At 38.9% G+C, this 72,089-nt stretch overlaps 2 protein-coding genes and 1 long non-coding RNA gene across 3 annotated transcripts; 2 read left to right on the plus strand and 1 right to left on the minus strand.

Moving 5' to 3' along the window:
• Window positions 1–27,817: 27,817 nt before the first annotated feature.
• LOC149836625 (putative disease resistance protein RGA3) lies at window positions 27,818–32,485 on the plus strand. The gene is made up of 2 exons (XM_090006959.1): window positions 27,818–31,795; window positions 32,302–32,485. Exon 1 carries the CDS (start codon window positions 27,818–27,820, stop codon window positions 31,757–31,759), a length of 3,942 nt encoding a protein of 1,313 aa, XP_089863085.1. The 3' UTR covers window positions 31,760–31,795; window positions 32,302–32,485.
• Window positions 32,486–36,052: 3,567 nt separating this feature from the next.
• Window positions 36,053–37,307, plus strand: LOC149836626 (uncharacterized). Its single transcript, XR_016431822.1, has 2 exons — window positions 36,053–36,397; window positions 36,602–37,307. It is a non-coding gene; the product is annotated as an uncharacterized LOC149836626 (long non-coding RNA).
• A 5,739-nt stretch (window positions 37,308–43,046) lies between these two features.
• Window positions 43,047–47,926, minus strand: LOC149836627 (uncharacterized protein At5g41620-like). Its single transcript, XM_090007057.1, has 3 exons — window positions 47,376–47,926; window positions 45,055–45,180; window positions 43,047–44,825 (listed from the first exon to the last, which is right to left on the minus strand). The coding sequence occupies exons 1-3, from the start codon at window positions 47,817–47,819 to the stop codon at window positions 43,242–43,244; spliced, it is 2,154 nt and encodes a 717-aa protein (XP_089863183.1). The 5' UTR covers window positions 47,820–47,926; the 3' UTR covers window positions 43,047–43,241.
• Window positions 47,927–72,089: the final 24,163 nt, after the last annotated feature.

Raw genomic sequence — 72,089 nt, forward strand, 5'->3', positions numbered from 1 at the left:
TCTTCTTCTTCCTCTTCTTCTTCTTCTTCTTCTTCTTCTTCTTCTTCATTGTTTGCCCATCCACTTGGTACATCATTTGAATCACATTCATCTATGAATGTTTCATCGGCCAATGGAGATATGACATGCATATCATGCGCAACATCGTGACCATAAGCGAAGTCATAGACATCATCTGATTGATAGTAATCATTGTCTTCAGCTAACTCATCTTCCTGTAACTGATCATACTCGGAGTATAGTTTGGATTTCACCTTGCAAACTGCCCACCATTCATTTCTATCTGACTTTTTTATACTCGGATATGAAGTATAATAAACTTGTTGAGCCTGCGAGGCTAATATGAATGGTTCATATGTTCCAAACCTGGATTTATGATTCACCTCCACAATGTCTGAAGCTTTGTCGAGTCTTGTTGCAGTTGGATCAAACCAATGACACTTGAATATCGTAACCCTGTTATTCATGCCTAAGTAAGTCAACTCCATTATTTTCTCTATAACACCGTAGTAATCATGTTCATTTTCACCGTAGCTGCTACCCTTGACACACACGCCACTATTTATCGTTGATTTGTTCATACCGTAGTCTTTTGTATGGAATCGATAACCATTTACGATATACCCGTTGTAGCATTGCACAACTTTGGTCGGACCATTTTCTAAATCACATATTCCTTGATCTTTAACATCACCATTGCGAACCTACGCACAAACATAAACAATGATTGTGATCACGATCAATTAAGTAACTTAGTGTTGTTTATAAGTACAAAATTTATGTTAGCTTCTTTACCAACTGTTTCAACCACTCCACAAACTTAGTTTCACGTTCTTTTTGTACTTCTGCATCAGTGAGATGTGAAACTTCGTTTTGCAACTCCAGATCAAATCGTCTGCAAACCACAAATACTTATATTACCGAGCCATGTATCCACATATAGAACATAAAAGGATTTATAATTGAGTTGCATATACATATACTTACTCGATGTATGGGTCGATCGCTGAGCAATTAAAAAGAATATAGATGTGTGCTGCATCTTGCTCTCGATCTGTCAATAACCTTGATCGGCAACTGCCAAATGCATGCCCAAGTGGTTGAAATATCGACAGCTTGTCAGCTACAGTTACTTGTTCTCCATCATCGTTACGGGGCGGGCATGTGTAACGTGTTGGAATATGAGGTTCGAAGTACATAGATGAGAAATTTGAAATCTCTTCTAAAGTGTACGCCTCACAAATAGAGCCTTCTACTCTTGCTTTATTACGAACCTTTTTTTTAGGTCGAACATGCATCTGACAAGAATATACATTTCAAATTTTAAATATCTGTCACTAAAGAGACAAATATAAAAAAACATATACCTTTCAAATGGGTACATCCATCGATATTGCGCAGGGCCACCAACCCTTAGTTCATATGGCAGATGTATGATCAAATGTTCCATAACATCGAAAAATGCTGGCGGAAATATCTTTTCTAACAGACAAACAGTGGTGATGACAGAGTCCTCGAGATTCTTTACATCTGATACAACGACCTCCCGTGCGCACAATGTTCTGAAAAATCCGCTCAACTCAGACAATACCCCCCATATAGGTTTGTCTAACATATCATGGAATGCTAGGGGTATCAATCGTTGCATAAAGATATGACAATCATGGCTCTTCAACCCATATAACTGTCCATCGTCAATCTTCACAGCCCGAGCAATGTTAAAGACATATCCATCTGGAAATCTCAGTTGTCTCAACCATTGACATACATGTTTTATTTGATCAGGTCCGAGCACGTACTTCGCCTTTGGTTTCAGTACTTTGCCATTATACTCTTTGAGTTCCAATTCTGGTCTTTTACATATTAATTTTAAATTCATACGGGCCTTCAGATTATCCTTCGTTTTTCCTTTAATATTCATTACTGTATTGAACACATTATCAAACACATTTTTCTCTACATGCATCACATCCAAATTATGTCGTATCAATAGGGTCGGCCAATACAGTAGTTCCCAAAAAATAGATTTTTTCGTCCAATTGTGATCCTTCCCAAATCCACGGAAGGGTGTAGGACTGCGGGCATCTGTTAATACATCTGGAAAGTATCGCAATCTTCTTAGAATCTCTATGCCAGACAATCTTGAGGATAGACCTTCCGTTTCAGTTGTGCCTGCTTTAAATGCATTCTTTTGACGTCGGAACGGATGATCGCTGGGTAGAAATCGACGATGACAATCAAACCAGCAAGGCTTCCTTCCATGCCTCAATCTAAAAGCTTTGGAATCCTCCATGCAGTACAGACAAGCCAACCTCCCATGTGTGCTCCAACCAGATAACATACCATATGCAGGGAAGTCACTGATTGTCCATAGAACAGCGGCCTTCATGTTGAAATTTTGTTTTTTGTGGTCATCATACGTGGTAACACCGTCATCCCACAGTACTTTTAATTCATCAATCAATGACCTTAGATATACATCAAGATTTTGGCCAGGTGAGGTCGGACCAGGGATCAACAGAGACAAGAAAAGATTTGGACGTTTCATACACAAGCTTGGTGGAAGGTTGTATGGAGTTACAAATACTGACCAGCATGAGTATGGAGTTGATCTACCCCCAAATGGATTAAATCTATTTGTACATAAACCGAGTCTAACATTTCGCACTTCCATTGCGAAGTTCTAATGAATACGATCAAAGTGCTTCCAAGCTTCAGCGTCAACAGGATGCGTGATCTTGTTTTCATCGTGTCGAACTTTATTTGCATGCCATCTCATGTGTTTAGCTGTCTTTGAAGACATATACAATCGCTGCAATCTAAGAGTGATAGGAAAGTAGCAGAGCGACTTGTATGAAACTTTCTTTGATCTCGTGCTACCATTGCCTCTTGTCTTTGGCTTGAACCGAGGATGCCCACATGACGGGCATGATGTCGTTTTCCTGCTCCTTGAAATACAACATGCAGTGATTTGGACAAGCATCAATCTTTTTGTAACCCATACCTAGAGCGTTGTCCATAACTTTCGCACGATAGAAATTTTGTGGCAATTTCTCATCTTTAGGCAACATACTCTTCACAATCATGCACAAACGGTCAAAACATGATTGACTCAAATTATACTCGGACTTCAAATTCATTAGTTGAAGAACTGCAGACAAGATAGTGTGACTCTCACAACCGTTCCAAAGTGGCTCATCAGCATCTCTAAGTAAATCATAAAATCTACTAGCTGCATCGTTTGGTGATTCTTCATCTACGGCAGTTCTTACATCACTAGAACTCATAGCAGAACCCAATTCTGTTCCTGCAGCATCAAATATCAAATTCGTATATGGATTATCGTGCACCACATTGACCCGTGCATCAAAATCGTTTCTAAATTCTTCTCCATGAAACATCCAGTTCTGATAATCACTCACAAAACCCTTCCTGTATAGGTGATGTCTAACGCCACGAGGTTCTACAAATCGATTATTCTTACAAATCTTGCAGGGACACCTAATCCGACCTGTGGGATCTACCGTACTGACACTTGTTGTTGTAAATTCAATAAAACTGTCGACACCATCCATATATTCATGCGATAACTCATTGTCCACTATCCTACGGTACATCCATTCACGGTTTGCAGTCATTCTGTCGTATGATGTTATGAATAGTATCCTAACCAGTTAAAAGAGAACCATCAGAATGCTATGATGAAGAAAATATCAAATTTATCATGCAATATATGATGTCATACAATCACAAGAATTATGATGCATGCATTGATAACTTAATATTTTCATGTGCAAACTATTCATGACACGATACATTCATTTGAAGCATGCTTTCAGTATACAATTTCACATGGAAGACATAATCAAATTGAAAGTAACTACCTGTAAGCATGGATACAATCACATCAAACATTGCAATACATCGAAATAATTCATATCAAACAAATGTCAAACATGTACCTGCAGCAAACACACTTCAATATCCCACTAACTACTACCATGCATAGCATGGACTCCGTACTCCAAAAATAAGAACACTTCCATATTCATACATTAAAATCATGCTCAGCATGATCTCCGAACTCCAACAAAGCAGTCCTAGATATCAACAACTAAGTGAGTGTGTGAACAATAAAGTGTTACATTCAATAAATTAAATAACATGTGATGCACTTGCATCACTTACTCACCACGGGTATTTACCCGATTTGCATTGTTTTTGTCACTTACTTACCACGGGTGGCGGGGCACAAGCGAGTTCCGTTGAGAAATCTGCACAAAAAAACAATTTTTTAAAATGAAGTCACCACGGAAAAAAAACTGTTCTGGCAAGGGGTCGACTCCCCTGCTGTTCCGGCAGGGGGTCGACCCCCTTACGGAACATAGGGGGTTAACCCCCTTACGGAACGTAGGGAGTTAACTGACCCCTGTTCGGGCAGCGGGTCGACCCCCAGCCTGTTATGACAGGTGGTTAACCCCCTGCCCGGGTCAACCCCCTACCGGAAAGGCAGGGGGCAAGGGTCCTCTGCCGAAAAATGCAGGGGGTTAGCCCTCTGCAAGAAACGCAGGGGGTTAACCCCCTTCCGGAAAACGCGGGGGTTAACCCTCTGCTGGAAAACGCGGGGGTTAACCCCCTCCGTTTTCCGGAAGGGGGTTAACCCCCTGCCGGAAACGGGAGGGGGTTAACCCCCTACCGGAAACGGCAGGGGACGCAGGGGGTTAATCCCTTGCGTTTTCCGGCAGGGGGTTAACCCCCTGCGTGAACCGGGAGGGGGTTAACCCCCTGCCGGAAATGACAGGGGGTTAACCCCGTGTGAACCGGGAGGGGGTTAACCCCCTGCCGGAAACGGGAGGGGGTTAACCCCCTGCCGGAAACGGGAGGGGGTTAACCCCCTGCCGGAAATGGCAGGGGGTTAACCCCCTACGTGAACCGGGAGGGGGTTAACCCCCTGCCGTTCGGGGGTTAACCCCCTGCCGGAAACGGCAGGGGGTTAACCCCCTGTGTGAACCGGGAGGGGGTTAACCCCCTGCCAGAAACGGCAGGGGGTTAACCCCCTGCGTGAAAACGGGGGTTAACCCCTGCCGGAAACGGGGGTTAACCCCCTGCGTTTTCCGGCAGGGGGTTAACCCCCTGCCGGAAACGGGAGGGGGAGGGCGTTACCTTTCTCCGGGCGGCGAACGGTGGGACCGGCGGACGGTGGGATCGGCGGACGGTGGGACCGGCGAACGGCGGGAGCGGGACCGGCGCATGAGCAGCGAAAGAAGAAAAGGAAAAGCTGGCTGGGATTAGGGTTATTCGAAAGTTAGCGATAGATTAATTCTGTCGCTAAGCCAACGTAAAATCAAATTCGCGAAAATAGCGACGGATTATATTCTGTCGCCACATCCGTCGCTATTTAGCGACGGACTAGTTTCCGTCGCTAACGTCGTCGGTAAATGGTGCGATCGTACCGACAAAACAATCCATCGCAACATCAGTCGCTAATTAGCGACGGACTAGGCGACAGACTATCTTCCGTCGCTACTTTCATAAGATTTAGTAATAATAGCGACGAATATTTGTCGCTCGCCAATCCGTCGCTAACTAGCGACGGAATCTTTCCGTCGCTAACGTCCGTCGCTAACAACGTATTTTCTTGTAGTGACATAACACCGCAAATTTTGGAAGATGCGATGGATGAAAAGAGATGCCTGATCACCGTTAGAGTGAGTACAGTCATAAGCATGAGCTGATGGTGATTTATTAATGCAGAAACACTACATCGATGCAAAGACATTACATTTTTTGTATGCTTATATTTTTTGTGAATATCAGAACCTTAGGAAGAACTTGAGAAACTTAGTTAAGTTACAAAAAAATAATAAACTTGAGGTAGTTCATGTGGAAAAGCAATGAGTTGCATAAAGTATCTTAAGGATTATGTTTCACATAGTGATTTGGATTCTTGGAAGCCCAGGATGTATTATGAACCACGAACCTTTGAGGGCAGGTATAGCTTTATAGTCTGACTCTTTGAATAGCTACTAGTGAGTCCTCTTTCACTACAGTGGCTCGTGACTCTCGTGAAATCACAAAGAATGGTTCATAGTTTAGCCTATGTCATAGAATTAGGGCATTCTACAGGGGTTGTTATACCCATAGTAGGCTATAATCGGTATACCCAATCTAGAGAAAATAATTAGTTTTGAGTTAATACTAATTTATGAGTAATGAGAAATTTAATAGGGAGAGTTAAAAGAAACAAACATGTATATTATGTGATGTAAAACTAAATGATTGAGGGCTTATAGCCCACTACAGTTGTAAGTCAAAGTCCTCAGTTGCTTATAAATGTTTTTTATTAGATTGTAGACTCATTCCTTTTTAATAATTACAATTATAGGTTTCAAGTAATCGATTAGAAATTGATTGAAGTAGCCGTTGTTTTATTAGGTGTCCATAGGCATGTAGATGAAGATGAGACTTTCAATTTATGTTTTTATTTTATTGAACTTATGATATGTATGAATGATGTAAGGCATTTTTTATTATGAAACTATGATATTATGTTAAAGAAAAAAATTTATGCCATGGTTTCATTGCACTTGTTTTGCATTCTTCCCTCTGACGAGTAATACCTATGAATCCATACTCGAGGGGTCCTGGATTGAGGTATTACAACATCTAAACCAAATATGAACCTTTACAACTCTAGTTGGCTCTTTTACAATGTTATATGAATTGATTTGAATCGACCGATTCAAGTTTTTTTCTTGAAGGCCGGTTAGATTAGTTTTGTAACATTCTAGTTTGTTGTTAATTATACTATTTATTGGCTATTTGATTGTTAAGGCATTAAATTCATGTTTTAGAATTTGATTGATCGACCCTATAAGTAATCATTTATTTTATATGTAAATTTTCATACATTTTTATTTTTTAAACATTTATAAAAACCAGGAAATTAAAAAGTCTCATTCTAAATTATTCTACTCATTTCTGATTCCACTATTTCTCTGAATCGTTTAGAAAACAATTCGGTTCAAAAACAGATCCTGACAAAATTGTTCTTTTGAGTTATGTGCAAGAGCCTACTTAGCCTACTTTTAGTTAGGCTCGACCTCAATTGTTCCGTTCTAGATTTTGGCAAGGTTGCGCCTCTGTGGGCAATAGGTCAAACATTGTCACCTTGGTTTGAGCTTACCTATATAGTTTATTGACTTAGGAGCTTTGAAACATCTTAAATGGTATTTGACCGGCTTTTCATTGATCAAAATGTGGACCGGCGCTTTCTTAATCTCCTATCCCATCATTGTCGAAAATTAGTGTCATCTATGTCATTGTATGGCGCCCAAAGAGGTTTGACTTAGTGGGATGGGGCCTAAGCCGCTTGGGAGGCGGTCTAGGTTCAAATTCCAAGCAGACTCTTTGAAGGCAAAGGGTAAGCTCGTTTTTCCATGTAAATAAAAAAAAAAAAATCTGTCATTGTGTGTGTGTTAATAACTAAAGAAAATAACATCATTCAACGAGTCGCTCCTACCAATTGAGGAGAGCTTTTATGGGCAAAATAGTTTTCAATTATGTTGTGACTTTGTGAAGTTATCTTTTGGAACTTGTGGACGGTGTTTGTTTGTGCGTTTAATGGGTGTATCCGTTGACCGTTTATATGGTGGACAAACCAAACACAAGAATTGAGGTGACAATGCCACGTTTTTTGTCATCCTATGCTACGGTAACTATCCTTTTTGCATGTATTTTTTTTTTTCCTTTTTGTTATTATCACTGCTAACTAGGGGTGTCAACGGGTCCAGTTTTGGTTTGGACCTAGGTGAAACCAGATTTGGACTAGATTTTTAGGGTCTTGGGTTTAATTGGATCTACTATAAAAAATATTGTACCCCAGACCCAATAAAAACTACATAAACCAAACCCTGATAATGCCTAGTAAAACCATATATTTTATCATGTTTACATTGAAAAATTGTGGGTCTTAAACTCAAGTCAGATCTGGGTCTGGTATAAAATTTCACAGACTATACTTGGATCCATGAATTAATTAATCAGACCTTCCGGTTGGGACCGGACCCGGGTGTTTTTATTTATCACCATACCCGGACTCTGTAGGGTTTTGTTCGGGTCAGGTCCCTGCAAACCAAACCCGTTGACACCCCTACTGCTAACTACGTAGAACACGTCAAGAGGTGGAAATATTTCATTTATGTTTATGTTTAATCTTCATGGAGTTAAAATTTAAAAGCTTGCCACGTAAAGCAGGGTGGTCATGGGACCCACCGGGGGTTTTCTTTGGCTTTGGCTTTGGCTAAGTTCAGGCCACGGGCTACTCGTGGGCCACTGCTGTCCACCCCTACCAATTAGAACATCACCCTAAAGGAATGAAACTGGCCTGAACTTAGCTGTTATGCCACTGGCTTTTGTTTAACTAAAACCAACTCAGATACAGACACTGGACTAAGGAACAAGGACCATTCTGGATATGGTTGGACCCTACTACTTGGCAGGCACCTGCACAAAAAATGTTGGCTGATGAGTGATCTGTAAAGAACTATATTAGAGACTTCTGTTTTCCACTTGTTCAAGAAATGGTGTGATAAGGCTCAACGCTCACCACATGAAAGAAGAGGAATCAACTTCAAAGGGGTAAGCCCTCGGAGTTTTATGCCGACATGAATAAGTACGGCAGGCTGAGCCAGCGCGGCTAGGTCGCTGCACCTGGCGCGGTTTCTTCGAGTAGTAAAAACACAAAACATCAAGGGTTGTTGTGGATTGTCCCATATAAACTAACTTCAATGTTCTAGCTGTGCAGTCTATGCCTGAGGTGGCTGTAAATTGCATGTATTACACCATGAATTTTTAATGTTCAGATAGGTTTCAAAAGAAATCTCTCAACAACCTATAACATTTTGCTGTATGTTTGATGTCTTATATCATCCTTTCCACTCAATGAAATTTTACGTTTTCTTCAACAAAAAAAAAGAAACAACCTATAACATGGCACTAAAACTTTCAAATAAAAAAAGTCCAAGTTTTTTATTAAATAATTTGATCCAAAGCAATAATATGGTTTATTGAAGATATTTTGTAAATCCAATTTTAATATGGTATCAACCATTGATTTTTCTTTCTCTAATAGGGCATCCGAGCATGAAAGATTCCTAATGTAATGCATGTTTCCTATTGAATAAACTGTGATAGTTCAGATCAAGCAAAAAGCACCGGCTCTCGAAGCATTAAGATTTTCGCTCTTCTTATCTATATTCAGAAAATCTAAAAAGTTTTACACATAAGTCTCAAGTACACGCTAAAAGGTGCCAGCAATTTTGTGCAATTTACTCTTAAGAAAAGTATAAAAGGACACGACACGAGGGCAAGTTGAAGTGTCTATGTGATGTAGCTTATAACCATATGTCCATTTAATTAACTTCATCAAGGCGCCATGGCTGTGTAAGAAGAAATTGAGTTTCCTATAAACTAAAGGCCCATTCATTACTTTATTTGAATCTAGGACTGTAAGAAAAAGTCTTGAAATATTCAGGGCACGTTTGATTGGGGTGTGTCCACCCAAATGCGAGACGAGCGGACAGACAGGACACCACCTCCATGCATCCCTCTAGGAAGCTTTTTAGTATACGGGGGAGTTCTGCCCTCTCCCCTCGAACAGGGAAGACAGGATAACTTGACACCTTTGAAAAAAAAAGATTGTCCTTGTCCTTGGACAATGACACATGAGGACAGGACACCGTGTCCTTGTCCAGGGCTCTCCACTAATCAAATGCCTATCCAAAATGTAACATCACGCAAAGAATCACCATGAGGTGTCAAGCAATGACAAAAAATCTTCAACTTAATTCTTTAATGGCAATTATACGTTTATTTATTTTTTTCGATAAGCGATTATACATAGATTTGATTGATTTAATGACATGGTCAAAGTCAATGGAAAAAATATCCTCAATGGGCAAGGTAAAATATTTCTAGAGCGCAGACATCGAAAGAAGGCGATGGTCAACCAATGGGGGCTCCGCTTGTCTGGTAGGATCTGTTAGTGCACTTCACCATGTGTTGTGTTGGGACGTTGCAAGTTCAAAACCCAATGGTATGTTGTGTAACTGGTGGGGGTGTGCCTAACCCAGCTTGCCTATCAAAAAAGAAAAGAAAAGAAGGTGAGGCACCTCTGGGTGGGTAATTAGACATCTGAACTATAACGATGGTTTTTTTTATTATTAAAAAATATAAATAAATAAAGCAAAAGCCAAAGCTTCTTAACTCAAATGGGCTCTATCCATTATTTTTATGACGAGGAACGCTCGCCAAAATGAGAAAAAACTTAGGTGGGGCCCCGACCATCCTGCCTTCCGTGTCCCACCTTTGAAAGGTGCGGTTACATCCATGCACTAGCAGGGTTTGATCCGGTGCCTTTATCTCATCAATCTCACAACGACCCTGATGACCAGGTCGGCGACCCTCCATCCACGATGTTGTGAGCCATTTGACAACAAAAGCCGGTCAAAAATTTATTATCTCAAGATTTATTTCCTTAAGAAGAGTAATTACATGAGCGGGCCGAAGGATTACTCAAGTTGTAGCAGATGAGATCTAACGGATGGGATCAAACTATTTTAAATGAGATTTTTTTTCAATATAAAGTAGATATAATTTATTTATTTAGTGTCAATTCATCTATGGCAGTCATATGAATTATTCTTGCTTGCATTGCGAGTTCAATCGACATACGATAAGGATGTACATCAATAATATCGGTTCAAGTCCCCTTATAGTTAGGTGGCATTATCAATGGACGGGTCCCATATTTGAATTCTACAAAGTTATCCCCCACCTACACATAGGGGTGTCAATGGGTCCGCTTTACCCAGACCCAACCCAAACCAAATCCGATAGGGGAAGGTTTGATTAATACATGGATTCGAGTATAGTTTGTGAAATTTTATACCAGGCCCAGGCCCGACCCGAGTTCCGATTAAGACCAGCAAATTTTCAATGTCAAAATGATAAAAAATAGTATTTTACCAGGTATGGCCTGGGTTCGGTTTATGTAGTTCTTATCAGATCCAGATATGATTTTGCTTATGGTGGGTCCAATTAGACTCAGGTTTAGACTCAATACCATACCCAAAAATTGGGGCCAGGTTTGGTTCCAGTTGGATCCGAACCAAACTCGACCCGTTGACACCCTACCTATATATATATATATATATATATATATATATATATATATATATATATATATACTACTACTACTACTACTAATGAAGGTACAAAATTAATGAACTAGAAATCATAAGTGCAAGTTATATCAACTCAATTTAGCCACACAAATGTGTTATGGTTTGTTTGCTAAGGACCAAGCCTTGGATCATGCTTTTCTGATGTAAAAATATGATCTTTTGAGTTATGAAATTTTGATACTGATTTTTGGACTCCTTTAAAAACTTAATTACTTATCATAATTACATGATTCAAAACAAGTTTTCTACTAAACAAAGCATGTAGCAGTAACATTTGATCTACAAAAAATCCATTTAAAAAAAAAATGATTTCAACTCATTAGTTTTGTTACCTTCGTTAGTAGCCAATATTCATTTTCTCTATATGAACAAAAAAATAAATAGTTGGAAAACAAATTGGCAAATGAAACAATTGAAAATAGCGTAGATCAAATTGGAATGCATGTTATTCCAAGAAAAATGATCCCCACTGACGTGTTTTGATAACCTTTAATTGCAAATGGGTGGATCGAATGAGATAGCTGGACGGGTAGGTTTCACTGTCATAATCAATGTTATCAAGATTGATTTGAATCTGACCCTTATCCAAACAAAACAGGGGCCAATTTGGGTATTCTAAAATATCGGCTGGTTTTGACTGATTCTACCTTGGATCGATTCATTTACACGTTAAAAAATGCATATTTATAAAATAAATAAAATGACTAATGATCTTTGAAATGGTTCAATTAAAAAAAAACGATTTGAACTGATTTTTATCAATTTTGAACCGATTTTAATAAGATTGACCGTAACCAATAACCAATGTTATTTAGTTGCTTCAAATCCAAACCGTTTTCATCCCTAGATGTAAACAGCCAAAATATCGCAATATTATCGTTTAAACAGAAATATCCCAATCGTGATATTTACATTTACATGGCTATACCTCCGCACAAAACTATGTTACAGGGTCACTCCAATTTACTATCAAGTCGTGTCCTCTTATATACTATATTACCCAAGTATTTAACTTACACTATGTTCTTTTGTCGTGGTGTCCCGGTGACATAGGCACAAATGTTGTCTTTCATTTTTTAACATTATCATTTTTATGCCTTTTTTTACTTATTTTTTTAGTGGTACTCACCATTATATTACACGTGGCCGCATCCACATTGGGCGAGGTTTTTTTTTTTAAAGGCAAGCTGGGGTTAGTCCGATCCCTACCAGTTATACAACTATGCCATAGGGTTTTGAACCCGCAATGTCCCAGCACAAGGTGACATGCATTAGCTGCTCCTACCAGAGTTGACTCCGTTGGTACGTTGGGCGGATACTATGCCAATTTTTGCAAGAGCAGATCATGTGCAACTTTCACAGTTTGCCACTGCACCTGGCTACCCTCCATATGCTGTTGGGCCACAAAGCTGACAGGCTGTATTCTAAAAATTAAGGGCAACCAGGTACACTGGCACACTAAAAGTGTGCAATATCATTATCATTCTTGTGATAGACAACATTGGGTAACGTACTCAACCAAGGATCTCTATTTTAAGAGTGTAAGATCTGCATGACCGCTCATACTTTTCCTAGGGCGACTCGTGAAAAGTATGGCTGATAAACAAACCGAGCAGCTCGGAAGCAGCTCACGGTTCAACTCACATAAAGCTCATTCGGTTTCAGCCCAGCAAGCCGAGGCACAAGCGGGTCACGTAATATTCACGCTGAACATGAATAATGGGTGTTCAGCTTGTCTCAACTCATAGATGTCCATCAAAGTTATTACTGTCATGCTCCAAACATGTCAAAAATAAGATGATGAATCAACTGATTGGGCAGGAGGTTTGTAGTTTTTTTTTTAAGGGCAAACTGGGTGTTACGGATTTACTTTTTCAATAAGCTAGTGTGGTGGAGGTCCTTCCTTACCGCCATAAGCATTTTCAGTCGTTCACTTGCAACTAAATTCGTCACGACATAAAATGCTTTGCAAACTCGTGATGTGCCAGACTGCCCCAACTTGGCCAGCCTAACAGCTGCGTACCAACACTTTTTCATGTGTTGAAACATTTCATTGGCCCTGCGCACTACCTCATGCGCAATTGTATAGCGAAAGCTGATTAAATGCATCTTCAAATGTGAATTTCATTTAGTCCATGTCGCTTAGTGCATAATTGTCTCATACCCCCTATCACTTTCGAAATAGGCATAAACTTGTCTTAGCCTGATGAGCCATAAAACATATTACGACTCTATGCACACACTACAACAAAACCTTGTCACTGAAAGAACAAGACCTTGTGACCCCAGTCTGAAGACCAGTTGATGATTGAACACCATAGCGAAGAACACCACCCAAACTCATTCATAACACTTAGGCATTCTCTTGCCTAGCTACAAGTCATCATACTTGGTTGGAACCACCTAAGGTGATTTCAGGGAATTAGCTCTAACACCCACACACACCCGTGCATCCAATCACTACGCGTGGAAAATCCTACAATCTGAGAGGTCTTTAACAAAATCTTCAAAGGCAACATCCTTTGATCAGCTAGCACTGCTTAACCAAACAACGCTCTACGTCCGTGCCGCCATACAACGATGCACTAACGACAATACCATTGCCTATCATGTGTCATGCTACCGCCACACGTCACCAATCAAGCCAATGCACATTGCGCGTTCTTATAATCGATGCATTTTTTACTCAGTAGAGCTACGCACTACACATGCCCCATTTTGAATGCTCGGCCTGGGACATTCTCCTCCACCCAAACCATTGTCGTCCTCGACAATGTCGGTGCAGGTAATAACACAGTCTTGACTGATATGCATGTTTTCCTTTGTACTTATCTTTGGTTTACTCTTTTTTTTAGCCTAATCAACTTATTCTGGTTTTCATCTACCATCATTTTCATGTTTAACACACCAAGTCTCATTTCTTAATGCATCTCCGATCACTTAGACAACAGTCTTTTGCTTTATCAACATCGAGCATTCTTTGCTCATGAGACCCCAGTATAATCTCATACGCAAGCAGGTTATCCTCGCCTGCACGACAAACTTGCCATCTTTAGGCTCATGGATGGGGTGCCTTCCAACCTCAATAAGGGCAATTTCAAGCCCTTCGTGATCCTTGTAGAGAAAAATGACCACCAACATGTGTCACATGGACATCAACTCCCTTTAAGTACCAACTTGCAAATTTTCAACGATCCAAACTAGTCATCAAGTGGGGAACGTCTGCTTATGTATCACCCTAATGTAGTCCTTTAAAGTGTCTTCCTGGGCACTCGTCTTCATAAGGACACTTTGCCATAATGCTGCAACTCTCCTTCCAAAGTTAGTACGTTGTAACTCTCATCTAGAGTCAGCCAAACATTCTCGCAGGAACCAACGAGCCATGAATAACAACTTTTTTCGCACACACAATCCTCAAAGGAGTTATCAACTCAAGAGACAAAAACAATGTGCATTCTGCTCAACATGGGCACTCCGCTAACCCAAAATCTTGAAAGAGAATATAGAAATTTAGTTGAGTCCTCCATACTAAAAGATACAAATCCATCCAGCTGAATCTAACGTGCATTCTTTACATACATAATGCAAACGTCATGGTCCACCTGCGAGCCTAACGCACAACCGGTAAAAATCTTTGGCTTATCAGTGTTCCCTTAGCCAACTGAATAGCAACCTTACATTTCTGCTTGCCATGGTCAAGATGTCCCATACCATCCTGCCAACATCTTGCTTTTGTACTCGGTCAACAATATTTTAATTATGCAAATTTGCGTAACCAAGATAAACCATCTTTGTTCTCTTCAGTGTCACACACAATGAACAATAAGGTCTCCATTAATATTTCTGCTTTAATACCAATTTGTCACGGGCTTACTTTTCAATATGCCAATGTGGCGCGATAGTCCTTCCTTACCGCCGTAAGCCTTTTTGGTCGCTTACTTGCAACTAAATTCGTCACGGGCATAGAATATTTTGCAAACCCATGATGCGCCAAACTACCCAACCTATCCAGCCTAATGGTACATGTGCCAACACTTTTCCATGTGTTGAATCAATTCATTGGCTCTGCACACCACCTCGTGCACAACTGCCTAGCGGAAGCTGATCAAATGCATCTTCAAATGTGAATTTCATCTAGTCCATGCTGCTTAGTACATAGTCGTCTCATACCAGCTATCACTTCTGAAAGGGGCACAAACTTACCTTATCCTTACGAGCCATGGAGCATATTGCAACTTCATGCGCACGCTACAACAAAACCTTGTCATTGAAGGAACAAGGCCTTGCGGCCCCCAGTCCGAAGACCAGTTGATGATTAAACATCATAGCGAAAAACACCACCCAAACTCATTCGTCGGTGCCTAGGCATTCTCTCACCTAACCCCGAGTCACCATACTCGGTTGTAACCACCTAAGGTGATTCCTGGGAGAATTAACCCTAACCCACACGTACCCCCGTGCGTTCAACTGCTAAGCATAAAAAATTCTACAAGTCGAGAGGTCCTTAACCAAATCTCCAAAGGCAACATCTTTTGATCCGCTGACACTGCTTAACCAAACAATACTTTACGTCTGTACCGCCATACAACGATGCGCTAACGATGATACTATTGCCTATTGCGTATCATGTTACCACCACATGCCATCAATCAAGCCAACACACATCGTGCGTTCCTACAGTCGATACATTTTCTATTAAGTAGAGCTTCACACTGCACATGCCCCATTCCAAAAGCTCGGTCTGAGACACTGGGTTAGGCAGACCCCACCAATTATACAACATACCATTGGGTTTTGAACTTGCAATGTCCCAACACATGGTAACATGCACTAACAGCTCCTACCAAACAAGCGGAGCTCCCGTTGGTAGGATGCTTGTAGTTGTAGCCAACACATCAAGGCTCAAATTTCACATTGAATGCAGAAAAGAAGTTAACCCTTTTATTTTAAATGAGCCCGCTCGAGTCTGACTTGCCTTGCTCAGGCTAGTCAAAAGCTTGTGCTCGACTAGACTTACCATGATCCTGAGCTTGAGCACAAGCTGGATCCAATCGTGACTGAGCACCAGCTCTCAAACAACCCGAGCTCGAGCCGTTCTGCTCTTCTATCAGCCCTAGTGAAAAGTAGTCCAGTAAGAAGCATTTGGGTCCAAATTACTGGACACAACAATTGTAATCCTGGTACTATCAGGTTGAATTGGTAAATGAATCAATTGATTACTCAATTGACCATCCCAATATATACATGATGAGGCACACTATATATGCAAGATTGTCCTATTTTCAAAGTAACTTGCCTACCAATTTTACTTGAAATACCCCCTAAATATGTTCAAAATGCATTGCTTCATCCAATTTCCAATCTCATCATTGTTTGGGAGCTGGAGATGAGAGCGGGGGGGGGGGGGGGGGGTGCGGGGTAGGATATGGGAAGATCCAGGATGGAGGTTTTGCAATTTTTGGCTGTCTCAGATCTGACTGGACCCAACTCCCCCACTTCCTGTGTATTTGGTTGTTCTGGATCCAACTGAGTCTTTTTCAAATGCAAAATGATACAGTTTGACAACTCTACTCTTACCACCCCCACCATTTTCTTTTCCACTCTCATCTCCTCTCCAACACCAGCTCTCAAGCATAGCCTTATACCTTAACATATTGCTTGTTTCATATATTCATACATAAGGTTAATGTATTTAATTTGCACCATAAATTTTTTTTGAAAGGCAAGCTGGGGTTAAGCAAACCCCTACCAGTTATACAACTATACCATTGGGTTTTGAACCTGCAATGTCCCAACACAAGATGATGTGCACTAGCTACTCCTACCAGACAAGCGTTGCGTGAAGCCTGAAGGGAGAAAGGAGTGTAAAAAAATGCTTAGATGAATCAAGCATAAAGTGTTTAGGAAGCATAGGGGAAAGGCAGTAGGCATTTACAATTTACATTCATATCAAGGAAAACGAACTTCTCGTAAAAATTTTGGAAAGATTAACAAAGCATATATATATATATATATATATATATATATATATATATATATATATATATATATATATATATATATATATATATATATATATATATATATATATATATATATATATATATATATATATATATATATAGTTTCACGCTTCTGATGTGAGTTTCTTAGATTTTAATAAGCTTTGGTAACTATGATTTACATACATCAAATACATAGTTGTGCATAAAAAACAGGTTGTGTAGTGTTTTTTTTTTTAAAGGCAAGCTGGGGTTAGGTAGACCCCTACCAGTCATACAACTATACCATTGGATTTTGAACCTGCAACCTCCCAACATAAGGTGACGTGCATTAACTGCTCCTACCAGACAAGCGGATACCCCTTTGGTGTAGTAAGTATACACGTGAATAAATATGCGCGAACATGCAAACATATCTTGTTATTTTCAACAAGTTTACACATACGGACTTTTATTTTGCTGAAACAAGCTATATTTCTGCAGAAGTAACAAAAATAATAGGCCTAATATAGTCCAATAGATATCAAATTATCTCTCCATGCTTCCTGCAAATAAAGAAAAAAATTTAATTAATGGCAAAAACATCTCCGTAATTAAGGCCGGTAAACAAGCAAAATGAACCTAGCCTGAATTGGCCAATTCTTATAGCTAGCAAAGCAGTGCTTGAGCTCATAATGAGCCGAACTAAAAGAACCAAGCTTGAACTGACTTGCTTAAAAAATATACATTGATTCCAAGTGAGAAGTGATAGGATTACAAAAAAGATCTTTATAACGCTTGAAAACCAAAACCATCTACTATATTATATGGCATACAAGCTGCGCCAATAAAAATCGAATTTCTTATAGTGACATAAAATATTTAAAACATATTTGTTACTATTTAATGACTTTATACATGACGTTCTGTGATCATCGCAAAATTTTTCCTCTTAGTTTTCTCTTTCTTCCTTCTCTTTTCCTTTCTAACCTCTATTTCCCTTTTTGAAGGGGAAAATAAAAGACAAAAAAGAAGAGAAAAGCGAAAAGAAAAGAAGAGAGAAATGAACTCTTTTGCGAAGGTCTCACTTGACCTGAATTTTGAAAAGATTTTGAAAATTACATGCCTTCGTTTTGAAATAATTGCGAAAAAAAGGAGAGACGGGATTCACTCATCGATACGAGGTTCGACTGTTCCTGGCGCCTTTACCAGGGGTAATCGAACCAAAGATCGAATTTATGCCTTTTGCTTTGCCTAAATATTATCTAAGAATTTATTCTAAGTCTAAAATGCATAAAAAATCATGCTTGTGCAATGCAGAAATGTATGCTTTTTGAGAAAATAGTTTAGAAATTTGGGATTTTCCAAGTGATTCTGAAATAAATTTGATAATGCAGTGAAGAGATGATTTCAAGTGTTGAAATTGATTTGAAAAAGTTAGATTTTGAATCTAATTCAAAATTTGAAATAGATCTGGAAGAAGAGACTTGAAATTCCCAAGTCTTAGAATAATCAGAGACTTGAAAATAATTCTTGAATTTGAAGAAATGAAGAAAAAGGGGAGATTTGAAATTTGAGATAGAATTTTTGAAGTAAAAAATGAATCTTCAAAGTCAGAATGAACTTTGAATTTGATTTTGAATCTAGAATTCAAATTTTGAGATGGTATTTTGAAATGAGATTGAATTCTGGGTTCAAAGTCTGAAGCTAGAATGGATCTTGGACCTAGTTGGAATTTGAAAAATAGAATTGGATTTTAGATCTGGATTTCAGAATGGATTTGAATCTGAAATCTGTGATCCTAAATGAAATTGGATCTGAAGTCTAGAATTCGTGATGGAATTGAATCCGAGATCTGGAATCCTAAATAGAATTGGATCTGAAGTCTGGGATCCAAAATAGAGTTGAATCCAAAATCTGGAATCCTAAATGGAATTGGATCCGAAGTTTGGAATCCGAATTGGAGTTGGATTTGAAAATCTGATTCCAGGGTGGAATCGGATTCTAAATCTAGAATCCAAGAGGATTTTGAAAATCCCAATGGGTTTTGAGGATGAATCAGGATTTTTGAAAATTCAGATTTGAATTTAAAACTTAGGAAAAAACGAATTTTGAGATTCAGAATCAATCTAAAAAACCTTGATTTTGAATTGAGAGTCAAGACTCAATCTTTAAATAGAACTTTGGAGAAAAAATAAATGATAAACTTTGATTTAAAGCTTGAGTTTGAAATTAGAAAGTGAATCAGGAATTTCAAAGTTAAATTAAACTTTGAAATTTGATCTCAGATGTTAAATTGAATTTGAAATTGAATCCTGAAAATGAATTGAGAATTACAATGTTGATTTGAACTTTGAATTTTGATTTGAATTGGAAATTGAATTTTGAATATACAAATGAATTTCAAAGTCAAATTAGACTTTGAAATTGAAGTTTGAATTTTTAAAATAAGATAGAAGGATGAATTTGAGTAAGATTTAAAGATTGATTTAAGAAATGAAGAAGATACTTAAAAATATATCTCAAAATCACTTGGATTTTTGAAAAAGAATGTTGAAAATATGATGTAATTCTATCCTAAATGATGAAATGAATTAAAGAATTTGAAATTGGATTTGAAAAGCATATTTCATTTTTTAAGTGAATTAAAATAAGATTGAAGATATAATACATTTCTGACTATGGTCATAAAATGTATTATGTAATAATCATATTTAAATTCAAATGAAGAATAAGACACATTTTGGTGCCTTCATAGAGTTTAAAATAAAATTAACTCTCAATATATCCGGACTATGACCATTGATATATATTTTGAGTTAATTTTAAATTAAGCCCTGATAAAGGAAGAAAATATTTAAAAATATGATGATTTTTTAAAAGGGATCCAGTGCGGATCCAATGTTATTCCATAAAAGATGAAAATCATAAGTTTTGTTTACACCCTAACTATGGCCATTGATGCAAGTCATCAACTTAAGATTTAATCACCTTTTATTAGAATGGTGCACGTGTCATTCGTGATCACATTCGTGATTTTTTAGAATAAAAGAGAAAAATGATATGAAACAAGCATTCCTAACAAAAAAATATACATGCTCATACATTCTAATCTAAGCTAGAAAAAAAATTCTCATTGATATCTAGCTATTACATCATTGAAATTGAAATTAAAATTGCAAAACTTCCTAACTTAGGATGGAAAGCACCATTGTTACACGTTTCCTACAAAAACCAGAGTTTAGCATAAAACAAGATTGCAAAATACGGAGAATGATGGAAAATATTAAGTAAAATCTAATTATTATGCTCATACTAAATGGAAAATGCATATATAAATGTATTTACCTAAATTGAGATGCTATTCAAATAATAAAGTATATACTGGGATGATGTATTGAGTGAATGCTAAAACATATATACAATATCCTAGAATAATAGTAAAAATAAGTTAGAATACATATATATCATCTAAAAGGGAATGTAATACTTGTATCTGATGATGAAATGGAAATGCCTATGCCAAAGTCTGTATTGAACCTATTCATGCATTTATGTATCTAATGCAGATATGGGCACATGGTTTATGACAATGGTGATATCAAGTGGAGGTAGATGCTACAAAAGGAGATTGTGATATTGAAAAATGCAACTGGTATGTAGTGGAAGTTACATGAATGAAGTGACAACTGGTGACAGGCATGGGTATACAACAAGTAAAAAAAAAAGAGGTGTTTGTTGGAAATGAAGTGGTGATAGTAAGATTTTGCAGGAAAGAGGTGACAACAAAGTGTTGTTGGGGTGAATGTTGGTACTGTATAATGGCTGGAGTGATGGGCAACATACTTGAGCAGTAAGATGATGTATACAGGTGAGATTAGTTCCTCAGAGTAAGTTAAATGCTCATATTGCCTTCCGCCATGCTGTCATAACAAGCAGAGTGATCAGCAAAAGTTGATATGCTGCAAGCACATCACTAATTTGTGATAGGCATCTTCTCTGTATTTTCCCCAAGGATATCATCAAGGATAACCAGAATCTAAGAACATCGCTTGGAGGCAAGGTTAGTGTAATTGCTGCTGTCACCTTAAACTGGATTTCTGAGATACTCCAAAGACCCATTTGCATGATTGGATCAACAAGAATCATTGTACCCTGGGCAGCCATAATGCTGCAGTGGTCGATTCTCCGGAACATTGCATGAAGGCACTATAAAATGGTTTTTTGACAAAAGAATAGGATATCTTGAGGACCCTAGAAATTAATATAGGGTGAATACAAAATTCAGACAAGCCATCTGATTTGAGCAATCGCAGACAACTTTAAAGTGTGGCCGAATTGATCAATGATCTCCTAATTAATGATGCGCAAACCCAACTCAGCAAAACTCAGTGACACACACAGGATGAATATAACTGGCCTCATAAGACTAAGACATGTGATTGGCCTAAAATAGAGGATTATTGCATACCTAATTACTAAATTTGATGCTATTCAATGATCCTCCCTTTTGAACTGTGACACCTGGAATTCTGGAAACTCCAGAAAAGATGCAAGATAAATGGAATTCACTTTCATGCAGCTGAAGGGATGTAGGGATATTAGAGGTAGAAAAGCAACTAATGAAAAATGATGAGACCTTGAGATGCAATGGAGCAATTGATATACTGTAAGATCAAATGAGAATCAATGATGCAGGAAATGTCTGGAACTAATAATACTATATAACACTTACAGGATCGATCCGATAGGTATGAGAATCTATTTTAGATGAAAAAAAAAAAGAAATGTGGTGAAGTCACAGAGCAAGATGAAGATCTGATAGGGATGGGGGGGGGGGGGAGAGAACAATAAAGTTAAGAGTCAGCATGCATAAATCGTGAATTGCAACAATGTGGAATCACTAGAATGGATGACATGTGTAGATAAATATACAAGTGAATAGTGCATTTTGCAGAAAAAAAAGAAAAAAAGAAAAAAGAAAGACAAAGGGTGTCAATCAAGTGGATAGGGTGCATCATGCTATACAGGTGAGTTATGAAGTGCTGCAATAGGGGTGCTTTTGAAGATGATTATGATAATGAAAGACTAATGCTAATACTCAAGATTGGAGCACAGGCTAGCAAATGTATAACAGTGCATACTAAGTGACCTCCTAAGCACATTTATCATCAATGCATCTGCAAACTAAGGTATGACTTTGAAATGACATGAAACTAATATACAAATTTGGCAGGAAATATGTGCAGGAGAGTAAGGGACAAACAAATCTTAATATTGGGACCTAAGAAGGCCAATATGCAAGCAAGGGTGAATCCACCAAATGCACAAGCTAAAAAGTGCATTTAGATATTACGTGATAAGGCAAAGGAAAGAAAAGAGATAAAATGCTTAATGGATAATCAAAGATCAGTGATGCCCATTGTTCTTGTAATAGCAAATTCAACATTGAAAACCCCATTCTAAGACATGGGGCAATGGGTTAAAGTTCTGCTCATACATGCCTTTTTCAATTTCTGTTAGTGACGCACGAGCATCATCAAGCATATGTGAGAGAACAAGGGAGTTTGATGTTTTTCCCCAATCACACGGCTGTTCACCGCTGTCTTCTACCTCTCATCAACAGAAACATTAAGTCACCACTGTTCCCAGATGATTCTGTCACTCTTATCAGAATTGCATTTTCATATCGACTTCAGGAAAATCAATAGTCCTTGAACGCAAAGATGAATATCACAGTGAAAATAACATGTGAAGTATAGAATCAATCAATGGTTATATCAGAGTAAAACCCGATCTGATATTAAATCAGATCGATTGTTTACTTTAAGCAGAAGAAAAAGAAAATTGGGTTTAAAAGAAACTATTACAAAAAACAAAACAAAGGGGAATTATGATGCAGATTAATTGTAGGAAAGGGATTCCACCATCGTCAACAAGTGTTGACTTGGAATTTTCCCATTGATTCAAAAAAAAAAAAGCTGTTACGATGAACTGGAGGGTCATCTCTTGATGAATTGGGAATTAGATGGGTAATTTCGATGGAATCAGATAATGATATAGGCCTGAAACTAGTAAGTTTGTAGAACCGATATCAATCACCCGATGCTGAGAATTCTGATATGAACCAAAGTTAAACAAAAAAAAGTATCAGAAATGAAATAAAATAAACTGTAAATTGGAATACGTTGCAGAGGAGAAAGAAACAAAAACAAAATATATCGGAATGGGGATTTCGTTTGCTGTAGCACAAGAGAAGAGTTGGTGTTGCTAGAAGCAACCCAACACAACTCAGGGGTGCGTCAATGGGGTAAGAACAAGAAAAAAAAAACAATACAGAGAAATTTAACAGAGAAAAGGAGAAAGGGGACCACTTACTGTAGATTGGCAAAAGCTGAGATGAGAGTGGCTCCCTCTCTAGATATTGCTATCGCAGGATCAAATTTCTTTGCACAGTAAAAGGGGACAATAGAGAAATGGAAAAGATGAGGAGAAGAAGAAGAGAAGAAAGAAGGAAGATGCGTAAAGAGGCTTTAGATGGGTGGAGGGGTGAAAGCGATGTTCTGAAGGAGAGAGAAGGGTGCTGAGGTGAGAACCAGATACTTCGATTGACTCTTGTGATCGTTTATATAAGAAGAGGAGGAAAAATCGAGAAGAAAAAAGATCAGATGGAGGTTGGAGATGGACGGGAGAGGAAGAGCCTCTGCGGTTTTTGCAACGGAAGGTCGTTACTGGCTTTTCACAGGGGGTGCTCGGGTTTTCCAAATTTTTCAATAAAAAGGCTCTTTCTCAAAAGGGGTTTTAGCTAAAGAGAGGTTTTAAAAACTGTCTTTTTCTGACTTTTTGAGAGAAAAACCCTGAAAGCATAAGAAAAAACATGAGAATTTTTTAAAGGACAAGGTATTTAAAGTATTTTTGCAAAACTTTTATTTTGAGATATAAGATTTTTTTTTTTTAAAATAAGGTTTTTGAGAAAAGAACTTCAGAGATGGCTCTGGGTCCTAAAATTTTGATAAAACATTAGAATTCAGATCTCGAATTAAGATCGGACCTTGTATTGAGAAAAACCTCTGCGAAAATACAAAGAAATTGATTTTTTTATTTTTTTTGAAAAATAAGAGATTCAGTTTCAGAATTGGATCCAGGTATCCGATTTGGATCAGAAATTGGGTCAGAAATAAAAATTGAGTCTGGATTTCAGCGAATCCGAGAAATGAATAGAAATTTTGATTAAAAATTGACCCGATTATTCAGAAGATGAGCCCAGGGCCAAAAAGAGAATTTTGGGTTTTTTTGGAAAATTTAGGGTGTTCACATGTTCGTCTTGCTGAGCACATTTTATGAGTTTAGACGAGCTCTCTTTTCAAGCCAAACATGAGCTGAGCCACGAGTCGCTTAGCTTGTTCTTAGCTCTACACATATCCAGTATTCTTAGGCATCATGGAGAAACCAAACTTGGGTTGGTGACCTAGCTGAGCTGGGTTAACTTGTCTTGCTTATGATCTCATGCCCAAGTGACCAAAACTCCCCGGCCGACCCCCAGTTGCAAGATCCTTCTTTTTCATTAACCATAGAATCCAAAAAAAAAGAAAGAAAAAAATATTTTCTAGGGTCTTTGGAGCTCCCTTCAATCCAAGTAAAGAAGAAGGCCAAAATCGTCTCCTGTGTCATGCTCGCCATTGGGTTGCCAACACAAGCCAAAGGTATTCATGAACCAGCAGACGTGTTACACCTTCTAACTGCCTTAAATTGAATTGAAGGGAGCTCCATTAAAAGCCTATAATGAAATCTTTAATTGAAAGGGAAATCATGGTAGTTGTATCACTTTTTCTTGATGATGAAGGAAACCACACATGCAGGACACTTGGGTTGGGCTCTATAGCCCATTGCCAAACCCTACTCGCCGGTGTAAAACCTCCGGGTGCCCCTGCTTGCCACCGGCCGGAAAAGTCTCAGGTTATCAAACTCGCGACAAGGAAAACTCGGAAGAGATTAATTATTTTGTCACCATGAAAGGACAAGCGCTATTCTAATGCATTACAAATATGCATAATTTGGAACAACATAGAGGGCTTTTTCTTTTTCTTTTTTGATAGCCAAATGAAAATCACCAATTTCCTGATCACTCAAGGTACAATCGGATGGAAGCAGATCAGGTCATGCTGAACATGAGCTTTTTTCCCATGCCAACATCGTGGCCGTCTGTTTGTATTTTGGATGAATGCCACGTAGCATATAACTGTTCTGTTGACTTTTTAACCTTTTCAAAATACAAAACGAACGGGCACGATGTTGGCATGAGCAAAAAAGCTCATGTTTAGGCATGGCTGGATCAGGTATCATCACATGGCACACTTTCAGGTGTGCCGCTGCACCTGATGCCCTCCATCTTTGGCTGACAGTCTGCTAGTTGTGGGGGGCCAAAAGCAAATGAGGGCAGCCAGATGCATACTCAAAGTGTGCTATGTGATGGCACCCGATCCTGTCTCGATGTCCCATGCCCTATACTCATGGCATCCTTAGATGTAAAGCTCCAAGTCCCCCTTGCCCACCAGAGAATACATGCAGCAAGGAATGGGGTTTTGAACTCATGATGTCCTTTCAACTTTGGATCTCACAAGCCGCAAGCACCCTAGCTAAATAAGCAGGGAACTCTTAGAGGGCGTTTTTGGAAGGATATCCCTACATAATCATCATCAAGATTATAATTACCGAACTGGAAAACCAAAGATGGTAAATTCATAAGTGGTTTTCCGAGGAATCTAGATAAACTTACCCAACTGGGACAAACCACCTATGACACAAAAAACCACCATTTTCACAGAAGAAAAGAGATACCAACATCACATAAAACAGCTAGTAGTTTTGAGAACCAATAGCCATTCTCAAGAAACCAAAGGACTTAGAGATAAAACCACCAGCGATAAAAACCCTAATGCCCAGCAAAGAAGAAAAGCTAATAGAAGTAGAGAATGACAAACAAAAGAGGAAGATAGTGACTTGGTATCAGAGAAGATGGTGGGGAGTGGGCATTCCTTATATAGAGTTCGGACAAGAGAGAATGGTATGAAACCCTAGATTCGTCCCTAGCCGTTGGATGCTGGAGAAGGAAATAATGGATACACACTAGATTCTATAGAGAGAAAATGAGGATCTCTTTATGGGAAATTAGCAAAATTCACGTGGGGAGTACCGAAATTGCAGTCTCCTTTTTATCTGTCTAGTCACTCAGTCAGTCAGTCGACCGTTGGATCTTCAAAAAGGGAGAGCGTTAATCGGGAGCAGAGGTGGAACCCACCAAAGACAAAAGAAGCAAAAAGAGAATCAGCACCTACCACTAATAGGTTTACCATTATTAATTATACAACTTATCTTCCTTTTTCGGGTTTTCCTCATTCTTGTCATCATTATATTCGTATTATATTTACACATGAAGACACCCGAATAGATCGCTTGCCTGGCCAGAAGATGCTGACTCTCATTCATCTTAGAATCAACTCCAATAAGGTGTGCAAGTGTTCTTCAGTCTTCAATAAGGACTTGGATGTCTGTGATCTAGGGGTGAGCAAAAAAACCACGATCCAACCAACCCGGACCTTACCATACCCAACTGGTTAATTTTGGATTGTAACCGACGAGTATGGTTTGGTTCTTGGTTCTAATTTTTTAAAACCAATGAGTACCAGTTTCTGGTTTCGGGTGAGAACCACCCAACCGGCTCAACCGAACCAGTCCTATATATAATATGAACTTATATTTTTGAAAATATTTCAAGTAGAGACTGAAGAGAGGCATCAAGACACCATGGCTTCATGTCACGGAGCTTAGTGCTTCTCTTACTCACCTCACATAGATTTTCAGTGAATTTTTCTCTTTTTTTTTTCTGTGAACTTTTTTGTTTGTAACTTTGAGGATAAGGTAATAGATTTCAGGATGTTCCCCCTGGACTTCGTTTATATGTCAAACAGGCTCAAGGCCTTTGTGTATCTGTGGCCTGATCTTTGTGAAGTTTCAAGATATTATGATTTATATGTTATGCTTTTAAGATGTTCTATTTACAAAAAAAATATTTCATTTCAAGATGTTTCGAGATGTTAGGGTTACAGTCCCATTTACAAAAAAAGGTAAAACATAACTTCTTTGCAGAATATTGGGTAAGCATTAAGATTGTAACTGGGATCCAATCAAAACCAAACCGAACCAATGGTTCGGTTCTTAATTGGATCCATGAAACGAGCGAGTGGTTCACAGTTCGCAATTTGCCAAACCGGCCTCTAACGGATGGTTTTCGGTTCTAAGATAGAAACCATCCATCCTGAAACCGATCACCCCTAGCTGGCACGATGACCGTAGATATGACAGGCTGAGCCATCGCGACCAAGTCTTTTTGTGTGTTTTTTGGTAATAAAATACAAAAAAAAAGTCATCTCATGCAATAGCAGGGTCTACCCGTTCACACTTAACACGACTCTATGGCAACCCCCTTGTCGCCATACCAGAGACCACCAAATGGCTTGGCACCATTTGGGGTCGCCATGGCATTCTCCTCTTACAAAGATGTTTTGACGCAACTCTCTCTCTCTCTCTCTCATGGCGGAAGTAGTTGTATCGCTCCTGTTGGAGAAGGTTGTTGGGCTCGCCCAGCAAGAGATCTTGGGGCTTGCTTCTGTGAGGAGCGAACTGAAAGAGCTGGAGAGTGAACTGAGGGCCATCCAAGCCATCCTGGAAGATGCCCACAACAAGCAATTCACTTCAAAGCTCATAAAGGATTGGCTACTGAAGCTCAATGATGTTGCTTATGATATCCAAGACATGATTGATCTCTACACGATCAACACCAACATGCTCAAAAGTAGAGCCAGGCAACACAGGTTTCTTCCTTCCTGTTTTCACTGCCTTAAACTCTGTTTCCATTACAAAACCGCCAATAATATAAAGAAAATCAGAAAAAGGCTTAGCATGATCTCCAAAGAAAAGGATCGCTATGGCCTTATTCCAGTTGTTGGGGGGTCAAGCCTGGTAAATATAGATGATATGTATCAAAACCGTCAGACTTCATCATGTGTCACTGAGTCAAGCATCATAGGAAGGGAAGAAGATGCAGAATTGGTGGTGGAGCGGTTGCTAAAAGAGCTGCAAGGCAGGGGGGAGAATCTTTCTGTCGTAGCAATTGTTGGGATGGGGGGACTTGGCAAGACCACACTTGCAAAAAAGGTCTATAACGCTGACAGGATCAGGGAGTATTTTGAGATAACCATATGGGTTTGTGTGTCAGAAAAGCCAAAATTGATAGAACTGCTCAAAAAGATATTAGAAGAGGTTATGGGGATAGGAAGCACCACCAGTGAAATCAAAGGGGTGAATGTTTTGCATTCCAAGATAAGAAAGTCTTTAAAGGGAAGAAGGTTTCTGCTAGTTTTGGATGATATATGGGACTACCATTGGTGGGGCGAGTTGAATGGCCTTCTACAAGTTGGTGGATCAGGGAGTAGGGTTCTGATCACCACCAGAAACAGAAATGTTGCTGTCGGAATCGAAGCGGCATGCCTGCATGATTTGAAGTGCTTAAGGGATGACCAAAGTTGGGAATTGTTTGTGAGCAAAGCATTAAGAAAAGGAGAACTTGAAAAAGAACTTGATGGAGTTATGGATATCGGCAAGGTTATCGTGAGTAGATGCAAAGGGCTGCCTCTTGCTCTAAATGTTGCAGGAAGCGTATTGCGACAGAAGGAAAGAAGAAGATGGATTTGGCAAGATGTTGCTAATAGTCCATTTTGGGATTGGACATGCACAACAGGTGAAGAGAGCATTCTTTCTGTTGTTGCATTAAGTTACATGAATCTACCTTTTTCCTTGAAACAATGCCTCGCATATTGTTGCATCTATCCAAAAGATCATCTGATGGAAGGGGAAATCTTGATGAGGCTATGGATAGCAGAAGGTTTTATTTCAAATGATGAAAGAGTGGGAATGGAGGCACAGGCTGAAAGGTCTCTCGAAGCTTTGGTTGGGTTTTCCTTGATCCAAGTTGAGTATCATGGCATAAAATTTTACAGATTGCATGATATTGTGCATGATTTTGCTCTTTACATAAGAGGAAACGAACATATGGATGTAGATTCTTTAGAGTCAGAGAAGATATCCCATCAGGCACGTTTCTTTTCATCTATGGGCAAACAGTGCTCTGTTGAGGCATTGGGCAAACAGAGCCACCTGCGCACATTGTTGTTGAATTTCATCTATGATTTTCGTTTGGTTAACTTTTCTAATTTTAGGTGGTTGAGGCTGTTAGACTTGAGAGCAAGCAATATATATCAGTTGCCAGAGTCAATTGGAGATCTGTTGCTTTTGAAGTATGTCAATCTTTCTTTCACAAAAATAACAGAGTTGCCAGAGTCATTTTCCAATCTTCATGATCTTCAAACATTGGACCTCTCTTATAGCAATATTAGAAAACTCCCACAAGGAATTTCACAAATCAGGGCTCTAAGACATCTTGATCTAAAGCATGCAGATCGTTTGGAGTGTTTGCCAAATGGAATTGGGAAGCTTACTAACTTACGAACATTCAGTATGTTCGTGGTGGGCAGTCACAAGATGGATGGAAGTGAAAGTAGCATAAATGAACTACGTCACTTGAATAATTTGAGAGGGGAGATGATCATAAGTCACATAGAAAGAGTTGGAACTATAGAAGAAGCTAGACAAGCTGAATTGGATAGGAAGGAACAGCTTGAGAGTCTAGAGTTGCGTTGGGAATGGCAAAGCAAAACATTTGTAGATGACAATGCTAAGATGCGAATGGAGGCCATACATGAAGAGCTTCAACCTCCAGATGACCTTCAAAAACTGATAGTGGTAAACTATGGGGGTCTTAGGTTTTCCACTTGGATGAACACAAGAATGCACTATGGCTTGGAGGAGGTTTCGCTGCATGGCTGCAGATTTGTGGAATACTTGCCAACACTTGGCCATTTACCGAAACTCTTGTGTGGAGCTGAAAGTGTGAAGACCATTAACAGTAATGAGCTTAACTGCAATAATCATGATGGTGAACAAGTTGGATTCCCCAAACTACAGGAATTAACTCTTTCAGATATGAAGAGCTTGGAGGAATGGCCATTTGACTGCAATAGCAAAACAATGCCTTGCCTCCACAACTTAGAGGTTTTACACTGCCCAAAGTTAAGGGCATTGCCATTTTTTCCAGCACTCAAGAAATTATTTGTCCATTATCTGGATAATTGGGAAGGATGGCTAGGGATAGAGGGAGGAGGAATGAAAAATCTCAAGTGGTTATATGTTTCTGGGTGTCCAAAATTGCAGATGTTGCCTGAGTTCCCTATATTGGAATTAATACAAATTGCAGGATGTGAAGTTTTGGACAAATTACCTCACTTGCGTGCTCTAAAAAACATGACCATTAGCAATTGCAGAAAAATCCATGTTCTGGAGGATACAAAGGTTGAGATTCAATACCCTTCTAAACTTGAATATATGGAGGTGCATCATTGTCGAAATGTGAGTTTGCCTGCCCATTGCCATGGGCTTCAGAACCTCTTAGTGTTGATAATTGTTGGTTTGAAAGAACTCACTTCAGTGCCCACTGAAGGTCTGTCATGCTTGATCAATCTTGAATCTCTTGAAATCAGGGATTGCCCCATGTTGACTTCACTACCTGATGGGTTGCAACTCCTCACAAAACTCAAGAAACTGACAATCTGCAATCTGCCCCTACTGGTTTATTTGCCTCTAACTTTGCTAGAGAACATGACAAGACTTGAGAAACTGTACATGGGTGGATGTCCCAAGCTCAGTTTTGAACAACAGGGGCTCCTAAAATACTTAAAAACCACAATACTCAGAAGACTGAAGATCAATGGTTTTCAGGAGCTAGAATCACTCAAGGAGAACATGAAACAGATTGAAGAGATAGTTATAGAGGATTGTCCTAAGTTAGTGGCTTCTGTCACAGATATGATCAAGCATAATCACCTCCCCAAGCTTCAGCTTGCATGTTTTAGCTGCCTGTCCAACTCTGAAAAGAATATTTGCAAGGGAAGAAACTGTGTTACTTGTTCTCTAGTCATTGATTCTCTAGAAATGAGTGATAGACTAACTGGGTTATGTTACTGGAGCAGGGTAAATGATATAGTGATTTCAGTGTTGCATGACCTAAATTTGCTACCAGAATGGCTACAACATCTACACCAACTAGCAAGTTTGAAGATTACAGCAAGTCCCAGGCTGACTCATTTGCCAGAATGGGTGAATAACTTCCGCAAGCTTAGAAGGCTGGATCTTGTTGACCTGCCTGAGTTAAGGAGCCTACCTGATGGAATGCAAACACTTGATGAACTCAAGCGGTTGTATATCCATTCATGTCCGAATCTGACTTCTCTACCAGATTGGGTGCAATGCCTTCCAACACTTAAAACCTTGCATATCTCCAATTGTTCTCTGTTAGTAGAGCGATGCAAAAGGGAAGATTGGCATAAGATCTCTCACATTCCAACTGTATATTTGCATTAGCACACAATAGTTCACCAAACAAGTTGTGGAATCCAGGTACTGTCTCTCTCTCCCAGAATCTTTTTTTTAGTCAATTTTATAATCAAGTTTAAGAATGATACAACGACATAACAAATCCTAATTCATTTCATTTCCTTTCATCCACAAGGTTTTTGAGCTAATAGTCCTCTCATGCATTAATTCTTGTCGAAGGTGTCTATATGTCATTGTTCTACAAACATCATTTAATAAAATGCTTGTCTTAAGCCTTTGGCAGTTTGTTCTATCTGCTTTTCCATCAAGTCACTTTCTTTTCTTCTTCACAACTGTGGAATATTATTCATATATTCAGGATAATCACGTGATCTCGTTCCCTTTTCCTGCAGAAACTATGAACCATCTCTTGATATGCATTTGTAATATAAACCTTAGAAACCCGTTACCCCAAATCATTTGTATCTGAGATTCTTAATTAGATATTTTGCTTTTTCACTTTTGAAATTGTATCTGAATTAGGCATTTATTGTTTTTACTGATGATGGATGTGTAAACTACGTCATCAGGACAATGGAGGTATGTAATGCTGAGCATACATTATTATACAACAGCTGAAACTCTGGTAATTTCTGCTAAGGATCACTATTGTCATCCCAAATCAAAGGCCATGGGAAGAGGTTGAAGGCTGTTTGCAGATGGCTTACCATTTTGTGGTTCTTGTGGTCTGAAAAATTTTATAGATACATTGATATTGTGTTAGAAGATTATTTTTTATGAAAGGTTTCTTTGTCCGCTTTTTTTGGTTGACCAAGTTGATCAGGTGCTATAGTATGTTCATTGGAATTCATTCTTGCTTTCATAAGTCACTGAAGTACTATGTATCCTCTGGTTCTAGAAGTTATGAATAGAAATATTGTCAAGTAGTTGTGTTTTGGTGCAAGGCATGCAACAAAGAATCCAATTGAGAGGTGTAGGGTTAGCCCCTGTTGTTACCAATCCTAAAGCACACCTAGAGCTAGTGTGCTACTGTGAAGTCTGCAACATACACTTGTCTGAGAGTATCCCTTTTGCTCAACCAACAAAAGTTTTGATAAGTATTTTTTTTTGGTATATTATACGATAAACTGTCTAGAAAAGCTATCTTCAAAGGTAATTTTACACCAAAATTTGCAGACCAGGATAAAGGACAGATAGGCCTTCTTTAATGGGTTAATGTCCTTTTAAGGCATGAGTAGTTCCTTTCTTGGCAATGACAAGGCATTCCTTCTCTACCTTTCTTTAAAAAAGAGATAATTATTGGAGGCCAAATTAGTGATAGATCACTTCTCTTTTGAGTATCATTCGGAGAGTGAAGTGAAAGAAGAAAACCAATGAGCTTTCAAAAGCAGCTTCGCTATTCAGATAATTTCAGGAGGACAATCTGCAAAGTTGCTGGTTTCTCTGTGTTTTATGTTCAACCTATCTTACTTTTAGTGTTGGCAAGATCTGCAGCAAACTGCTCAAACCAATTACATGTTATTCATGGTATAGACTGACTTGAAAATACACAAAAGAGGCTAGCAGGGTGTGTGTGAAAGGTTTCTGAACAATTTCATTTCCAGGCTGCAGGCAGTCCCATTAAGTGACCTGCTTCCCGATGTCAAGAAAAAATAAAATATGCAAAAGAGCCAAAGCGAAAGCACATTCAAAATCAAAGGGCTTCCAACAATACCGGCTACATATTGATGGTTTTGTGTAAACAAAGACTTGACAAAACAAAACAAATGCACTGTTTTCATACAGGAGAAAATGGATGCAACTGCAAAAAAACACTGATGTAAGGTCTAGTACAAGACAATATAAACGGCATACATCTATGGATCTTAACCGAAGATGGGCCTCCAATAGATCACAGAAAATACATATCCTCGTAATGTTATATTGAAATACCGTCATGTGGAAGAATGTAATATTTATCCAATCATATTGCTGACAGAACATATTGGGTAAAAACATGCACAATCGGGTTCTTTAACTCATTTTGCTTGTTTGTAAATAGCCAATATGCCAAAGTTTTGCTTGATAGTGTTGGTTCAAAAGATGATATCAGTTCAAAATACAGGGGCTGAACGACTTACGTATAGAAACTTGTACATGGTATACACAAACCAGGGATATAAACAGTTCGGATGTACCCTTTTGTGAATGTGAGCTAATTGGATAGCAGCTCTTCAACTTCGGATGGAAAAGGCAGTACTGAATCCGTCCTTTTACATGTAATCGGATTCAGATATGCATCATGTTCGATGAAAAATACCCATGCAGCCAAATCCGAATCTGATTATTAATCGGATTTTATCTGATGTCCCGAATCCTACTAATTGGAAGTCATTTTGGCTGAATATACATCCAATCCATTGTCATCCCTAACACAAACCATAAAAATGAGCATTGAGGAAGATGTTTAGAGATAATGCTTTTCAACTTAATTAGAGGTCATGGATCTATTTTTAACCAAATGCGTTGATTCCTATGGCCAAATTTTAGATACAATTTCTGTTAGAGGTCATTTTTTATGCAGCGGCATTGCGTGCCTAGCATGCAGCTCTGTTACTGCCGAGTGCTGAGCATTATCTCAACATTCCACAAGATGAACACCACACCCATCTGGAGAAATGCCAAGATGAATGGCTGTCAAGCAGGTCGCTGCATGGTGGCATGCAATGACACTGCATTTAATGCGAAGTCTTGAAGTTATCAGAATTGTCAAGTGCATTTCCCAAGTCATTTTCCAGCACTAATACTGTCACTAAGAATTCATCAAAAATACCCCTGCTGTGAGAAAGCAATTCTGCCTTTAGGCTTTAAAAAGATTACCAGAGACTGACTAACCATAGAATTCATGAAGATTGGTGCTTGTTTTGTTGCTCGTTAGGAAGCAATCTTCATATAACATGTTTTTGCATTTCAAGAAGTGACTCAGGAACGAACTTTATTCCAGTAGGTTCAATGCAATTCAAGCAATTGAACACAAGTACATGCGTATCAGTGATTTAAAATATCAGAGATATTGGTCTTGATGGCAATTATCAATATTGTTAAAATCAGTTCACTAGGTGAATCAGTTTCTTAGAGAAATACAAAAAAAAAGAATCGAATCTAATCAAATAGAATCAATCAACTTTTTACCATCAGATAATGTGTCATTAAAAAATAAAAAAATATTAAAAAAGAATGTTAACCCCCTTAAAAATATTTAAAAATTAATTGAATCGGCTTCGGGCGGACTCTATCTGAATCAACCGATTCTGACCAATTTTAACATGTCGGATTTCAGCAAGTCAAAAGCTGATTCCTATTAAAGGAGCATGTAGATCACATCTATGAAGTTACATTTACCTAGAAAAATGAAAAAAAAAGTAGGTTTTGCTAGAGCAATTATAGGCGCCCCCTTAATAAAACCCTTTTAGTTTTTGAGCTAGGCTAAGAGAACGGCTCCCATCTCCGCCCCTAAACCCTTGAAGTCATCATGTCCACTGGAGTCATTGGAGATTTTATGATGCAGGAGAGGGAATAGAAGAACCAGGTTCATAAGCGTTCATTTTAGATAATTTTTTTAGTTTATATTTAGATATTGGGTCCAAATGATGGATCTATATTTAATTATGAAGTTTATCATATTAGAAAGTCATCTTAGTCAGAATTTATCATATTTAGTATATTTCATATTTACCATTGTAATTCCTCGTGTATAAACGGATGAGAAGTCTAGGATTTTGGGGCAGTTGAAATAAATATCAATTATATATTTTTTACCCTTCAGTTAATTTTCTGTCTTTTTACTTATTTCCTGCATTTCCTTCGAACTTTTCTTGAAAGTACTGTTTTTTTCTAGTTAGTTCATAGTTTTGGTAGGATTTTCTTGTAAATCTGAGATCACATGAGGTTTGTGGTGGTTTGAGATCGGAGCTCACTTCAAACCTCTTTGGGGGTGCGGGGATTCACCCCTATCATATGGATCTGTTTAGTTTTGTAATTTTCTCTCTTGTATCTGTTAAAGTTTTATGCCTTTTGTTTTGTATATAAATGTCTTTTTGAGATATGGGCATGAGAGTTTGAGGTGTATTGAGGATTAGGGTTTTGAGAGCTCTGTCTCGTCTCTGTATTTTTTTCACAACTTGTCAGTGGATTTTTGCTCCTGGTTTTCTTCCATGAACGTAACCCTAATTACCGAACCACGTAAATCTGTATCTTTTCTTTTCGTTATCTTGTGATTGCTTAGTTTAGATTGTGATTTTTCATGACATTCATTTTGTAGATGAATGGTTCTGGAAATTTTTGTGGAACCGATATGAGGTAAACCAGTCTCCAACCATGGCGTTTGGGTTGCAGTCGGCATCGAAAGCAACCTGATCCTGTCTCTTGGATTATGGAGGAAATTGGGAGGACAACCGTACACGTGTTCAATAATTATTGGTTTGAGGAAAGGCCGAAGAAATTTTCTTCGTTTACTCTCTCTCTTTCTCTCTCCTAGGTCTGAGTTTTTTTGGGTGAACTCTGTCTAGGGCAGAGTTGCTGCAGCCAAGACGCCTATCACAAACGACCAGATGCTGAAACTCGCTGATGCTTCTCATGATGATCGACCCTCTATAAAAATAGAATCAAGATCCAACAGAATGGCCGGTAAATCCCCCAGTACACCAAGCTATGCAGTTTTTTTTCCCACTTTTCTTCACTAGCCCAACCCTCTTTTCTTTACGAAATCTGGCAATGTGATCAAGAAGATCATGAAAAATTCTGTATGGAGGAAGTTTTTCTTTTTCTTTTTTTTTTGTTGTTTTTTTTTTTGAGATATGGAAGATTGTTATGGCCTTGTTTTCGTTGCAGGAGGGGGTTGATCTTGGTGGTAACGCATAGAGAAGTTGTATGGAGACCAACAAAACCGGTTTGCTCGTTGAGGAGCTGAACATCTTGGCAATGGAAGGAAAAAATGAAACATTGGTAATCAAATGGTTCGCAGATGAGTCGTCCAATGTGAGAGGGAGATGCTACCACTGCACAATTGTTTGGGATGGAAGGAGTTGAGAAGGCTATCCTTGCAATGAAGATCTACAACAGCTATGATATAAGAGAGCATTTAGGAAACCCCGCTTAGTCTTGTGTATCAGAAACACTCGATTTGTTGAGTGTTAGCATTAATGACAATGGACTAGGTTATTTGCATATATGTGAAGGAAAATAAATTTTTACTTGTTTTAGATGGCGTATGGAACTATGATGGGTGGAACGAGTTGAACGGTCTTTTGTACGTCGGTGCATGAGGAAGTGGGGTCTTCATCACCACTAGAAACGAGAAGGCTGCAGGGATTGTACTTGAAAATACAGAGCTGTGATCAGTGGGTTGAGTTGGTTTCCTTGCACCCTTCTTTGTTCTAGTGGTGATCAATATACTACTTCCTGATCCATGGACTTATAAAAGACCATTCCGCTCATTCTACGTTGTTTCAGACATCATTAAGAACGAGCAGAAGCCTCTTTTCTTTGTATCTGCTTATTTATTATTAAATGCAAATAGCTTTACTTCTTCCAGCAATCTCTCTTGATTTTTTTTATATATCTTCAACAAATTTGGTTTCTTTGACACACAAACCTACATGGATTTTTCAAAACTTTCTCTTATACTGTAGATGTTGTAGGCCTTCTATACAAGGATAATCTTTCCAAGTCCCCTTTGTTTAGGGCAGTATTGCTCTCTTTCCCATCAGGAAACTCATCTATCAACTGTTTGATTACCAATTTGTCATATTCTTCCTTACTAATGTTCTGCTGAGTCTTAAGCAAAGACTGAGTAACTCTTCACAACAGTGTTCTAGAGGAGAATTGGAAAATTTTAGGAGGTAGGGACATTCACAGATCTGCAAATAATAAAATACAGAGATTGATAGCTTGCCCTATGGATGGCAGAAGGGTTGTTTTAGAAGATGGCAAAGAGGACATGGATGTTTGGGCTGGAAAGGTAATTTGAGAATATCAGATGGTTGTGGCTGCTGCAATCTGAATAGACCAATAACATATCGGTTTACCAGTAACATGATCTTGCATATGACTTTTTCCCATTAAGTAAGACGTGAAGTTGGGTGTGGTTTTTCTAAAGTTGGAGAGGATGTCTCATCACATGCATTCTTTTTGCTAATATGTAAGCAATGTTCTTTTGAGGCATAAATAAGGCATCTGCAGAGATTGTTGTTGCATCACATCACTGGTTTTCAATTGTTTGCTCCTTAACAGTTTTAGATGTTCAAGGATGTTAGACTCAATTGCTTGTTGCATCTGCCATTGGTCAGATTTAATAGAAAATTTAGCAGTTCTGAACTGCATTTATCTCTCTATCAAGAAGCTGAGTTGCCAGATTTGCAGATCTTGAGCCTTTGCCATTTTAACATTTTAAGGATTCCTGAAGGGGTTTCACAAATAAGTGCTCTTGATATACAACACAGATGTATTGGAAAATCTGCTGAAGGAAATTCTGAATTTCACTTGCTTACATTGATCGAGTTTGTGGTTGGTTGTTGGAATCTGAAGTGGCATAAACGAGTTTCATTACTTGAAAACCTGTATAAACATTTTAACCGGATTTTACTTCTGAGGTAATTTTCACAAAAAAGTTGTATGACTTGCAGATATTTCTCAATATAACAACTACTGTCTAATTTCTTTTCTGTTTTAAGTTCATGATCATCAATTACTTATTTGCTTATTTACTTTCGATTCCCTTCATTTTTTCATGTCATACTTCATCCAATTTCTTTGCAACCAGAGGAATATTACACATATATTCAGGATAGTTACATGATCTCTTTTCCTCTTTCATGCAGAAACTAAGAACCATCTTTTGATATAAATTTGTAATGTAAACATTAAAATCCAGCTACTTCAAATCATTTCTGTCTGAATAAGCATTTGTTTTTCACATGCATGTGTAAAAAATTCTCATGATGGATCCCTTACTCTAACCATTCATAATTCACTTACAAATTGACATTAAAAAACACATCTAGCTGTGTATTTCCTGATAAAGACATTTCTTGGACTAGACCTTGTCCACTTGACCCTAGCCCTTGTATCTATATTTTCTTTACTCAGTAACCTGTCTCTTCATGTTGTTCTAGGAAGAAAAATGGATTTAAAAGAAGAATTTACCTTCTCATTTCTGGATGCAATGTCACAAACTCCATTGTTATGTTGACACTCTTAAGCCCAAAAGATAATGCTGACAAATAGTTGCAATCATTCTACCTCTTATGGCCTCAAACAACGGATTAAAGCAAAATCAAAAGATGGAAGGGATATGTATGCTCTGGTTCTATAAGGCATGGATGGAAATATTTTGTGTTTTGAATCTATTGATGCAATCTTGCAAGGCATGCACCAAAAAAGTCCATTGAGAAAAGAACTAGATAGTTAATAGGTAAGAGTTTGATGGCCAAAAAAAAGAACCGGATCTGATCCACATACATTATGTTTTCCACCAACACGTCCATGTTTGTTAGATATATTGAACAATCCATAAGCAGCATGTGTACCAACCGACATTCTTTCTACGTGTCACTTCAAAATAGTATGGTCATATTAAGAGTCTAAGACATTACTAAAGAATGCATAACTGCTTAAATCATTCAAGAACTAGGTGGGTTTCGAGCACCAGTTCCCTGGGTTGAGATGATACAGCTCTGTTCGACCAACCCTTAAGTCTGACCTTAATCAAGCCTTTTCTTTTTTCCCCTGGACTTTACATGACGAATCACACCTGTGGTCGAATGAGATAGTTGGATGCTTAGGTAGGGTGCAATGTGATTGCACACTTTTAGTGTGCTGCTGCACCTGATCACCCTCTAGGATACAGCCTATCAACTGTGGGGCCTAGATGGAGGGTGATCGGTAGGGATGCATAGCGAACCGAGTTGGCTCGGGCTCGTCTCGCTTAAAGCTTGGCTTGGGCTCGTCTGCTTTGTAAATGAGCCGAGCTTGAACCAAAAGCTTGCGAACCCAATATATATATATTTTTGCAAATAAATTCAAAGGTGCATTGTTACCCTAATGGTTAGGGCGTTAGTCTTTCTTCAGAACGTGTTGGGTTTAAATCTTTTGTTTTTTTAGCCTTTTTTCACTGAGAATTTTTAGTATGTATATGATTTTTTCAGTAATAATAGTCAAAAGACTGCTTTGGCTTAATGGTTAGTCATTTGGTTATTGTTAAAGAGGTTTGGGGTTCAAATCTCTCCCACAAATTTTGATTTTACTATAGCTTGTTTAAGCTCAGCTCGAGCTCAGAACTGAGTTGAGTTCTGACAATGCCTTACAAGCTCAAGCCCAGCTTGGACAAAGTAATTTTGAACCAAGCCTAATTCGAACAGCCCTTGGCTCATGTGCATCCCTAGTCATCAGGTGCAACAGCACACCTTGGGGATACAGCCCGTCAGCTTGGAGCCCAACAGCAGATGGAGGGTGATAAGGTGCAGCAGCACACTACAAGTGTGCAATCACATTTCCCCTGATCTTCCTTTGGTTGTTTAGGGTTTGATCCCATAGAGATTATCCCCTAGCTGGGCTATGCGGGAAAAAAGGGGGAAAAAACAACAGCCTACACACCCAGTGATTACCGTGTGCTAGTTTAAGGTCTGCAACATGCAACTTGAGTGTCTACAGAGAGCTAATTTTTAACATAATCTTTACACCAAAACTTTGACACAGGATGAAGGAATGTTACGCGTCCAATGGGCTAGCGTCCTTGAGTCATCTTTTCTTGACACTGAGGAGACACTACTTCTAAACCTTCTTCAAAAAGTGATTTAATTAGGAGGCCAAACTAGTGATAAATAAATTTTAATTTTGGTCACTTTTGGAGCGAGGTGAGAGGAATACCAATGAACTTTGAAAGCAGCTTCCGCTATTGAGGTAATTTCAAATGCTTACGAGAAAATGACAATCTACATAGGTACCTTATTGCATATGTTTTTTATGTTCATCCTATCTTCTAGTAATGTTTGCAAGTTCTACAGCAAGCTGCTGGCACCAATTACATGCGGTTCATGGTAGGCTGACTTATAAATGTACAAAAGAGCCAAAGAGTAAAAACACATTCAAATTCAAAGGGAGTCCAAGAACAGCTACATATTGATGGTTCTCTCTGTAAACAATGAGTCAGTGACTGCAGAAAACTATAGGATATAATACACGACAATATGAATGGCATACAACTATGAACTCAACCGAAGATGGTCCCCAGTGGGAGATGCATAATCATGTAACGTCATATAGAAATACCATCATGTGGAAAGACTAATATTTGTCCAATGATATTGCTGTCAGAAAACATATTGGGTAAAAACATGTACTATCTGCAACTCATTTTTGTTATAGGTGCATCAGATTATCACTCACGTAACAGTTTGCTTGTTTGTAACATTCAATAGCCCAAATTTTAGCTTAATGGTATTCGTTCCAAAGATGATATTAACCAAAACAAGAGTGCTTGACACTTGGGTATAGAAATTGGACAGGGTATACATGAACCACATAAATGAGCCTTGATGAAAATTTCAGAGAGAGAGAGTATCAACTGAGAGGTCATGGATCTCCTTCACCAAGTCTTTAGCTTATATACTCCAGGATTCTATGTTTATCCAAGTACATTTTATCCTATGGCAAAATTTAGATGCAATTGAAGCAGCGGGAATGATTTCACAAGTCATTTTAGTCTCTGTTTGGGAGCTGTAGTTGGGAGCGGCGATGGGGGGATTCACCAAATCCCAAGCGTCTCCATTGATTGGAGTCACCTTTTGGGAGGGGAGCCAGAGATGGGAGCCGTGTTGAGAGGGGAGATTTTGTTATAAATGGGTGGATTTCAAAAGCTTCCTCCTCATGAGGATATTGTTGCCAAATCCACCGATTTCATCACCGCTCCCAACAACGGCTCCCAAACAGAGCCTTAAAACAGTAACATTCTCAGTAAGAATTTCAAACAGCATCTATGTTATGCTGTAGAGAACGCAGTGCTGCCCAAGGCATGGAATGTGAGGGGCCTCTTTGCCTGGAAGAAGACACCGCCGGCAGCAGCCAGCATCTTCTTCCACCACATACAAATGCCCTCTAAAGAGAGCACCAAAGACCAACAGACCACGGCATTCATAAAGATGGTGCTTGTTTTGTTGCCCAAGCTGGAAAGCAAATCTTCATAGAACATGTTTTCATGCTTCACGAAGTGGCTTTTCATTAGCTTCAGTACAATTCAAGCAATTGAATATAAGCATGAACACGTCATTGATTTTGGGAGGCTATAGTGGAAAATTTGATAGATAAATCACTCTTACTGTCCATCTAGGAAACCGTACATGAGTTTTTTATCTCATGCAGCTCATTATTTAGTTTTTCCAAAAGAAATAGATCTGTTTCTTTGTTCCAGAATCTCTGCCCTTCTTCCACAAGGTTTTGAATAGTAAACGCCAGAGGTCCTATTGAGAAAGGAACAAGAAAAGAAGAGTTTTTTTTTTTAACTACCAGGATTACTCACTCCATTCTGAATTATAAACATCAGAGGTCCTGTTGAGAAAGGAACAAGAAAAGAAAAAAGATTTTTTTTTTAACTACTAGGATTGCTCAAACATGGTCTTGTGACATTACGTAAATATGATAAAATTTTGAATAATATTACAATCTTAGATACTCCTTTTTTTTTAACTGTGATCTTAGATATTCTCATTTTAAAAAACCTTAGTAAAAATATTGCAATATGTTCAAAATAGATGTCATTTTTTTATGCAGTGGTGCTGCATGCTTGGCATGCAGATCCCCTAACGGGAAATCCATCTCAACATTTTGCAAGATGGACACTACACCCATCTCGAGAAATGCCAAGATGGATGGCTGTCAGGAAGGTCACTGCATGTCCACCATGCAGCGGCGCTGCATATATTGTGAAGTTTTCAAAATAATGGAGATAGTTGTAACAGAGTTTGTAAAATGCAGCGCAAACTCGGGTGACTTCATTCAATACAATGGTTATACAACAATACTTGGGTGAAACAATCCAAAACCTAATTAAGTATTTTGGTGGTAAAACACCCGAGCTCTTCCTGTTGGCAGCCCAAATATAAATCTTCAGAAGTGGTTCAGAAAGCATGCACTCTAGGGAAAGGACCAAAAGGATAAAAAAAGCGAGAAGCAGCAGTAGCAAGAGATAGTGCAAGTTGGAGATTTATGAACATTTTATGCTTCTATAAAACAAAAAACAAAAACAGAAACAAAAAATATTTGGCTCCCCGCTCCTTATCTACAAACACCAGTTTATTCCAAGTTAGATACTATGATTCAAGCAAGACTGACAAGTGAACACCAAAATGCTTTACAGAATTTGCAACCTCTGCTGCCACTATAAAACACACAGGTCTATGACCAGAACAACACAAGCTATAGCTGATGAAAAAAAGCAAATTAACTCTATCAAATATGATACAAATGCTCCTGCAACTCATGAACCTTTTGTTAATCTTAACCGAGCCTGCTGCCCTTCTAGCCTTGCTTCAAGCAATTTTGCCTTCAGTGTGTTTTCCTTTAAGCTCCAGGGCAATTTTGTAGAACTTTCAGATAATTCCAGATCTGGAGACCTCTGTTGACATCCCCACTTCTTCGTCGGGCTTGATATCTCATGCACACTGCCTAAAGCTCTGTCCCTATCACCAACAACAGAATAAGCCTTCTGCGAACAAGAGTCTTCCTTGTGATTAATTTCAGACCGGACCCTATTGCCATCAGAAATCCGTGACTGGTTTCTGACTAGGTTACCAGTTATGTGGTTTGTTTTCTGGACAGAATTCCGCGCTAATTTCCAGTCTTGAAAGCCTTTTTGTGTTTCACAGTTTTCAAACTTTGGACAAATGGGAATTTCAATCTGATTGGATTTGTCAGCTACATCCTCATCTATATTGTCAGTATGAGTAACCATTAGCCCATCTGTGAAATGCCCTCTGCTTCCTGATCTGGAACTATTTATTTTGTCCTCAAATTGTACCTGAAAGCTAGAATAATTTTGACCCACGATTCTTTCCTGAGAAGCAACTTTTGGCTTACGATAATTAGGTTTGATCATTGCTTCCAGGTCTGCAATAGTTTTGCTTCCATAAGCGTTCTGTCGGTCACCCTTCTCAACATCTTCACTGTTCTTGTTTATATTAAAACAATGCAGGTCACTTGCCACTGAATCTTCATCTCCAGCATATTGAGGTCCACTAGCAGCCTCATTTAAGGGAACAGATTCAAGGGAGCGGCAGCGGAGCCAATCGTCTTTCATATCTTCTTGGAAATGGATGTCAACCTTTGAGTCACTGTATTGTTTAGCTCGAAGGAAGGTTTCAATTTCACGCTGTAATCTATCCACTATCATATTCTTCTCTTCAGGATCGTGCTTTGCCTCTGCTAGTTTCATCTGTACCCTCTCATCCAGCCATGCTTCAGCAATATGTAAGATCAATCTGCCATCTCTCTCAGCCCATTCTTTTTCATGCTTCAGTTTCAGACCACGCACCTCTTGCTCATAATCTCCTACTCCCCTTGCAAATTCATCGCAAATATCTTCTAGAAGCAGTCTTGTTTTCCGCTCCCTTTCCAACTCTTTCACAGACTTTGAAAGAACCAACTTTGCATCAGCTAACTCTCTTGCCAGCTTCCGGTGTAGGCTCTCTGACCTTCTCCTCAACTTCCTCTCATCTTCAAGCTCTTCCCTGACCGACTGCACTGCTGCTTTAATCCTTTCATGCTCTTTACTCTTTCTAACGAGCTTTTCCTCTGTGAACTGTTTAATAAGACCATCCATTACATGATTATCTGCTTCCTGGACTTGTATTAGTTCTTGAACGCGAGCCCTTGCACGATCTCTCTCAAGTTTCAGTGTCTTAATCAGAGACATATTGGATGCATGCTGTTCTTCTAGGATCCAAATTCTGTTTAGTACTTTCAATAACTCTGTTGATGTTTTAAGATTATAACCCAGTTCTCCAGGCCTACCGTTGATATCCAATGAACTAGTTGGAGTAATAGCTTGATTATAAGTTGCAATCTGTGAAAAATAAATACTAAAGGTTAAAACTTGCATGTTACATGATGCAGTTGGGGCTGTCCATGCACTTAAGGACAGCAATCATTGCACCACAAACAAACTCTTAGAAGTGGTCTTGTTCAACACTATGGATGTCAAATGAAAACAAAAAACATAAAACAACAGAATAAAAATGTTTTCTTCAAGCTAAACAAAGAATGGTAAAGATGCTAGCAGACATGATGCCTACCTCAATTGAACCACTAAAACTTGAAGGAGATACAGGCTGCAAAGCCTGGCCATTCCCATCAACTAATTTGTGGTGTTGAATCAATGATGCTGCAACCTGCCTCCTCAAGCGACCAGTACTTGGTGGCTGGATGGAACAAAAGTTACAATATGAGGAAAGACACATTATGTTCAAATCAGTAAAATCTGCCTAATGGAAAGCATTCATGAGCAGAATACATATTAATTCTAGCCTAACACATATACAAGCATGCGACAGAAAGGAGTGACATTAAAGAACATACAATATGACACATGTATACATGCACATGTGCAGGTACGTGTTTGTGTGTGTGTGTGTGTGTGTGTGTGTGTGTGAGAGAGAGAGAGAGAGAGAGAGAGAGAGAGAGAGACTTTAGTACATGATATATATCTGAGACAAAGGGTGGTGCAAAGAAATTCAAATCCTAGAACACTGCTTAAATATTGCTAGAGTACCAAAGAAAAACACTGGTGCATGTATTAATCACTAAGTACAGGGACGAAAAGAACTGTCTGAAAGCAAATGAAGGTAACACAAACATCAAAGCTGCTGAATGCAAACTAAAGTGACACCCTTGTGAAAGTCAGTAAAATCAACCACCTAAGCAGACCAAAAACAAAAAGATCCTCCCAGGCAATGACTAATTTAAAAGTGGGTGTCTATCCATTTTGAAAGCAAGACTTTCAGATTCTCATGGACATCTAAATCCAAGTACCTACAGCTTCACAAATGAATGGAAAAATTCAGTCCAGACTCTAGATTGAGAATTTTCGAAAGAACTAAGCCAAATTAACATGTCAATTTAGTAAGCAAGAACACAAAACAGATAATGGAGATGCTGAATAAAAACGATGGTAGGAAACCAAACAGTGAATTAACATTACTTTAAAAAACTTGCAGGAAATGGAAAGGAAGACAAATATTCAATCACAACCATGTTGAATAAAAGACTGCAAAACCAAACGCAGGTGATACACATCAAGGATTATTGCTATAGATCTACAAGTAACTATTGCTGGAGAAAGCCAGTTATGCTGGGTTATCCAATCCATGGAGTATGAAGTAAGTCTGTGATTACGCGGCTCTCATAGCTAGAAGGCTCCTTTGGCTACTGTCCTAAGGTTCACCCAACTGTTGGTTTGTTTTAAGAAGATTTTATGGAAGTTGACTCAACACGAAGTTGGTTAAACGTATGCTAAGCAACTTCCTCTCAACACGAAGTTGGTTAAGCGACTTCCTTCTTCACCTTTCTCCAGACACGCCCTCCTTAATGAAAGAAGGATAAATGACCCTGACGACCAATTCCTCTACCCAAACGATCAGCATCACAGGAAGAACCGACAGTAAAAGTAGACTATATAAAGAAAATAATACAAAGAAAAACCACTGCTCTGCCAACGTATGATCAGAAGAAGCAGATAAAAAGAAATTACCAAAGCAGAAAATTCTGGGCCTAGAGATTGAACTAATCCTAAGAAACACATAAACTATATAGAGAAATAATACAAAGAAAAACCACTGCTCTGCCAACGTATGATCAGAAGAAGAAGATAAAAAGAAATGATCAAAGTAGAAAATTCTGGGCCAGAGATTGAACTAATCCTAAGAAACATATAAAGAAAAATAATACAAAGAAAAACCACTGCTCTGCCAACGTATGATCAGAAGAAGCAGATAAAAAAAGGAATTATTAAAGTAGAAAATTCTGGGCCAGAGATTGAACTAGAGAGCTCATCACGTCAAAAACCTCAAGTTAGTTATGCCTCTCAAGGTAAGGAGAAAAACGAAAAGATAAGCCACAAACGCACAGAAAACAAACGCAAATTGAAGTTCATCTAGCATACCAAAAAACACAAACGAAGAAAGGAATGCTCACACAAGCATGTTGTCTTGTATGCCGAAAATCAGAATAACTCCAAAACAGAGAACAAAAAAGGATGCCTCAAAACCAAAGAAAGCAAACAATTAACACTAAAAACTAACAAGATTAAGAATGGCCATAACTGCTTACAATTAGAAAACAAACAACTGAGATTAGAAAAGACAAATAAAAAATTAGTTATCAGGTATGTCCATCATTCACTGACCAAAATAGACATCAGAATTTGAAGTAGAATTACAACCCTTAAACAGAGACCAAGAAACAACCATCAATAAAACAACACCCACTTAATAAAACCCCACAGTAATCATTCATCCCCATATAGAAAACCCCCAAGTCCTAACCAAATCAATCTAAGAGAAGACAACAACAGAATCATTTGAGAAAAGAATAAAAAAGAGTAGGGAAAAGGAGTTACCTGATGGTGAGGTGGACTATGAGAAGGATCAGCCAGATGAGGGTGCAAATCAAGACCTTTCTCCCTACTCTGCCTAACTTTCTTGACATCTCTCTTCATTTTCTTAGTGGAATATGAGGGTGTTGGTTGTGGTGTTGGTGTTGGTGGCATAGTCCACTGAAGCTCCCAGAGGATAGCACCAAGCTTCCTAGCAGAAACTCTGTGGCCCTTCTCACCATCACCACAATAAACCTCACCCTCACCCTTTTCATCATTCAACTCCATCTTCCATGTGGGCACAGGAGTCATGGGCCCTCCTTTCCTGCTCAACAAGATCCCCCTCCTCAACTTTATGCCCAAAAACTCCGGCTTTTCTGCTTCCACCTCAACTTTCTCTTTGCTTTCACCGCCACCCACCTTTAATTGTCCAACCCCTTCCCTCCTCAACCCCTCCTGCTTCTCCATTCCCTCAGCAAAATTGGGTCTTTTCTTCCTTGCGTGTCCCTTCTTGAAGGCCTCCACCCTTCATATCTCTCTCTCTCTCTCTCTCTCTATACTGCAATTCTTTCTCCTTTTTGTGTTTTTCTAGGGGAGTGTGTTGGTGGGGGGACTGGGGAGAGTGATTTTACGAGTGCAGAGACAATGACAATTGCGATGTGATGGATTCTTGAAAGGAGCAGATCTTGAAGGGTGTTCTAGGCATTTAAAAATTGGATTTGCCTTCAAGTCTTTTTAGTCAAAAGCATGGTTTATAAGTACTTGCCATAAAATAATATCAACCAGATCATGCGAAATAACGATAACCGATACGTGGAGTGATGGCTACTTGAGCACATGATTTGGGGATGTTGGACCATTTGGTTTTGAAAAATCAAGCTATTTTAGATTATCAATAACTATGCTTTTGTGCCAAATGGCTTTGGATTATGATGGTGGGCCTGTGATAAAAAAATCTGTGAGGTTTGATGGTTGATGGAGGTGATGTGCTTATTCAATATTTGGATTATAAGGCTTAGGCTTGATGTGGTTAGACTTTTGCTAACTATGATGAACTCTAAAGGGTGGAGTTTGATCTTGATGCTCGAGCTTACATGAAAGACTAGGATAAATCAGGATATTGCACTCTATATTTTGGTGAATGATAACAATTCAATTCTAGCTTCTAGATAAGTGAAGAGGGATCTATGTTGGGGATGGATCAGGCAAGGGCAGCTATTGGTTGTCAATAGGGATGCAAACAGCTGGGATCTGGAACAACTAAATACATAGGAATTCAGATCAAAATGGGATTTAGAACAGCTAAAAATTCCAACCCCCACCCCATCCTAGATCCCACCACCCATGTGCGTCCCTAATTGTCAAGAGTTTTTTTTTCCTTTTAAGTCCAACTAGTGGTATAAAGAAGGTGCCCACAAGTGTCCTACCTTCTAGGCTAAAGCTGAATGCAATTTTGTCACTTAACATGGGACAACTACGATTATATACTTACATCTCTCTCTCATCGACCGAGAGCAAATTGCCTGGTCTTTGCTTGATAAAACCTTCGAGCTTCCAAATCATCAGCATATAAAAGGAAAAGTCTTGCCATCAGCAAGGGATTGCGCGGAGAAATCGAAGATTCCACATCATTAGAGCAATCAAGCTATGCATTTGACGAACCAAATCTAACAGAGATGAAGGTGATATTCCGTAACCTTCAGAAGGAAACGAAGGACGCGGCGAGATCGAAAGCTGCAAAGTCATGTGAGTTGGGCTCCTTTTCTTATCTCCCATTTGTTTTCAACGAAGTTTCTTTTTTGGAACATTAGAGGTCTGGGTCGCGTATGGGCTTGACAGAAAATTTTTAAAGTCATGAGAAGAAACAATGTTAATTTAACATTCCTTTTGGAAACTAAATATGTCGGCTCTAAAATTGAGAACATGGAGTGCGAGTTTATTGGAATGAAGTTGCAAGAAAACCATGAGGAGGACCCTAACACAAGAATTGTCTGTGTTTGGGATCCAACCGTGATCAAAGTTGATGTCATGTACAAATCTCTCCAAATGCTCACGGTGCTTGTTAGAGGAGGGTAATTCTCTATGCTTAGTCTTAGGAGTCTATGGGTATAATGAGGCCTGGAACCGCACCTCTCTATGGTCTCAAATTTTGGTGCATCTGTAAGACTTTCTTTCCATGTTAGCAGGTGATTGGAATTGTACCAGAAGTGTGACCGAAAGATTTGACTCTCAATTTAGGCATACCAGCAGTGATCTCTTCAACTCTATGATTATTCAATGCAGGTTGTCAGAGCTGAATATTCTTCATGCTAATTTCACCTGGCAAGTTGGAGCCAAATTTAAGTCTGGACGACTTGACAAATGTTTGGTTAATAAGCACTGGGTAGATATCTTCTCCAACTCATCAGGATCTTTTATCCCAAAGTCAATCTCTGCTCGCAATGGGCTGCTGATTTCAGTTATTCCAACTTTAAAGCCCAAAATGACCAAATTTCTGAAAGTATGGTCTTTAAAAGAAGAATGTGAAGAGATTATCAGGGTAAGCTAGAGTACAGTAATAAAAGGGTTGCCCGATGTTTGTGATGGTCTCAAAGCTGGTAATGGTTAAGAAGAATCTTTCCAAATGAGGGAAGTCAGCTATTGACAATATTGTGGGTCGCATTAAGTTCATCAGGAAGGAGTTGCAAAATAATTAAGAATATCTGGCTGGCTAGTATGAATGAAGAAGGAATTTTGAAAGAACTTCTTTTCCTAGATGAACTGAATACTCTTTAAGAAATGAAAGAAGAAGCTTGGAGGCAGAGGTCCCGATGTAAATAGTTGAAAGAGGGAGACTGTAACTCCTCATTCTTTCATTCGCCGATGAAGGAAAATATCAAACAGAATAACATCAACTCCTTAACCTTAGATAATGGTGTAATTATCCAGGAGAAAAAGGAAATCCAAGCGTAAGCAGTACGGTTTTTTACCGAGTTATTTAAAAAATCATCTGCTAACCGTACCAGTTAAAAAACTTAGAGGGTCCTAAAGTTGGAGTTGAGGAGAATAGAAGGTTATTGGTTGCAACCTCTATGAGGAAGTAAAGGCCACAATTTTTTAGATGAAAGGCTTCAGTGTTCCTTGCTCAAATGGTTTTCCTAGGTGCTTTTTCTAACAATATTGGAATATTGTGGGTCAAGATGTTGGAAAAGTCATAATTTTTTTTTCAGATAGGTATGTTGCTAAGGAGAATTAATTGTACTAATACAACTCATAGTTAGAAGTAGGGATGGCAGTGGGGCGGGGCGGGGGACAAGGTCTCCACCCCCGCCTCAACATTTTATCCTCCACCCCCGCCCCGCCTCCCTGGCGGGGATGGATTTTATCCTCCACCCCCGCCTTCATCCCCGGTTCAAACGGGGATGAGGCGGGGCGGGGATATTGCGGGGAAAAGTGGTCGGGGCGGGGATGAGGCGGGGATCAGGGCGGGGACGGGGCGGGGCGGGGAAAAGTGCACGTTCATTCCCGCCTCCACCCCCGGACGGGGATGGATTTTAACCTTCGTCCCTGCCTCCATCCCTATTTCATACCCTTCATCCCCGGTCCAAACGGAACGGGGCGAGGCGGGGCGGGGCCACGCTTTCCCCCGGTCCACTGCCATCCCTAGTTAGAAGTGTGAAGGTGCAACCACCTTATCACGTTTCAGACCTATTGATCTGTGTAATTTTCTTTATAAAATCATATCTAAGATAATAGTCAATAGAATGCATTCTATCTTAGATCATATCATCAACCATAATCAACAAGCTTTTCTAAAAGGATGGAGCATCGATGACAATATTCTTTTGGCCCATGAACTAGCCGACTCCATGCACAATAGCAAAAAGACAAATGTTATCTTCAAGATAGATTTGGCCAAGGCCTATGACAAGGTGAATTGAACCTTTCTTTATGAATTCTTGGAATACTTTGGCTTTGATAGAAAACTGACCCAATTGATTATGACATGCATGCAATCGCCATCTTATACAATGATTGTTAATGGTGAAACAAACAAACAGTTTTGGGGCAGGAGAGAAATCAGGACAGAGAACCCTATCCCTCCCTATATATTCTTATTAGTTATGGAAAGGTTGACAAGATATGCAAATCAGGAAGTTGAAAAGGAAAAACTGCAACTAGTCAAACTGGAAAGCCAACAACATCACCACTCCTTTTATGCAAATGATGCCTTATTCTTCGTCAGACTCCAACTTTTCTATCCGGGGTTTTTTTTGAGCTATGGGCAATTTTGAAAAAATGTCAGGCCTACAAATTAGTAAAGAAAAGTCTATCCTTATTTTTCTTCAATCTATCTTACCAGAAGAAAGAAGAGATAGCAAGGACATGCGGTTGGAAAGCAAAAAAACTCTCAATCTCCTATCTAGGTCTTTCTCTTTTTATAGGCAAACTAAAGAAATCTTTTTGTAAACCCATGTTAACAAAGTTTAGAGATAGACTTGACTCTTGGTCTGACAAGCAGTTGTCAATGGTGAGTCAAATCATCCTTATTAAATCAGTTCTCCAATCTATCTCATCTTACTGGCTAGGTGCATCTACCTTACTGATGAGTTGTGGAGCTTGATTCACTGTTTTTTCCCTTGCACGAACGGAAACGGGGTCTGGGGGCTCCCCCCGGCGCGGCTCCCGGTTTTTTTTGGACTTATGTTTGGGACCCGGTTTTCAGTGGATCCGACCCGATTTGGTTAGGGTTAGGGTTGTCGCCCTTGCCTTGTTTATATTCTCGCTTTTCTTTCCCTAGCTTGTAATTGTCTGATAAGAGTAATAAGATTTCTCTCTGGGCGGCCGTGGTTTTTTACTCTCTCTCGGATTTGAGGAGAGGTTTTTTCACGTAAATCTGTGTTCTTCTTGTGTTTCGTTAGATTGTTCTTGTTCTTTGTTTCCTCTTGGTTGTTTTTTGCTCGTGGTTTTCCTAACACTTACCTGCTTCCATCACTTTCATGCTGAAAAAATGCATACACAGGTTCGTCTAATTCTCAATATCCAAAAAAATATTTAAAACATGAATCTCTATGGGCCCCTCTTCTCCAAAACAAAGGCTCACATGGATAAAAGAGCATCAAAATAGGTGACAACAACATTTGGGATCACATCTGATAGATCATAGGAGCAGGGGATCAAGCAAAGTTTTGGTTTGATCCTTGGTATAGCCAAGGTATTTTGATTCACCATTTACCTTCTAACTCCAACAAATTACTCTACAACAGCCTTCGACATATTAAAGTTCGAGATTACATTGTCTCATCCATAAGCCTCAAATGCATCTATAGGAGTTTTGTGTTGCCCATTCCAAGATCTGTCATGGAGTCAAAGCAATATGGAATGTGATTCAGTCTTGCCATCAGAAGCTCTCGATTATGCAACTTATATGGACCAAACTCTATCACCCCCATGTTGTTTTGACTCTCGAGCATCATCTTCCCAATAGATGGCCCTATGTGCTGCGGATAGTGAAGATGTCGATGACCTGTTCCTAATGTGCAAGTTCAACAGAGGAATATGGTCTCAAGTGACAGAGATGTTTGGTATCAGATGGTCTCTTATTGGTAATATCAGAGTTTGTCTCGTGTCATGGTGCAGTGTTAAAATAATTGACAAACGCGAAAAGTGGTGCTGGGAAAGGATTTTTCATATCCTGGTCGGGTTCACATTGATCTATCAAAATCAGGTCATCTTCAATAACAAAGCACCCAATATGGTGAGTTATCAGGCGAAAGACAGACTCACTGTGAGAGAACAAGTTCTGCATGTACTTCGCAACTCTACCAGTCCCACTGCTTCTCGGTGGCGCAGACTATCAACATGGCTCCCTCCCATGTCGGGCTGGTTACAAGTCAACTATTGTAGATTATATCACAACCAATGGCATTTTAGATTCTCTGTTAGGGATAATTTTGGTTGGTTCCTTTTGGTTGAATGTTTCTCCATAAAAGCCTCTTTAGAGTTTAGAGTACAGTGAGTGGTGTCGATGGATACATTTTCTTGAGAAGCTGGATCCAAAATCTAATATAAATTCAAGCAAAGTGGACATAGTGTCCACTGTCAACCTTATTGAGGGATGACGAAGCTCAAGTACCGTGACTACCCTACTGTGGGACACTTTGTATAGATTTAACAAACTTACAGTGTCTAAAGTCAGATATACGTCGAATAATATAGAATTTTTTTTTGCTAGATTAGCTAGGGGAGGTATCCACCAGTCATGGAAGGATCACCCCCTCCCCCCAAGCCCTGGTAGGGGTCTTTCTAACCTCAGCTTCCAGGTCTATCCTACCCACTAGAGACTATTCCCATCTTTGATCTAGCAGCGAGGATGGGTATGGCACAGTGGAGGAGGCCTTGGCCACTAAGCGAGTGGTTAGGGTTTCATTCCTTTGAGGGTCAACCCCTTGCATTAATGATGGCAAGGGATGCACTACAGGCAACAATTGTAATTACAACAAGCTTAGCCAGCATGATTAGGTCTCTGATCTTGAGGGTGATTTTTCCATCCTTCATGAAAAAAAACCGAGGTTAAGTGTTTGAATTTAGTTGACGCTAGCAACATGTTCAAGGGAGCTGGTGACAAGACTGAGCTAAATGAGGCAAGCTCGGGCCGACTCATTTACAAAATAAAATGATGTTTCAAGACTGAAAGTACCTATCCAGCCAAGCTTGAGCTGATTTGTTTATGGAATAAAAAAAAATCTAATGTTCCAAAGTTAAAAATAATAGAATTTCAAGCTTGTTGCGAGATAAGTGTATCATCAAACACACAAAGTGTTCTATGAAAATGGAAGTTTTGATTGAGTTTGCTCAAACGACTTTCACAAGACCCAGTTTGTTCAACTTGGTGGGGGTGAGGAGAGGGTTGTGTATGTTCGCCCCCGATGATTCACTGAATCCCACGTCCGTGTTCGGGGGATCGAATGAGCGCCACGTATTCATGCACATGGGGCTCGTATTCCCGTGTATGTTGACATAACTTTGCATCGGACTCTGGTGATGTTGCAAAGACTTAATCACCCTTACTTGCTTTTCTTGCCCTGAAATGACGGTTCGAGGAAATGACAAAAATATCCTCCATTCAAAAGTTGTGAAACGACGGGTGGGGAAAAGGACAAAAAAGCAGAAATTCCAGAAAGTTTGATGTTAACCATTTAAAGTGGAGACGTTCGCCTGCGCCATCTGCTGTAACGGTGCTCCCATTATCAACGTTCCAGTGTTACAAAACATTCCAGTGTCTTCTCTTCATTACTGCTGTCGTTAGGCATCATGAAAGAAAGCAATGATTCACAAACATTCCAACCAGTGCCATCAAGGCACAGTGAGTAGCTTTTCATCTTATCATGCTATCGATGAAGAAGGCACGTCGTCTTGTGTGCCATTAAGGCATTGTTTGGTTATTGCAGGTAGATCATGTTATTACGAAGGTTGGAAACTTATCGATATTTGTAAGACGCTGGGACCTGTTGACAAGAACGCTTGTTTGCAGATTCTAGGAAGGGCCTCTACCCCATCAGGTATCCTACAGTCACTCATCATATGCATTGTATCTCAAACCGCTGTATTAGTAAGACTCTCGTTTTTGTGAGATACATTTTTGTTAGTTAATATCGATTTGTTTGCTATTATGTTCAAGTTCTTCCTTATCGATTTGTAATTTATTGTGCGATATATTTATCGACCTTTTAGATAGTATGTTTTTGTATCGTCAAGTTATAAGTTATAAAAACTGAACTGCTGTATCGATTTTCAATATCTGACAAATCGCTATACATATCGTTTTGTAAGATATTATATGTTTTGTAATATGTATTTGTAAGATATTTGTACACAGACTTTGAAAACGTTTGGGTGCAGAAACACATCTTGACACGCATGGCGGGGCGATTTTCGCATGCATATCGTTGCTCTCTCAGCGACTTCTATTGAACTCGCTTTAGAGCCTCGTGGATATTATGAGAGTGTTATCGTCAACACACATGTACGACATGTTTATTTTATTGGCATGGTAAGCGACACGTCGATGCTCAGCACAAGCAAACATCAAACCGCACTTGCTTTGATACTTTCATTCATTAAATTGTTGCTTTGACTTGCGTAACCCTAGTGGTATCCGTTCTTATATGCATCCTGATTAAATCGTAGTAAACCTATGCCGCTTGCTAACAGAAATTGATATATTGCTTACAAAACATTCCACTGTCTTCTTTTATTTGTTGTTGTTGTTAGGCATTAAGGAAGAAAGAAATGATGCACAAACATTCCAACCAGTTCCATCAAGGCGGCGTGAGTAGCTTCCCAGCATCATGCTATCGATGAAGAAGGCATGTCGTCTTGTGTGTCATTAAGGCTTTGTTTGGTTATTGCAGGTAGATCTTGTTCTTACGAAGGTTGGAAACTTATCGATATTTGTAAGACGCTGGGACCTGTTGACATGAATGCTTGTTTGCAGATGCTAGGAAGGGCCTCTACCCCATCAGGTATCCTACATTCACTCATCATATGCATTGTATCTCAAATCGCTGTATTAGTAACATACTCTCGTTTTTGTGAGATAATATCAACTAGTTTGCCATGTTACTGCAAACACAAATTGATATATTGCTTAAAACATTATTGAGCTTATCATCAGGTTGTAATAAAGACGATGTAGCTCAATCAATAGAAAGATCTGGAGAATTGAATATCTATACTTATGACCCAACTGAAGAATTGAACATCTGCACTAACGATGCACATGAAAAGAAAGGTGCAGGCATTAGACCCACTATTGACTTGAATGTTCCAGTGGAAGAAATGCAATTCAATGATGAGGTAGACTACCATGACAGCGCACATAATAAAAGTGTATGCACCGGGAATGTACACAGAAGTACACCTGACTTCAATGTTCCAGGAGAAGAAATGCAATTCAGTAATGATCCTGATTTTGATGTCTGTACACTTAAGAAAACCGTAGGAACTGGGAATGTACATGGAATTGCACTTGACTATGTTCCTGTAGAAGGAATGCATTTTAATAACGAAGAAGATGCATATAAATTTTACAATGATTATGCCTTAAAAGTTGGCTTCAGTGTGAGAAGGTTTTCTTGGTCAAAAAATGCACAGGGTGTCTTGGTTAGAAAGACATATGTCTGTTCCAAGCAAGGTTGGAAGAAATCAATGGGAAATCCAACTAGGAGCACGCCAGAATCAAGATGTGGATGTCAGGCGAGATTGGTTTTGAGAAGACATCCGAATGGGAAATTTGTCGTGCGTACTTTAATCAGTGATCATAATCATGATTTATCTGCATCATTTATGACTCCTATGCTAAGGTCACATCGTAAAGTAACTATAGCTCATGCTGCAATGGCTGAAATAGCCGATAGCGCCGGCACTGCACCAAGGAAGACATATAATTTGTTTACCCGCATAGATGGTGGTCGCGAAAATGTGCCATTCACACCTTTGGATCTTAGAAACCACTTGAGCAGGAAGAGGACAGATAACATGAAGAACGGAGAAATATGTTGTTTGGTTCGTTACTTACAGAATAAATCAAGCAATTAACATGGTTTCTTTAGTGCAATGCAAGTGGACGCAGATGGATATGCCGTGAATATGTTTTGGTCAGATTCAAGGTCTAGATTAGATTATGAATGCTTCAATGATGTGCTTGTGTTTGATACTACAGTAAAGATTAACACTGAACAGTGGCCATTTGCGCAGTTTGTGGGAGTGAACCATCACGCACAGAGTTGTATATTAGGCGGTGCTTTTGTGTATGACCAGACCAAGGAAACCTTTGAGTGGTTGTTCAGAGTATTTACACAGGCAATGAACAGGAAGCATCTTGAAACTGTACTCACAGATGGTGATCACGCAATTGCGGCTGCAGTGCTTCATGTGTGGCCAGATACACATCATCGCCTGTGTTTGTGGCATATCTTTCAAAATGCAGCAAAGAACATAGGACACATATTTAATCAGAATACAGGGTTTGACAAACATTTTACAAGGTGTGTACTTCATAGCATAGACGAGGTCACCTTTAAGTCAGATTGGGACAAAATGATTAAGACATACGACCTTGCTGACTGTCTGTGGTTACAAAATTTATATACAGAAAAAGAGAAGTGGGCATTGGCATATGGAAGACAATACTTTTGTGCAGGTATGATAAGCACACAAAGAGCCGAATCTATGCATGCCACGCTGAAGAAAACCCTGTATTCATGTTTAACAATGTTTCATTTCATGGAACAATATGAATTATTTGTAGACGGTCTAAGACAGAATGAGCTTGAACAAGACGTGAAATGCTTCAATACACGACCTCTAACTTTTGGCATGAAAATATTGATGCGACCTGCAGCTCTGTATACACTAACTGTATTTGAATGGATCAAGAAAGAGGTGTTTCATGTCATGAATTGCAGAATAGAAGAACTGGTGCAAACCGAGAATATGCACAAATACCATATTTTTTGTCAGGGCGAAAAGCATCAGGAAAGGCAAGAAGCGCATGTCACGTACAATGTCGACAACGGAAGGGTAGAATGTTCGTGCAAAATGTATGAATTCAAAGGTATCCTATGCTGTCATGCATTAAAGGCACTCAATCAAGAGAAGATACAAGAAATACCTGAGTCTTACGTAATGCGAAGATGGACGAGACGCGCGAAGATTGAAATGCTCGTTATGGACAATGCGAGTAAATCTGGTGTTGACGAGAAGTGCCACATAGCCTCCCGTTACCAACAACTGTGTAGGTCATTCATGCATGTTGCTGATTTGGCATCGAGAAGCGAAGAAGGCTATGCATGTGCGAGAAAAGCTGCAACGGAGTTACTTGAAAACGTGGAGTTAATTCACATTAAGTCTTTTGCAGCGAATGAATACCAGCCGAAGATAATGGGATCGAACAACGTAGGTCAAAATCATGTCTCGTTTGACACTCCCGAGAAGTTGCGCCGAAGCGTAAACATTATCTTCAACAAGTCAGTAGTGAACATTGTTGATTATGATGGACATATTCATGAAGCAAAGGGTATCAAAAGAAAACCTGCCTCTGATCGCAGTCGTCGGAGGGCAAAGGGTGCACTAGAATTGGTTGGCAAGAAAAGGACTAAGAAACAACCAACCTGTAATAAAAAATAACAAAGCCCTTCAAATGAACAGGTATGTAAAACATTATATTGCTCCCCATTGCGTGAAGCTTGTCAAATAGCTAAGTCGTGTAATGTCCATCATGCAGTAATACCTTGCAGAAGTACCGGCAAACGTTTAAACCTACATTCCTCCCGACCAGATTTCCGGCAACGATCGCTACAGTTTTACAAGGCATTTGGTATGTCATCGATGTTGCGAGGAGGTAGGCATTTCTTGTGAAACTTAATTCAGTGTCTAATATTTTCTCTTTCATGACAGGCTACGATGCAGTCGACCGATTGGTTTGGGACACAGGAATCTCGTGTGGGCTATTAACTTAGTTGGCATGCCTCTTTGCATGACCCGATCTCCACAATGCCGGGTTTTTGGAGAGTTTATAGTCGTTTGTCATTGACGACTTGCGGTTCGTGGTTGAATTTGTTAAAATCGATAGATAGCGGGTTTTTGCTTCTAGTTGTTCTAGTTGTTTCAATAATATACCTATGTTTTCTTTCAGCTAGACTGTTTTGTTGTGGTGTTTTTGGACAAGATCTATGATGAACTATTCTATGGTTTTCAAGATAGTTTTTAAAATCATTTGAAAGATACTCTCCTCCGGAATCAACTCTAAAGATTTTTAAATTATCATTAAATTGATTTTTAATCATCATATGTTATGTCTTAAACGATGCAAATACTTCATGCTTATGTTTAAGGTAGTATATCCAACAAAATCTTGAATAATCATAAAAAAAATAACATAGTAAGCAAATCCTCCCTTAGATACTACGGGTGTCTTCGCCTCGAAAGAATAGCGCGCAAAGTATTGGCGAAGACAAATACAACGATTGTTTGCCATCGCTGATTACAGCGATGCAAATAATCAATAGATAAGGAAAGGATTTGTTGCCATCGCTGGATACTTCGTGCTTTGAGTCGGACAACGATCTGTGGCATCGCAACATAAATCCGAGTGCACAAGTTGAAAAGATTTGTTTGTAAACGTAGATCTTTGTTCGGAAGTCAAGCTTCTCATTTTTCCAAAAATGCAATGATTACAATTGAAATTACTATTACAGAGATCTTTGTCTTCGCAATCGCTGTATTTGTCTTCGCCTCGAAAGAATAGCGCGCAAAGTATTGGCGAAGACAAATACAGCGATTGTTTGTCATCGCTGACTACAGCGATGCAAATAATCAATAGATAAGGAAAGGATTTGTTGCCATCGCTGGATACTTCGTGCTTTGAGTCGGACAGCGATCTGTGGCATCGCAGCATAAATCCGAGTGCACAAGTTGAAAAGATTTGTTTGTAAACGTAGATCTTTGTTCGGTAGTCAAGCTTCTCATTTTTCCAAAAATGCAATGATTACAATTGAAATTATTATTACAGAGATATTTGTCTTCGCAATCGCTGTATTTGTCTTCGCCTCGAAAGAATAGCGCGCAAAGTATTGGCGAAGATAAATACAGCGATTGTTTGCCATCGCTGATTACAGCGATGCAAATAATCAATAGATAAGGAAAGGATTTGTTGCCATCGCTGGATACTTCGTGCTTTGAGTCGGAGAGCGATCTGTGGCATCGCAGCATAAATCTGAGTGCACAAGTTGAAAAGATTTGTTTGTAAACGTAGATCTTTGTTTGAAAGTCAAGCTTCTCATTTTTCCAAAAATGCAATGATTACAATTGAAATTACTATTACAGAGATCTTTGTCTTCGCAATCGCTGTATTTGTCTTCGCCTCGAAAGAATAGCGCGCAAAGTATTGGCGAAGACAAATACAACGATTGTTTGCCATCGCTGATTACAGCGATGCAAATAATCAATAGATAAGGAAAGGATTTGTTGCCATCGTTGGATACTTCGTGCTTTGAGTCAGAGAGCGATCTATGGCATCGCAGCACAGTGATTTGTGGGTATTGTTCGAATGTCAAATCACACGTGAAAAACGTATTTTTGAATATTTAAAACTTAATGAGCGGCATGGAAAGACGTATTTTTGAATGCTTCGAACGCAAGCATTTAATTTGGCGGCGGTTATAAAAAAAAGGCGGCATGCGAAAAGCCGTATTTATATTTTTTTTAAACGCAATCAATTAATTAGCTTCATGCTTTGAGTCGGAGAGCGATCTGTGGCATCGCAGCATGGTAATTTTTGGGTATTGTTCGAATGTCTAATCACACGTGGATAGCGATATGTGGCATCGCAGCGTAGAACGTTGTTGATTATTGTTGGACTGTCAATCTTAGCGTGATGCGAAGGATTGTTCAAGTGTGCTGCGATGTGTGGCATCGCAGCGTAGGACTGTCAATCACTGTGTTGCGATGCCACAAATCGCTATTCAACGATAACCACAAATCGCCATACACCTCCAGTGAACTTCTTCTCCAACAAATCTTTCGCGTTCCCGACACCTCCACTTGCCTTTTGAAATCATTATTGTCAGTTCTCTTGTGAAAAGTTGTATCCATATATTATAAATAAAAGGCTACTCAATGTGTATTTTCCAACGGATACCCATAAATGTTTGAGTTGTCGTACAATAGCCATTGATCATGTTGGTTGAGCAGTACATCTTTTAGGTCATAAATAGTCGCACAAGCACTGGAAGGTGTGTTTTTCTTCTACTTCATGAACCAGCAACAACCAAACCGACGGTTCCTTCATAAACCTGGAGATCCGCCCTTGAACATAGAAAATTATAGTCGGTGAGGCAGACGAAGACAGCTACACGACCAACAATGGCGAATCATGGGTATATTGTCTACACATAGTCTACATGTTCAGCAAAATCCGTCTCTTTCATGCGTTTTTTGCGATTTGTTTTTGTGTACTATATAATGTAATTTAAATATCGGTCGTTGCAATGCCCGCATTCATTTCAGTCGAACATCCACCGACGAAGTTGGGCGAAAACTTAGTCAATCACTCCTGGAGGACATCAACCGAATGCGCAGTGAATTCGCATAATGCAACATGATCAGTAATTTTGTTAGTATTAAACTAGTAGTAGTTGTCTATAAACGTAAGCCATGTGTACGTATGATCAATACAACACCATATTTGCTGCAAACAGACTATATCCAATTTTGTAAATTATATTAAAAGCAACGCACCAAGCCAGACTGTGAGCGTCGTCAGCCCATATTTCATGGTATATCGGTTGTATTTTATGTTGCTTTTCATTATTGATTTAGTCCAATTGATTTGTATGTTAACGTTGGTGTTAGCAATGTTTCTTTCGGTTTGCAGACTATATTACGCCGTTTGCCATACTCCAGTGGATTTCAAGACGGAAAACCTTATTGGGTTAACGGTAATCACTGCAGAGACCTTATGACAAGTGAAAAGGTAAGCAAACAAACCTACAGTGCAATATTACAACTTGAGAGTGGTAACAACATTTTTTCGATCTATTTGCAGATACTGATTCCTACACTCTGGCAGTCTGAAAAGCATTGGGTCTTATACGTGATGGATTTACGCGAAAAACAACTATGGTGTTATAATTCGTTGGAAGTTGACAGTGGTTTACGGCTTGACATTTCCCATCTCGTAAGATTCCATCTATATGAGTATCGTGTAGTGTACTGGGGTCATGAATTTACTTTCGGTCGCATTATTCTCAGATCGGTTTCCTCATAGCCATTTTGGGAGTCGATGTCAGCGAGTGGATCTTTCGCACGGCATACCATGCTCCTTTACAAGATAATGGCGTTGATTGCGGCGTATTTGTAATGAAGTACATTGAAGCGATATACAATGGTGCAGAACCCTGTTTCAACGTTGTATGCCATTCCTTGGCCTTTGTTATTGGCAATTAAGGGCATGTCTATTGCTTCTAGTTTACAATATGTTTATGCAGGTTGATATACCCGGATTCCGCGAAGAACTCTGCAAAAAGTTGACGTCGTTTCTCATTTCGGAGGAGAAACTGACAGAGGCGAGGTCTAAAAGGCTTGTAATTGATAAAAGATGTGCGCTCAACCCGCGTGATTGACAGTCACAGGGTGAGACTGCGATGTGTGCAATGAACAAAGACTTCTAATGTTCGAAATGATAATATTCAACATCGCTATGAAATGTTGTATGCTTAAACATCGCTTCAATGTCGCGTTCTTATTTTACGAATAGTACAAAGCGATACGCTTGGTGGTCAAACTATACTGCTACGACCATGAAAACCTGTGCCAGCATTTGAAAATTGCTTGAATTTTAAACGACGGTTTCTTCAATTATGATCTTACAGACCTATGAAAAAGGTATAGACAGATACGACAACTGCGTCGAAGCCGCCTATGCACTCGATTGAAGAATAAGTAGTGTATGCAGGAATTGTCGATTATGTCGATTCCTTATTCGCGAAGCAAAGTGGAACTGTGTGTTGTGTCATTCAAATATTAATGAAACGTCCTATCACCATCCGTCAGTTTTCCAGTATATACGTCAGTTTCATTAAACCAAAAGCAAATCTTAAATAAAAAAGCACTCTGCATTAAAGAAAACAATGTCATGCCAGAGGCCTATTCTGAATGGTAGTCAATGCGATTGGACCGAATCTTTGGGTCTCAAATAAATCCACAAGTACGTCTAAAGAAATCGCCTTAGGTGTACATTACCGTCGGTTCATCAATACAGCGATTTCTAAGAACAAACCTTTCTTATTGATAAGTTCACGTAATGCGATATTTAGAAATATCTTTTGCCAGAGAAAAATATACTGGTCGTACTTGTGCTGGTCGAAAGCACCAGCAACCCAACACAATATGCTGGTCGAAACAGAGAAAAACTACAGAAAATGGGTTACCGCCTGAACTAGGAACCCAAATCTATTATCAAAATTGCACCCAAACACCCAAATAGCCCTTCAAATCAGTCCCAATCTATCACACCAAAAAATGACCAGATTACAATTGATTTGGGCAAACAAAACCCACCGATAGCATCACAATCACAAACTTTTTGCATTCAGGGTATTGTTCATCAGTTTTTTCAGAAAATACAATTAAATCCACTAAAAATTGAGATTTCATCCGACCATTAAAATTCTTGATTCATTCAATCACAAAAATCAAGAGCTAATGGAATCCAACATCAATCGGCCAAAAGTTTAAGACTTCAAGGTTGGTACGGACGTCAGCTGTGGAGAACACAAGCTGAGGTGGGTCCCAGCACGACCGATGCAGATGAAGCTTCTTCCTCTCACCGATCTTCAACAAAGCACCCTTTCATTTTCAATAGAGCTCTAATACCATATTGAAATCGGGAAACCAGCAAGAACAAAAGGAGAAGAGAGGAGAATAGAGAGGGAAGACAACTTAAGCTTCATTAGCGCAAAACCCTGAAAAGGTTACAACATATAGCGGTCGACCCTCTTTTACACTACATGACAAAAATTTAGATACCCACTAACACCTTGAAACATTACAGTTATACACTACATGACTTGGTGGAGCTCCTGCTGGCCACCCTCAGCGCGACTGCACCACTGGGTTACTGTCGAGGAGGACGGCGAGAACGGTGATGGAGGGCCTCGTTAGGTTGTACAGACAGAGCAATCGATAGGTTTCACTTTATACTATTCTGTCTGCCGTTCGTTTTAAACTCAATCAATTTTCCGCATATTTCGTCGCGTATTACCGGAATATGTTCCTGCAACAAAATAGGTAATGTGAAATCCAATATATAACAGGAATACCCAATAACATCGGATACGAAGCTCATACAGCGTGGAAACAAGGTTGTTCTCCATTGTATATTGCTTAAATATGCTCCATTACGAATATGCCACAATCGACCCCATTACTTTGTAACGGAGCATCGTCAGCACAGAGCAACATCCACTCACCAATGTCGACACCCATTTACCCATTAAGGAATCCCGCCTGTGAAAAAGGGATAATATATTACAGTCTGGTCCACCGCGAATAGCTACTTCACCTTTGGGTACAAGCTTACCAAATGCATAGCATCGCATTCAACGCCACTATGGCAGTCCAATGAGTTGTAGCACCATAGTTGTTTTAGCTGAAAATTCATCTCGTATAGGACCCAATGGTCTGGATGTTGCCAGAGTGTAGAGAGTAAAATCTGCGAATCGATAAAATCATTTTTCGTTCCAGAGACTTATCGTGATGGAGATGTTACGAATAAACCTTGGATAAGAGGTTTGTTCACTTACCTTTCCAAATTTTGAAATGTCTATGCACTCATCATCGCTGTTCCAACAAGGTAGTGCATCGTCGAATCCTATGTCGTATGGCTTTCACCGGACGTACATCTGTTGCACGAAATAACAAGGTTTAACCACCAAGAAACGTGAGTACGTCATGAAAGCAAATAGAACAACAGCGACACAGACATACCATGAAATACAGGCTGAGGATGCGTACTGTATTGCTCGTTGGGTTGCTCTGAATGTAATTGACAAAATCATACATTGTCTGGTTGCACAAAGTTACGAACTTCAGAACATGCAAACCGATGACCTAGAAATTGATAGTGGACAAATACTTAAAAAATTACTGATAGTGTTCCCATCTGCAAATTCATCTTGCATCTGCTCGATGTCATCTACGAACTCGTCAGAGCATTGCCGCCCACCCGAGACTGTGGATGTGGTTGTCTTCTTGTTCAGAGCCGTGCGTGGCCGTTTTGCTGCCATCGTCCACTCCATTGGCAACGTGCCTGGTCGTTTAGCTCCCATCCTCCTATCCGTTTGCTCTGTGCCTGGTCGTTTTTCTCCCCTCGTCCACTCCTCTGGCGCTGTGCCTGGTCGTTTTGCTACCATCGTCCTCTCCGTTGGCGCCGTGCCCGGTCATAGGGCTCCCATCGTCTTTGGCGTCGTGTCGGGTCGTATTGCTCCACTAGTCCTCTTCTTGTCCGCCATGGCTGGTCGTACTGCTCCGATTGTCCCCTTCTTCGGCGCCATGCCTGGACGGAGATATCGATGGCACCTTTGCAACGGAGATACTGAAACGCCGTCCAAAGGTAAAGTCCTTTAACGTGCAACCATTTGTTGAAAACAGCCCGCTAATTAATTGATTGCGTTTAAAAAAAATATAAATACGGCTTTTCGCATGCCGCCTTTTTTTGATAACCGCGCCAAATTAAATGCTTTCGTTCGAAGTATTCAAAAATACGTCTTTCCATGCCGCTCATTAGGTTTTAAATATTCAAAAATACGTTTTCCACGTGTGATTTGACATTCGAACAATACCCACAAATCACTAAGCTGCGATGCCACAGATCGCTCTCCGACTCAAAGCACGAAGCTAATTAATTGATTGCGTTTAAAAAAAATATAAATACGGCTTTTGGCCGATAACATGTAACCTGTATGTTCTATTCGGTAAATTGTAACCTGAGTATGATAAATCTATGTTGGCCAATAACATGTGTTTTCTTCTGAAAAATATAACATGATTATGTTAATTTCCATTAGCCTATTTCGACTGTTTCATTTTTGTAAAACATAGCCTGATGGGTATGTTCTATTCGGTAAATTGTAACCTGAGTATGATAAATCTATGTTGGCCAATAACATGTGTTTTCTTCTGAAAAATATAACCTGATTATGTTAATTTCCATTAGCCGATTTCGACTGTTTCATTTTTGTAAAACATAGCCTGATGGGTATGTTCTATTCGGTAAATTGTAACCTGAGTATGATAAATCGATGTGGCTAATTAGTGATTCAATCATGCATATGTGTTCTAAGGCTGTAAAAAAAAGTTCATTTAGAAGCAATCATGCATATATGTGTTCTAAGTTTGACACAAAATTCATAGTGATTCAATCATGCATATGTGTTCTAAGGCTGTAAAAAAAAGTTCATTTAGAAGCAATCATGCATATATGTGTTCTAAGTTTGACAAAAAATTCATAGTGATTCAATCATGCATATGTGTTCTAAGGCTGTAACAAAAAGTTCATTTAGAAGCAATCATGCATATATGTGTTCTAAGTTTGACACAAAATTCATAGTGATTCAATCATGCATATGTGCTCTAAGGCTGTAAAAAAAGTTCATTTAGAATCAATCATGCATATATGTGTTCTAAGTTTGACAAAAATTCATAGTGATTCAATCATGCATATGTGTTCTAAGGCTGTAAAAAAAAGTTCATTTAGAAGCAATCATGCATATATGTGTTCTAAGTTTGACACAAAATTCATAGTGATTCAATCATGCATATGTGCTCTAAGGCTGTAAAGAAAAGTTCATTTAGAATCAATCATGCACATATGTGTTCTAAGTTTGACAAAAAAATTTCATAGTGATTTAATCATGCATATATGTGTTCTAAGGCTGTTAAAATTTTTTTTAGTGATTCGATCATGCATATATGTGTTCCAAGGCTTTCAAAAAATTTTCAAACTTGCACATATGTATTCTAAGGCCCTAAAAAAAATCATAGTGATTCAATCTTGCATATATATGTTCGTAGGTTGTAAAAAAAAACTCATAGTGATTCAATCATGCATATATGTGTTGTAAGTCGGTCAAAAAAAAATTATGTTGATTCAATCATGCATATATGGGTTGTAATGTTGCCAAATAATTTTATAGTGACTCAATCATGCATATATGTGTTCTAACGCTGTCAATATTTTTTTATATTGATTCAATCATGAATATATGTGTTCTAAGCTTGTCAAAAAACATTATAGTGATTCACTCATGCATATATGTGCTCTATTGCTGTCAAAAAAAATATCTTAGACATTGAATCATGCATATATTTGTGATTAAATATATGTGTTTTAAGGTTGTGAAAAAAAATCATAGTGATTCAATCATGCATATATGTGTTCTAAGGCTAACAAAAAAAATTTCATAGTGACTCAATCTTGCATATATGTATTCTAAGGCTCTCATAAAAAAAAATCATAGTGATTCAATCACGCAAAAAAGTGTTATAAGGCTGTCAAAAAAATATCATAGTGGTTCAATATTGAATATATGTGTTCTGAGGTTATAAAAAAAAAATTTTAATAGTGATTCAATCATGCATAAATATGTTCTAAGCTTTTGAAGAAAAAAAATTATAGTGATTCAATCATGCATATATGTGTTTTACCGCTGTAGAAAAATGCTATAGTGATTTAATTATGCATATATGTGTTCTAAGTTTGTAAAAAAAAATTATAGTGATTGAATCATGCATATATGTGTTCTACGGTTGTCAAAAAAATTCTAGTGATTCAATCTTGCATATATTTGTTCTAATGTTGTCAGCGATGGCAAACAATCGTTGTATTTGTCTTCGCCAATACTTTGCGCGCTATTCTTTCGAGGCGAAGACAAATACAGCTATTGCGAAGACAAAGATCTCTGTAATAGTAATTTCAATTGTAATCATTGCATTTTTGGAAAAATAAGAAGCTTGACTTCCGAACAAAGATCTACGTTTACAAACAAATCTTTTCAACTTGTGCACTCGGATTTATTCTGCGATGCCACAGATCGCTCTCCGACTCAAAGCACGAAGTATCCAGCGATGGCAACAAATCCTTTCCTTATCTATTGATTATTTGCATCGCTGTAATCAGCGATGGCAAACAATCGCTGTATTTGTCTTCGCCAATACTTTGCGCGCTATTTTTTCGAGGCGAAGACAAATACATCGATTGCGAAGACAAAGATCTCTGTAATAGTAATTTCAATTGTAATCATTGCATTTTTGGAAATATGAGAAGCTTGACTTCCGAACAAAGATCTACGTTTACAAACAAATCTTTTCAACTTGTGCACTCGGATTTATGCTGCGATGCCACAGATCGCTCTCCGACTCAAACACGAAGTATCCAGCGATGGCAACAAATCCTTTCCTTATCTATTGATTATTTGCATCGCTATAATCAGCGATGGCAAACAATCGCTGTATTTGTCTTCGCCAATACTTTGCGCGCTATTCTTTCGAGGCGAAGACAAATACAACGATTGCGAAGACAAAGATCTCTGTAATAGTAATTTCAATTGTAATCATTGCATTTTTGGAAAAATGAGAAGCTTGACTGCCGAACAAAGATCTACGTTTATAAACAAATCTTTTCAACTTGTGCACTCGGATTTATGCTGCGATGCCACAGATCGCTCTCCGACTCAAAGCACGAAGTATCCAGCGATGACAACAAATCCTTTCCTTATCTATTGATTATTTGCATCGCTGTAGTCAGCGATGGCAAACAATCGCTGTATTTGTCTTCGCCAATACTTTGCGCGCTATTCTTTCGAGGAGAAGACAAATACAGCGATTGCGAAGACAAAGATCTCTGTAATAGTAATTTCAATTGTAATCATTGCATTTTTGAAAAAATGAGAAGCTTGACTTCCGAACAAAGATCTACGTTTACAAACAAATCTTTTCAACTTGTGCACTCGGATTTATGCTGCGATGCCATAGATCGCTCTCCGACTCAAAGCACGAAGTATCCAGCGATGACAACAAATCCTTTCCTTATCTATTGATTATTTGCATCGCTGTAGTCAGCGATGGCAAACAATCGTTGTATTTGTCTTCGCCAATACTTTGCGCGCTATTCTTTTGAGGCGAAGACAAATACAGCGATTGCGAAGACAAAGATCTCTGTAATAGTAATTTCAATTGTAATCATTGCATTTTTGAAAAAATGAGAAGCTTGACTTCCGAACAAAGATCTACGTTTACAAACAAATCTTTTCAACTTGTGCACTCGGATTTATGCTGCGATGCCACAGATCGCTGTCCGACTCGAAGCACGAAGTATCCAGCGATGACAACAAATCCTTTCCTTATCTATTGATTATTTGCATCGCTGTAGTCAGCGATGGCAAACAATCGTTGTATTTGTCTTCGCCAATACTTTGCGCGCTATTCTTTCGAGGCGAAGACACCCGTAGTATCTAAGGGAGGATTAGCTTACTATGTTATTTTTTTTATGATTATTCAAGATTTTGTTGGATATACTACCTTAAACATAAGCATGAAGTCTTTGCATCGTTTAAGACATATCATATGATGATTAAAAATCAATTTAATGATAATTTAAAAATCTTTAGAGTTGATTCCGGAGGAGAGTATCTTTCAAATGATTTTAAAAACTATCTTGAAAACCATAGAATAGTTCATCATAGATCTTGTCCAAAAACATCACAACAAAACAGTCTACTGAAAGAAAACACAGGTATATTATTGAAACAACTAGAACTTTACTCATTTCTCAAAACATTCCAAAAAGTTTTTGGGCCGAGGCGGCTCTTACATCCGTTTATCTTATAAATCACATTTCTTCAAAAAATCTAAACAAAACTTCAGCTTTTAAAATTTTATACCAAAAGGAACCCGACTAAAATAGGTTAAGAATCTTTGAATGTAAATGTTTTGTCCTTACCGACAAAAATGACAAACTCTCACCAAAAGTCATTCCTAATGCATTTCTTGGATATTCTGAAACTCAAAAAAGATTTAGATGCTATGATGTTAAGAACGACAAACTATACGTTTCTAGAAATGTGACTTTCTTAGATAACGTTAGTGGTTTTGAGAAGGATGAATCCCATAAAGAGAATATGGATTACTCTTTCTTGTTTAAGTTACTATCTAGAAATGATGATATTTTTATTGATGATGAACTCAATTAGTTTAGTAAAAAAGAAAATATAGATGAAGACAACCATCCTTCTTATCAACCTACTAATCCTCCCATAGAGGAAAGTTTATTTATTACCGAGACCCAAAGTCGGAAAGATGTAATAATAAAGAATTAAAAAGTAAAAGAATTTCATGTTACCGCAACTGATTATACAATTACAACAAATGTATAGCGTGATAAAAAATAAAATCTAGGATTTATTCTGAGTCACTGGACGAATCTGATGAAATTTCATAGACTTGTCTCTCAATTTTTATTGGTGGACTGTCTATCCTGGGTGGCCTCTTCGTTGCGAAACCTTGCCTAAGAAGACTGGTCATCATGTCCACCACTGCATTCAATTGATTGCCCATAGTGCTTACTTATGTCCTTAATTTCTTATTCTCCCTCTCAATAAGTTCGAACCTTGCGGCAGAGACAGTCTTCTCTTTTGGAGCAAGTGTTCGGTCTTCCTCGTGATTTGTTACTGATGGACTAGTCGTATTAACCAGAGCGAGACGATGTTTTGGTTGTAGAGGCTGGGCTACAACATGAGAAGGGACAATTGGGAGACATGGGTTGACAATTTTCTCAATCTTCCGATTTCGCCGCATTGGTTCCCAATAGCTTTTGAAATAGAAGGGATCAAATTGTCGTCCTTCATGATCATATGGTACGGCACGGACACCACCTGAGTTCCAATTCAATAATTCGTCCCTGTACCGATCGCTCCAATTCACGTGCCTGCCCCCACCATTATTCATCTTCCTTCTCACCTCCAAAGGCTTATTTGTGATAGAATGCCCCAAGCCAGATTGTAGGAGAACTCGACTACCTTGCTGCATCTCGGCTTCAAAATTGCAGAATAGCCACAAATCGCGGCCAGACAATCTGGCAGTCTCCGCAACAACGTCTTCATCATCGTCCTCCCCATCTCCATAAGGTCTCCACAAAACCTGTACATTGGTAATTCTTTTTAATAACAAATGACAAATATATTAAAATTTATTTACGCATGATATGGAAACAACGATATGCACTACGGAAGACAATCCTGCAGCGATGTATATTTAAGAATGCTGAACATTACAACGACTTATAATACTCAATGGTAAATGCTGACGCGATTGTAAACAATTTTAGAACGTTTACCTCGTTTAATTGCAGCCCATCCAAAATGGACTTAGCATTATAAACTGCGACGTTTATTCTGGCCCAACGATCGATCTTTGGAAAACCACAAATCGGAGGGCCACACCGTGGACGCAATGGGATAATATGTTCCAACGCCCAGGCCTAACAAAAAAAAATATTATTAGCAACGCCACAGACTGCAATGAGATTTGTCTACAAATACTATGTAATCAACAAATACCTGAACAAATGGCCAAAATCCGCCAACTGTTTTCGTACCATTACTCGCACGGTGGAGTTGACTGTACAGGTGTGCGAGCATAGCGGCACCCCAGGCATAGTTGTCGACTTCGTCTAAGTCTGCCAGGTACTGCAGCCACATGGAACTTATTCTCGAACCAGAACAATCGGAAAATAATGTAAGAGCAAAAAAATATAGAAGGAAGCCGCGCAACTCTTGGTCAGCTGTTTCAGATGCACAAGTAGCGGAGTGACCTTCCCATTTATTACGGAAACTGAGACCTTCATTGATGTGGAATTGCTTCCACCAGAAATACATTGACTCCATTCGTCCATCGACATTCCTAGAAGGGCAGTGCAGTTTTCCCTTGCGTTATAGTTTGAATGCCGTAATAGGACAGCACTGCCAGCGCACTTAAGGCCAGTGATCCTCGCCACATCTTCTAGAGTCATGGTGATCTCAAAAGAATCAAACTGGAATGTGTTAGTCTTATCATTCCACTTATTTACCAGGTGAGTCATGGTATTCCAGCAAGTTTCAAAATATTGCTGGTCCAAAAGGCCACCGAAGTGCATATTTCGTA

The sequence above is a fragment of the Nuphar pumila genome, chromosome 5 (assembly GCF_984573655.1).
Source record: "Nuphar pumila chromosome 5, dmNupPumi1.hap1.1, whole genome shotgun sequence".
NCBI lineage: Eukaryota > Viridiplantae > Streptophyta > Magnoliopsida > Nymphaeales > Nymphaeaceae > Nuphar > Nuphar pumila.

Bases quoted from the DNA above. Each gene is read 5' to 3' on its own strand.
- LOC149836627 (XM_090007057.1), bottom strand. From the start codon at position 47,819: ATGGAGAAGCAGGAGGGGTTGAGGAGGGAAGGGGTTGGACAATTAAAG. The intron at 45,181-47,375 runs GTAACTCCTTTT...TGTTCCATCCAG, and splicing joins ATAGTCCACCTCACCATCAG to CCACCAAGTACTGGTCGCTT. The intron at 44,826-45,054 runs GTAGGCATCATG...TATTTTTCACAG, and splicing joins GTTTTAGTGGTTCAATTGAG to ATTGCAACTTATAATCAAGC.
- LOC149836625 (XM_090006959.1), top strand. From the start codon at position 27,818: ATGGCGGAAGTAGTTGTATCGCTCCTGTTGGAGAAGGTTGTTGGGCTC.